Raw genomic sequence first — 72,089 nt, 5'->3', positions numbered from 1 at the left:
GAGCCGAGTGCACATCTGGGAAGACGTGCATTTGGATGCAGTACAGTGTCGCAGTAATGTTGACCTGCGAGTGTACCGTTTGGAATCATCTGGAGGTCAGTACTGTAATGATACAATATGACTCCCCACACCACAACACTTGTACCACCAAAACGATCACCTCTTGTGCTACTGCATTTTGTCTACCAGAAATTATACTATCAATTGTTCATACAATAACTATGTGCACTGACTCTGAATTTACGCACCTATTTTGCTGTGTAGATTGTTAAAACCTCATGTCTACAAGATAAATGTAAGCGCTAGACTAATTTAGTGCGCCCGCTATTTTTTGTCCTTCTGATGTTTGGAATAATCTTGTTAGAGGCGTCTTTCGTGTGTTACCATGGCGAGGTAACGTAGCCATTCTGCTGCACTCTTCTAAATATTTCTATGAAAATCTTATACAAGTTCTTTTAGTACAGCACAATTTTGATTATTTACCGATTTGTGTCAAATTTCACAAATTTCAGTTTTAAAATCTATTTACCGGGTAGTAAGCGTCATTCTGGTGCCGATCGTGGGGCCAGGCACAGTAATTTTTAATGCACTAATCTGTACTTCATTTTATGTACCGTATACAGCATTCTGAGAGAGGAAAAAGAAAAAAAGACTGCTGTAATCGTCAAGAACCGAACCATTGATGAGAAATTGAGTGGCCGATAACGAAAGAAAAAGTTATAATAATTCTAGGTTCTCGCAATTACGACGCTGTGCGACACATCCGTACGACAAGCAAGGGTCATCAGCGCTCTTTGCCTGCTTTATATGTTTGACGCCTTTAAGCCGTTGCTTAATAACTCACGTTTTGGCATTTTTCAAGAAACTTTCTTAATTCCTATTATAAAGTTAATACTCATTGTTGTGTTGTCAAACATGTCCTCCTTTTTACTGGGCCAATATGGCATATTATTCTTTCTAATGTTCCTTTTCTTTCCCTTTAGGCACGCATCTTGTCTTTTCTGAACATTGTTACAGTTACGCGCAGCATTAAGTCATCGCCACTTTGTCATTATGCTATTCACTTTCATTGGCGTTTCTAATATAAACATTAAAAAATCTGATTCTTGAGTTTCTCCTGGCGTATTTGATATTCAAAATATCCACGGGTGTACTGCCGGTCTACAGTGTCCAACGGGCACAACATTTCGGCGATCATACATGTCGACATCATCAGGTGAACTGAGGGACTCAGCTCCTGTGAACGTGCCGGCACGGAGATCCGTACGCTATGGCTGCTCAGAGGGAACTGGGTTCGGTCGCGGCGGGCGGAGGGTATTTAAATCGGCCGCCGCCGCGACCGAAACCTGTTCCCTCTGAGCAGCCATAGCGTACGGATCTCCGTGCCGGCACGTTCACAGGAGCTCAGTCCGTCAGTTCACCTGATGATGGCGACATGTATGATCCCTGAAATATTGTGCCCGTTGGGCACTGTAGACCGGCAGTACACCCGTGGATATTTTGATTATTAAAAAAAATTTTTTTTTCAAACTCCAAACACGGATAGCACCGACTAAACAAAAACCCAAGCGAATGTCGACGGCGGGAATATTGCCGACCCAGTAATGGCACACACGGATTCAGAAACGGACGTTTCCGAAACTGGAGTAACAAATGTTATCAATCTTTTTAAGTCAGACGAGGTGCAACTCAAAATGTGTCACGAAACTGCCCAAACTGAGCAACCGATTGTATCATTCGACGACTTGTACCAGAGACTGCCATCTATGTTGGCTGTTATTACAAGACAAAACGTCGATTTGGTCACAAGTACTTCAAGAAATATGAGTGAAAAGTTTAGCGATCAAAGAACTGAATTAGATGCAAAATTTCAGAACTTATCCAAAAACATGCGTGAGAAGTTTGATACTGTGGTGATAAATCTGAACGATTAGTTAGCTACGAATCTCAGCCAGATCAAAACCGAAATAACGAGTCTCACAGATGCTTATGCGAACGGCACATGGAATGAGGTAGTTAACGTTGACGTGGACGCACATGGGAAATCAGACGGCACGAGACACACTACCATCATCTCTCAGGATGAGCGGGTTAACGTGAGACTGCGCTCTCTAGAGGCAGTTATTGACTTTATTTGGCTGGCGAATCTTTAGGTGTCTGCTTGGTGCGGGAAGCGTACGAAGTTAAAAGTGAACATGCATTCAACTGAAGTAGCTGTGATGGTCTATTGGGCTATTGCGGAAGATGAGCGGAAAAGACCCTGCGAAGTTTGTGGACAAGTCAGTCGATGCTGAAGCGCGATAATGCAAGAGGAATGATGTACATGCTGCACAATGAGCTGAGGTATATGCAAGCAATAGTTGTTCAACAACAAAAATTTGGTAGACATTCAAGATTGTGTGTTGGATACAGTTAAAATGGAGTGTCAGCCTTCAGTTTTTGCATAAATAATTACATTTTTCTTAAGTTTTATAGACTTACTGCCCTAAAGAAACTTACTTTCTCACATTTCAAGACCAAGAGTCTTTGCGGAACTTGACCAGAATGGATAAGGGCGTCTTTTCAAAGTTACGGAGTGTAATTAATTTGCAGTGGCATTTCCCACAAAGATACGAACATGAGAGAATCAATAAAACCTAAAGATAGATAAATATCATTGACATAATTGTTCGTTGGTAGCTAAAATATCATGTGTATAGTGCTGTTATGCTTATATTTATTTTTTGTAGACCGCCAGTCACTTTAAAATTTGTAGTGACTGGTGAAACGTTCCAGTGTTTTTTGCAAAGAGAATTGCGCCAAATATTTCGTCAAAAATCATCCCAGAAACACTACAGGCAGCTCTTGATAGTTTGGAAAACAACTGCATAAAGGTAATGTGCATATTTACCTAACAATTGGCTACGGTAATCTTATTATCCAGTTTTGGGTGCAACAGGAAGAGTAATGTATTAGCATATAGTGCTGACCGATTTTGGCGGTAATTATGACTATGTATTTATTTATTGTGATAATCTCTTAATAACACAGTCATCACAATAAAATGAAAGACAGCTCAAATGTACATACACACAGACTATGTAATTATGTTTTTATGAGGATAGGGCAGTTGGTCAGCTGTGGTCTTGCTGAAGGAATCAACGCAGCATTTGCTTAAAATGATTTACGAAAACCTAAATCAGGATTGCAGACCGGGACAACTCCATACTTCCACATATGACGTCAGTGTCTTACAACTGCACTACATCATTAGGTTGGTCCATATTTTACAACGTCGTTTCAATGATACACAGTTTATACGAGGTGACTTCTAATGTGAACAGTAATTTATCGCTCCATGGACTATGAACACCTTAGTAATTCATGAACAGAACACATCCTGCTGAGCTACATGTACTGCCTCCATTTTGTTCAGAAAAGTTGCTCCATGCTCGCAAACATTCAACTATGCTACATCCACCTCTTCACGTCCACCTAAAAAACTGAGTTGACATTCCACCATGATTAATGACATGTTGAGCTCAGGAGTGATATATGATTTGACCACTCTAATGTAACAGGGAATAGCAGTTGGTTCCCTTTTTATTAACTATTACTGTAACTGTTAATGATGTAGTATGCATTGCCCATGAATTATGTTTTAGATTCCCCTTCAGAAAGGTGTATTTTATAAATCTTTTTATCTCCTAGTGTAATTTATCTTATAATTTCGTTCTCTGATGGAAAATACTTTTTTGAGGTTTTTGTTTTATCTGCAATTCTACCCATCTGTTTACCTTAACTGCTGCTGTTGAACTGACTCCTTTTGGAAATGTCTTCTCAAAAATTAGTTTGATCAAGATGCATCTTCAACCCCAGTTGCATTTGCCAGTTCCTGAAAGAAAGTATGTATTTGAAATTATGAGAAGATTCTTTCGTAGGCCGTCAGTTTTGCCAGTTTTACCAAGCGTGTCTTTTGCTTAATTGGCTGACAGTAACAACCAGATATTCCAAAAGCTTTCTACAAATCTTTTACAGTCTTGCCTGTCTAATACTAATGCTAAATTGTAGATATCCTAGTTGCAGTGTTTATCTTTTTGCCATGTCAAAAGTGTTCAGAATGTTTAATAAATATTTACTAATTTCAGAATGTTTAGGAAGTATTTAATAATTACACGCCGGCCGAAGTGGCCGAGCCGTTGTAGGCACTGCAGTCCGGAAGCGCGCGACTGCTACGGTCGCAGGTTCGAATTCTGCCTCGGGCATGGATGTGTGTGATGTCCTTAGGTTAGTTAGGTTTAAGTAGTTTTAACTTCTAGGAGACTGATGACCTCTGATGTTAAGTCCCATAGTGCTCAGAGCCATTTGAACCATTTTTTTAATAATTTCACCACCAACACTTGTGCTAATATTCTTGTGTACATAAATTACGTACATGACTTCGTTTAACGTATTGAAGAAAGTATTTACATTAACAGTGTGTGACCAGTACATACACAGATTAATTAACTTCATAGGGTTATCTAGCTTGATTAGTTCAGTGGCTGCTAATTCGAAATTTTTATCTGTGAAATTTGTGATCAGAACTTCTAAAGCTTTAAAATGTTTGCTACGTCTGATGCAAATACCCATCTGTCCTTCCTCCCCCCCCTCCCCCCCTCCTCACCGCCCTCCCGATCCAACGTAAGGCAGATCTGATCTACAGTGGCAACTTGCACATTTGTATGCTGCAGCTGACAGCGCCAAATGCTGTTCTTCAGTATCCAAACCAGTGGGCTGTAATGCATACCACTAAGCTGTACAACGACTGTATTTCAAGTGCCGGCCGGGGTGGCCGAGCGGTTCTAGGAGTTACAATCTGGAACCGAGCGACCGCTACGGTCGCAGGTTCGAATCCTGCCTCGGGCATGGATGTGTGTGATGTCCTTAGGTTAGTTAGGTTTAAGTAGTTCTAAGTTCTAGGGGACTGATGACCTCAGATGTTAAGTCCCATAGTGCTCAGAGCCATTTGAACCATTTTTTGTATTTCAACGTGAAACAGGTATATTTATTTCTCGTAAACAGCATATTTTGCAAAGGGGAATGACTTTAGGGAAGGTTAACATTATGTTGTGTTTGGTATTACATGGAACAACTATTCTTAACAGCCTGATTCATTTTACTTGGTGAAACCCACTTGCTGACAACTGTTCTGTTAAGTTATTTCAAAATCAAAGTTTTATGTTACTCATCTGCATTCTAAGATGGGATTTTACAAGATAATGTGCCGTGTCACAAGCTCAGGAGTTTGATGGACTGGTTCGAGAACACAGTGGCGAGTTCCAATTGATATGCTAGCCCTCCAGCTCCCCAGATCTGAATCCTATCCAACACGTATGGCATGTGATTGAACGTGGTGCCAGAGCTGATCGCCGCCCCCCCCCCCCTCCCTTTCCCCAGAATTTACGGGTATTAGTTGACTTGTATGGGCAGATATGGCGCCAACTCCCTCCAGCGACCTACCGTGGCATCATTGCTTCCGGGCCACGATGCGTCGCCGCTGTCCCCGAAAGCTGGACATACCGTCTATTAAGTAGCTGGTCAGTGATCAGTGTATGACTTGAAACGAATTCATGTGCAACCGTGTTGAGATTGTGGGTTTGTAACGTGTAGCAACTACTACAATTGTCATTCCTCTAACGGTTTAGCAACTAAAATCTAGACTGTAAGTGGGAGTTGTGGTGCAAGTTGTAACGTCTAGTAGAAAAACCACATATTATGTAGAAATTAGAAAATTAGATGTATCATATTGTATCATTGTATAAAATTATGTTTTTTTTTTATTATTTATATTTGAGAATATCTGCGTCGGCGAATAATGAAGACGCCACAGACAATAAATGTTGAACAAAGATTAAAAAAGTATCTAGTATATAATACGTGATTAACATTAATTTCTTTGTCTTCTTAATCTGAGAGTCGTGCGAGTAAGATCTCCTGTATTGTAGTAGCGAACGCTAATGTAGCTTTCTTTTGTCGAGGCTAAGAGATGTACGCCATTACGTGTGAATTCATAAAGGTCTGTAATCATTGAGATATTTAAATGTTTTAATAGAGTTATTTAAATGAAAACTTGCATTATTAATTGTTAAAGCTTGCTTGCCTATTATCCCATCCTCTTGAGACATTTTTCAGTTATATATAAATATTATCTGTGGTGCTGAGCTGCGCGACGAACGAAAGAGCCGCTGCCGCGGCGTATTCAAACTACTTCCAATATTATTTCTCTTAGCTTCCAGACTTGCAGTGAAGATCAGCAGATTTTATGATGTGTTGCAGGTTGACGCGGGCTGCTGATAGTATATAATTCACAGTACAAATAAGTTAATGTACCTCCAAAATTTAATAAGAATCTTGCTGTGCTCTGTTCTGGTCTGGCAAACTTTATAGTGAAAACGTATTATTTTAATAAGAGTCTCATGTTCTTGTGCTAGTCGTGGTATTGAATGGTGTTTTACCGAGAAACAAAATCCACTGCAAACTTTTGTTGTTGAACGATCATACGAACTGTAACATCAGTGTTCATGACAAAGTAATTTCAATTTTCAATAGCTATAAAGTAGGGAACATATATTGAGTTTTAGCATGAGTTACAGTTACGAAAAAACGTTCCTTTAAGTGTAGGCCAGATACAGAACAATAAGATCTCAATATATATATATATATATATATATATATATATATATATATATATATATATATATATATATATATATAATTTATTTTTTTTAAAGGTAATGACGATAAAGAATTTCAAAGCACAGCATTAATAAAAGTATTTCACGTAACTCTTTTCATACATGCGTTACTACGCGAGCAATAACAAAAACAAAAACAAAATAAATAAATAAAGAGCAATAATTTACAATTCACGAGTTACGTGAAACTGGCGCCCAACGCGGGGCCCGAATTTGCAGTGGCCACTATATATATATATATATAGTGATAAATGTATGTATGTATATCATGATTAATGCCATGTATTAATGAATGTGCAACCACTCTTTCATGAAAAACGTACTACTGCAAGCGAATCAGAGAAGACGATCCTGATAGTACTGAGAAACTGTAACGACTACGTAATCCGGGGGCAGCCGAACCCCGAGATCAGATAAAATAAAGGTAAGACTACAGTGTAGTTGTCCTGTCTGTAGAAGCTGAGCTCCAGTGAAGTGATCTCATATCGCTAGTGGTGTGCATATTGTGCGTAGTTTGATGTTAGTGTTTGTGACAGGACAAAGTTGAACGGTAGATAGTAATTTTTAGTGTGCAGTGTAGTGTAGATAAATTAACGTATTTTGTGTGCAAGTGGCAAAACTGTCTGATTTTGTGTTCAAGTAAGCAATTTAGGAATATGGTTAAGTTGCGTAGTCAACGTCCGAGCAATATGGATACTGAGGAACAACAATTAGTTAGTGCAGGAAATGTAGAACCGGGTACCTTAAGCAGTACAAGTACTCTCTTTGAGGATATAACATGCGAAAATGTGGGGGCAGGGGCACGGGAAGTGGTGCCACCGCCCACTAGTGCTCAAGGAGATGCAGATAAAGAAATTGCACCACCACCAGAAAAGCAGGAACCAGAGAGTGGTAATCTGCCTGGTGGGTATTCACTTCAGTCTATATTAGAGCGTGTGCTGGATTACCAGGCAAAATTTGCGCAACAGCAAGCCGAGCGAGATCGCCAGCAAGCTGAGCGAGATCGCCAGCAAGCTGAGCGAGATCGCCAGCAAGCTGAGCGGGACCAGCAACTTGTGCAATCGTTAGAAAATATGAAAAAAGAGATTGCAGATATGAAACAGAATTATGAGTCGATACCTAAGGCTGTGCAGGAGCTGACTGAACAGGTCAACAACCTGCAAGTAGCAAACACTAACAGGGTAGACGAAATAGGTGTATTAGCCAACCGAGTAGAAAAGCTAGAAATAGATTCCACACAGCTTGTAGAGCAGAAGTGGAACGAACAAGCAACTAAAATCAAAACCGAATTCAACTCATGGCTAGAAGTGAAGGAGAGTGAGATTGACAAAAATATTAATTCTAAAGTAGAAGCAGCCATAGCAAATAGAGATTCCGAATCGTTCAGTGCCGCAGTAAATAGTCAGGTACAGAACGACGTGCAAACCATCAAACAAATACTCAGTGAGGATATTCCGCAGTGGCAAGTGAATATTAACAAACGGATATCCGACCTGGAGAAGGGTTTAGCACAAAACAGAAAACATGTGGAACAGGAACCTATGTCGCCAACAGCCCATGGTTTCGGCAACGCACAAACGTATACGCGATACAACAATGGGGAATCGGTAGTCGATAATGCGAAGAGCTGTAGCTTCGGTTCGGAGCACACAGCATATGTCCCAGGAGCAAACCCATGTAGTTCAAAAATATTAGTTGAAGAAAGTCTAATCAAAAATAGGCAGTTCCAAACGTTTACTACTGAACGGAAGTCAGTACACCCAGTAGTATTCATAAAGAGCTTTAAAAATATCTTGCCTAGTGTGTGGAATGAAACACAGAAAATTCAATACGTCATGTCATACATTCAAGGTGACGCAGCGTTGTGGGCTACAGAAGTAGCAGACAGCTGCATGACATATGAACAATTTGAAAGGGCATTTCTGTCGAAATATTGGTCGCCTTGTATACAAGAGCGGCTAAGAAAAGAAGTATATAATCCCGAACCGTACTCACCCCGTCTTGGGAATTTGAGACGGTATTTTGAAAAGTATATAAACAAAACGCGCTACTGGGACGAGCCTATATCACCAAGAGACATAATAAGACTACTAAAATCACATTTACCCCTTCATATCAAAGAAAAATTAATACACGTACCAGAAAGCGACATGGAAAACTTCCTGTCTGTGCTAGATTCAATAGACTTGATCCAGGAAGACGCAAAATCAGCGTGCGATCACTCGCGGAATAATGGATCAGGGTGTAAACATGACAGAAACAATAGTACACAAAACCACAACCATGGAAATGGTGGGGGTGGTAACAAGCGGCAAGAACATTCACAAAATTGTAGTAATGGTAGAAACCAGAACGGGTATGGACAACCAACTTATAACAAAAAGCGTCGATTTGACGACCGGTACGAATCCGGAATGTCAGGGACCAACCGCTGGAAAAATGCGCGAGGTCAGTGGCAGAGCAATTATAGTGATGGTAATCGAAATTGGCAGCAGAATCAGCGAACAAGCCCAGAGTGACAGGGTAATGACCGGTATGACAACAATGGACCACCACCGCAAAACGCGCCTATTGCGCAGCCTTGGCGGCCTACAAATCAGAATGTACATATAGTGGAGGTCGCGGACAATAGTCGTCCAAGTACCTCACAAGTAAGCAATTCAACAAACTAGAATCGGCCTCGATACGCTCTCCATCGATGGCCGAGGGGTGGAGTGAGAGCAACACGAGTGATAATGTACCTGGAATATGTATGCTGCGATACAACGACGGTGTCAGTATGGATAAAGATCTACTGAACGAACCGCACGAATGTAAGAAAGATAATAACGAAAATGTGCAAGCCTTAATAGAAGCGAAAATCAATGATGTTGCAGTGAATATAATCATCGACACAGGTGCCTCAGTAAGTGTAATGAGTATGGAGTTGTTTAAAGCACTGGGGAAAGGACGTAGCATTCCGACTTTCCCGGTTAATAATTGTAAGGTGTCTGGAGCCATTAGTGCACAGAGCCAATTAGTTAGGTACCAGGTGCAGGTGGAGATTTGTAAGGAGGGCGAAGCCATAGTGAGCTCGTTCATCGTTGTCAAAGGATTAAAGGTGGCCTGCATTCTGGGAGTAGATTTTCTCCGTGAGAGGGACGCAGTGATCGACCTCTCCTTGGGGAAATTAAGCATAGTTAATAGAGGTAGGAGGATTGAGTTATCTATGATGAAGTCGAAGGAGGTACTTGTGCCGTGTTGTAATCGAATTAATATCAAAGGTAGGAACCCTTGGGTACTACAACTCGATGATTTTTCACATGTAGCAGACCTCTATTACCCGAATTTAGAGGATCGAAATTTTGAAACAAATGTTCAGGCATTTCAAACCAAAGTGCAGGAATCCGAAGGTTCAAACGATACACAAAAGCAACAGTTGACGCAGCTGCTATCGGAATATACTATGGTATTTACCGACCGACCAGGAACAGTCAAAGGGTACCACTATCACATAGAGGTGATGCCCCACAAAACATACTGTCACGCAACTTACTCCATCCCTTGGTCGAGGAGAGAAGTAGTGGCCAAAGAGAAAAAAGATGTACGATCGAGGTATAATAACGAACAGAAATATAATGTAGGAGACCTAGTACTTATTCGCAACCACCCTAAATCCTCAATCACCTTAAAACAGAATAGTAAGTGGCAATTGCTATATTCAGGGCCCTTTGAAGTAATAAGCGTGCCACACGAATGTAGCTATTTGTTAGCACATCCCCATACGGGGAAGTTCAAAGGATTGTATCCACGTAAGGATGTGAAGTTATTTATTCAGTGACATCTCACATATAAGAGCAATAGTTGTAAGAAGATGTTAATTATGTTTTAGAGTATAAGTATGTTAGTATTAAGAAAGAAATTTGTGTGTAATTAAACTTGGAGGAAGTGGAATCAGAAAGTGAACAATAGCTTACACAGGAAAGATTTTGTTTAAAGACAATTAGAGCCATTAAAATATTATATGCTCATCAAGCAACGAACAATCTTCTTGTTGATAAAGTGAGGATTAATTTCTTGATTCATTTTACAAAGGATTAATTTCTTGAATCATTTTCTATGTGTAGTATGTGAGTACAATTAATGATGCAATCTTATAGTGTAAGGTAACAGTTGTAATTGTATTAGAATAAGGAACCCTGAGAGAGAGAGTCTTTACTAGCCAAAAATTGACTTTGTAATATGGAACAATTATGTGATGTGATGTTTGCTGCCAGAAGTGATTTGAGAACGACACTGGAGCAGAAGCTAATTAAAAACAAGCCTGTTCCGAGTAAACTCCGCTTTGTAGGTAGCAATGCTTCAATTGAAGCCTGTGTACTTGGTACACGCCCTTGAATATTCATTACGCGATACGCGAATTAAGTCAACCAATGCGGAACCTACACTGTAGTCATGTAGGAAAAATCATTAAAAATACTGCTAGTGCTAAATAAAGTATTTATTGAGCAATATGCCCAAGTCAAACTGTCATGCACATGGTAAAATCTGTTTGCTAGATGGGTGATAACCAGGCAAGCTACACAGAAAGAAGGAAAGGAAAACTATGTACAAAAAAACCACACACCTTTAAAAAATTTACAAAAGGGCCATATACGCCTAGTAACAATATTAAAAGTGTGTTGTGACAAGGTAAAAACAAATAGACGCAATGGAGATGAGAGTGATTATGCGAAGAACAGTTAAAAGGTATGAACAATAAACTGTGTGCATAAATAATTGAGGAAAGGACGGAACATTGTGTGTAGTAGGGACAGAAAATGACTGTTGTATCTGCACCAATATATACGTCGATAAGTCAAGTGTTGAGTGACAGACTGTACTAGTGCAGTGCTCCACGAACAATAGACAGTGTATAAAAACAGTAGTTATTGATCCGTTCGGAGTCGATTCAAATAAACATCGCTCGACGGAGACATTTAGTATGTGTGTACCGAAACATTTTCGCGGGTTGAAAGACGCTATGGCAGTGTATCAACCGTGAGAGTGAGTGAAAGTGTGTAGTACAATGTGCGTGTGACGAACCCTGAACACCAGTGTCACAATGCCACAAGAAACTTGTTATCACGCCAAAACATCCTGTGCATACCAGTGAAGCGACGGCTTACTGAACAATAAACGCTTTTAACAAATTGCACTTTCTTCCACAGCGAGTAATCTGTGTCCTTACAGACAGTACACCGGTGTGGAATGTTTGTTTCATGCACTACGACGGGGAGCCATGCGGAGAAGCAGAGACGAGTGCAGTGCCGCAAGCCAGCCGGTCGCGGTAAAGCACTGCAACTCGCCGACACCAGCGAATGGGTCGGCGCGGTTCGCGACTGCTTGGGCGCCACGTCAGCACTACGTCGCTGTTACTGAGAGTCGGTCGTCGAACCCAGCGGCCGTCGGCACGCCGCTTTCGAGACGACGCTACTCAACAATTGCTTCGCGCCGCCAGCTCCGTACAACATTGTTGTCATTCAAATGAACTATCAACTATGTGTTTAATGCACTAATATGAATAGGGTTTATTGGACACGAAATGACGTGACAAACATTTGTTTTTTTCTTGAGTTACTCAATGCAGACTCAAAGTATTCATTGGTTCAGTGATGTATAGATATAATATGTTTCCGTCATGTTAATGAAGTATACTTGCACGAATGCTAGAACATTTTAAAACAATTGTCGTGAGTAAGTGCAGAGACGATTCATTATACTACTGTAAAAATGTGTAATAAGTGACTTTCATTACAATACAGAACACAAATATGAAAAAGGGTAGAAAGTATATTGGTAACAAAGAGACTAAAGGTTTAACATGCTCTCACAAATAGCCTTTGTTATATGTGAACATTGGATAGAGTCTGAACTTTTTGTGATCAAACTGAGTATTAAAACAAACCAGGCGAGATGACCATGACTCCGGCGCAGTTTTCCCAGGTTTTCTGATCGCACGTAGCCCGAATGGGGGAGCCAGATAAATGTAATGACCCTGGGACTAGGTTTACGGTCACCTCGCAAAGTGTAAAAATAATATAAAAAGTGTAATTAAACCTACAGTGTAAAAGGACTAAGAAGTGTAAAGTGAATGTTCCAACCAAGGTAACAGACAATAACCAAACAGACGTTAGTGGCAGCATATTGCCGAACAGTTTAACGTTAGTCAATTGCTGCCAGGGGGCATTGTAACGTCTAGTAGAAAAACCACATATTATGTAGAAATTAGAAAATTAGATGTATCATATTGTATCATTGTACAAAATTATGTTTTTTTTATTATTTATATTTGAGAATATCTGCGTCGGCGAATAATGAAGACGCCACAGACAATAAATGTTGAACAAAGATTAAAAAAGTATCTAGTATATAATACGTGATAAACATTAATTTCTTTGTCTTCTTAATCTGAGAGTCGTGCGAGTAAGATCTCCTGTATTGTAGTAGCGAACGCTAATGTAGCTTTCTTTTGTCGAGGCTAAGAGATGTACGCCATTACGTGTGAATTCATAAAGGTCTGTAATCATTGAGATATTTAAATGTTTTAATAGAGTTATTTAAATGAAAACTTGCATTATTAATTGTTAAAGCTTGCTTGCCTATTATCCCATCCTCTTGAGACATTTTTCAGTTATATATAAATATTATCTGTGGTGCTGAGCTGCGCGACGAACGAAAGAGCCGCTGCCGCGGCGTATTCAAACTACTTCCAATATTATTTCTCTTAGCTTCCAGACTTGCAGTGAAGATCAGCAGATTTTATGATGTGTTGCAGGTTGACGCGGGCTGCTGATAGTATATAATTCACAGTACAAATAAGTTAATGTACCTCCAAAATTTAATAAGAATCTTGCTGTGCTCTGTTCTGGTCTGGCAAACTTTATAGTGAAAACGTATTATTTTAATAAGAGTCTCATGTTCTTGTGCTAGTCGTGGTATTGAATGGTGTTTTACCGAGAAACAAAATCCACTGCAAACTTTTGTTGTTGAACGATCATACGAACTGTAACATCAGTGTTCATGACAAAGTAATTTCAATTTTCAATAGCTATAAAGTAGGGAACATATATTGAGTTTTAGCATGAGTTACAGTTACGAAAAAACGTTCCTTTAAGTGTAGGCCAGATACAGAACAATAAGATCTCAATATATATATATATATATATATATATATATATATATATATATATATATATATATATATATATATAATTTATTTTTTTTAAAGGTAATGACGATAAAGAATTTCAAAGCACAGCATTAATAAAAGTATTTCACGTAACTCTTTTCATACATGCGTTACTACGCGAGCAATAACAAAAACAAAAACAAAATAAATAAATAAAGAGCAATAATTTACAATTCACGAGTGTTACGTGAAAAAGTGCACACAAATCTTAGAGCCACACTTTATTTCACTTGTGCACTGACTTACCTTTGAGACTACACACTGCCAGCAGTAGTGTTTCATGCACACACATATCATGCAGCTACCTTATTTCAATAGTGCGCTTTTAAAACTTTAGTCCCACGGTTATGGTACCAGTAAACAAATTATGCAGAATTTCGTACAACTCACACCAACTGTGACTTGACTCTGCTATACCCATAAATGACGATCAAAATGTGACAACATCCACACCATACCACACAGTTCTTCAGATTGATGAGGTTTAATGAGATTTACTAGTACAAAACTACGTAACTAATGCTGCTGCTGATGGTCATTTTAACAGCACCTGAAGACAACAACAACAACAACAACAACAACAACAACAACAAATACACTCTAATCTTGCAGGAGTATAATAAGGATTCCCATGAAAAGATTTCCATGAAAGAATAAGAAAGCAGAAAATGAAATTCATACATTTATTGACTGACAATGGCATCATAAACAAGTTTTAGAATTTGCTGTTCAACCATCATCTTTTCATGGCTTCCATTGGCTTTCATTTTCGTAGGCAAATATTTTACAAATGTATCTCCATCGTCATTAGTATTGGACTGCATCCTTTGAGCTGCAGCGGCACTACCGTTTCGCAGGTAGTAAAGTAGTGTTCTCAGTACTGCGGGACCTGGTAACGCAGACCGAGAGGAACTGGGGCACTGTAGCTGGAAACAATAAATCACTCGGGAAACTCAGACGAGTCTTAATAGGGTGCCTTCTACCTCTTCCCACTACATTTGGTGTTTGTGTTACATTCGGTGTCAGAAGTTGCTACTACACAGCAATCAACTGAAGTGCACTTGAATAGTTCACTTCTTCCCTTCCTTTTCCTTGGTGTAGCCCTCTGTCCTACACTCAAGTGTAGCTGCTGGTGGCGATACTTCAACTATCATGTCTATTTCCTCTGCAAAGCCTACATCATTCTCCTCTGTGATATGTATTCCGCTAATTGTGGAAGGTCCCACAGCATCATTCTCATTTGAGCTTTCATATATCTGAAATATATAAACAATGACTTAAATAAAATTATCCATCTTTTTTATTCATGGTAGCGTAAACAAAAATTACTTTGTATAAGCATGTGGCGATAAATGCACACTGATAACAATAACTAGTAGTAATAGTAGTAGTAGTAATAGTAGCAATAGAAAAAACAGAAAAATGATTTGGATTAGTTACATATGTTGCCAGAGGACAACCAAATCGTATTAAAAAAGATATGGAGACGAAAATTCCAAATAAAGATTAGATGAATAAAGTAATATGAAGATTCCTACTGCTGGTGAACATTAATTCAACTAGTTAACAACACTATCACTTAATAGGTAGAAAGGAGAACTAAGCAAACTTTCTGAGAAATACACAGACTGACAGCAGAAGTGTTGATTCACATTTGAAGGTGAAATTTCTCGAGAATGTAATATTCCCATCCTCGCTCGCTACTGTTGAATTAAAATTAGGAAATGTTTCAATTAGGTATTACATATGATACCACAGTGTAAATACACACACCATTGAACCGTCATGCATACCATGCATACCGAAGTCCTGGTACACTATACAAAAAGACATTTATTTCATAAGGCCACATAAAGCCAGCAATTTGAAAAAAAAAGACAAAAATAACCGGAAAATATTCCATGCAAGTAACAGTGGTTTCCTGAGTACCAAACATGGGACAAAATCGGTTTTAAGTAAATGTACAAACCTGAAAGCTGTAACTGTGCTCCATTGATGGTGAGGATAATGACAATAGTGGTGTTGCGAAGCTATTACGTGGTGTATAACGTTCATCTACAAACTCCAGCTCCTGGAAGTATCACAAAGCTGGAGTACACCCGAAAAATTATTAAAAACAAATTATGAAACAGGCTACACTTCGTTTTCAAGTTACGGTCTACTTTCAAATACCGGTATATATGAAGATGGTATCTGTTCTTTCGGACATCTTCATATATATATATATACAATTAAGGCTCACCGGCCATTTGACCATATTCTTCTGTGCGGATGCACAAACAGCTCCCGAACTCTTACGGGAATCGGCAGTAAAGCCGCGAGTAATGAGAATAATGGACAGGGGCACTATAAATATAGTGCGGGACAATAAGTTGCAAATGTGGGTCTCACGGAAGGAGTGCTAGAGATAAGTCCCTGCAATCGCATTATCCTCTTTGTCCTCAGTGACTCAGATGGAGAGAGCGTCTTCCATGTAAGCAAAAGATCCCGGGTTCGAGTCCCGGTCGGGGTACACATTTACAGCTGTTCCCGTTGACTGTATGCAGCAAAGGGTATTCATTTCATTGTAATTGCATTCAAATACCGGTACGCACTTTAAGATATCCAGTAGATGAACGGTGAATACTCACATCATCACTTTCTATTTCTCAATAATATTTTTTTCTTTCTAATTTCTACTTTGTGCATGTTCCTCATGTCATAAAACTTCGTTTGACAGTCCTTTGGGTTGCTTAACTGAGACCTAACATGCTTCGCTTTAGAAAAAACACGAGAGAGCGCTTGCATACGACAATGTTTGTTATAACAATTTCTACTTTTTACGTTATATACACAATCTTCTTTCATTGCTTCAATCAAAACCCACAAGTTTTTATTTCATCTACGCGATAGCCATGCTGCAATGAAATTTGAATTTTATCGGGAACAATCTGTATGTGACGGAGAGGGCGTTCTTGCTTCTTATTGGTTCTATTTTACGAGGCACGTTCCTGAAACATCGCATAACTTATTTTATGTTTCACGTGACGGAGTGGCTTCTCAGCTTAAAACAGCAAGAAGTGACGTCACGAAACTCGTGGAGCGCCACGTCAACATGGGATAACTCGTCCCGTGTGCCGACGGCTTTACTTTGACATTCCTGATCGAATTAAAAAGTTGTCTAAAGACGTGAAAGAACTGAAAGATACTCAGAAAGCTGTTCAGACAAGAGTGTCAGATTTGACGCAACAGTTTAACGATCTCTTCCTTGAACAAAATCGTAAGATACAGCAAAATCTCACCCCTCAAAGCGAAAAAATTAATATTTGGCGAGTGGACTGCAGAACGTGCCATTGACATACTTACAGACTTACTACGCAGGACGCTCGCATGGTACATTACTGAGACCTCGTTTTCTCCCTATTGTAGTCCGTTATTAGCCATAGTGTCCGGCCCCGGTAGCTGAGTGGTCAGCGTGACAGAATGTCAATCCTAAGGTCCCGGGTTCGATTTCCGGCTGGGTCGGAGATTTTCTCCGCTCAGGGACTGTGTGTTGTGTTGTCCTAATCATCATCATTTCATCCCCATCGACGCGCAGGTCGCCGAAGTGGCGTCAAATCGAAAGACCTGCACCAGGCGAACGGTCTATCCGACGGGAGGCCCTAGCCACACGACATTTCATTTCATTTCATTAGCCATAGTAAAGCCAGGAGGTGGCCTGCGTTTAGTCCTGGGGGCACGAAACGTAAACAAAATAATCATTGTGCGAAGGCGTCCTGAAGTTCTCGAAGAGTTATTTCAGAAGTTTTCTGGGTGAAATTCCTATCAAAACCCGATCTACGACAATCGTACTATCAGTTCCAGTTGTCAAAGGATTCTCGAAAGTATAGCATTTTTTTCTTCGCTAGACGGTATTATCGGTTTAAGGTAGTTTCATTAGGCCCGAATGTTAGTTGTGGTGTGTTAATTACAGCTCCTGACACTGTGTGACGGTGTGATATTCCTGGCTTTTTATTTTGCTAGAAGCTCGCCTTGATACAGCTTGATACACGTGAAGTAGCTTATGGCACAAAAGTGGAGTGAGGTACAAGCGATATATGGTACTGTATGTACCAGTCCCGTGGGAGAGTCCGCCAGTTGTACTGAACTTAATTCTGATTGGTCGGTACGTTTGCGTGCTAGGCGCCAAAACACCTGACTTCTCTTATTAATTATTTATACAGGGTGGTCCCGAATTCATGGTACAAACTTTAATGGTAGGTGCAGGACATTGTAACAAGGATATATTGTATAGGAATGTATAGTCCCAGGTGACGCGGTGAGGCGTAAACAGGGGAAATAACGGCCGAAAGGAAAACGAAAGATTTTATTGAAATCGTTGTTGACAAGTGTCATGTTTACAGTAAGTGTTCAAAATTGCGTCCACCATGAGCGATACATGCTTGACAGCGTCGGTGCAGCGATTGGCGTACACGTTCAAAGATGCCTGGTATTTCACGCACACCTGCAGCAGCTACAGATATGCGAGCAACGAGATCCTCATCTGAGTCAACTGGAGTCTCATAAACAAGGCTCTTAAGATGTCCCCATAAAAAGTAATCGAGGCAAGAGAAATCAGGAGATCGGGGTGGCCAAGGGACTGGTCCACCACGCCCAATCCATCTAGCACCAAACGTGGCATTCAGGTAATTCCGTACAGCAGTGCTGAAGTGTGCTGGCGCTCCATCGTGCTGAAACCACATGCGGTTACGAATGGCGAGCGGAACATCTTGCAGCAGTTCTGGTAACACTTCTTGCAGAAAAATAAGATAGCTTTCGCCACAGAGTCGCGTGGGTAGTAAGTATGGCCCAATCAAAAAGTCGTTCACAATACCAGCCCACACATTAATACCGAAACGTTGTTGATACGCATGTGGACGCGTTGCATGTGGATTATCTGTTGCCCACACATGGGAATTGTGCGCATTAAAGACACCCTCGCGTGAAAATGTCGCTTCATCTGTAAATAGCACATGACCTACGAAATCCGGCTGCAACGCACATTGCTGCAACAACCACTGGCAGAAGTTCACGCGAAGAGGATAATCTGCCGGATTCAATGCTTGTACTTTTTGAAAATGGAAGGGGTGTAAGCGATTTTCATTTAACACTCTGCATACAGTCTGATGACTCACATGTACGTCACGCGCAACAGTTCTTGTGCTTGACTCGGGTCTATCAGCCACTATGTTCAAGATGCGTTCTTCCAGTCGTGGAGTGCGTACAGCTCTTAATCGACCAGCGTCATGTCTGTTGACGTCGAACGTACCTGTTTCACAAAGTTGACGATGTAACCGTTGAAAAATTCTATGATCCGGCATTCGTCGATTAGGATACTCCGCGCGATACATTCGTAACGCAGCTCTGGCGTTACCATTTGCACGGCCGTACATGTAATGCATGTCTGCTTTTTCTGCATACGTAAAGTCACCCATCGTCTACGGCAGCACAATTGTGAATGGCGCTTGTCCCTACTGCGATACATCATGTTCATCTACTGCCCTCTACCGGCAGTGACACCAACCGATCACTCCATTTCTCTTTCCCCTGTTTACGCCTCACCGCGTCACCTGCGACTATACATTCCTATACAATAAATCCTTGTTACAATGTCCTGTACCTACCATTAAAGTTTGTACCATGAATTCGGGACCACCCTGTATACTTTTCATTGTATTTAATTCAGCTTTGAGTATGACAATCTCTCATGGTTATCCTATGAGTCTATCGTTTTTGTTTATTAAATTTCACTAGTTTTGAGAAATGTAAGAGTAACAATATTGCAACCGAAGTGCTTCGGACATTTTCGGGTCACTTTGGCGCGCCTGGGGGACGAAGTACTTCGGCTGCGCTAGTCACTCTGTTTCGAGCGTTCTGGAGGGCCGGACACGTATCTCAGTATCGTGCGTTACTTAGATGTGAATATTTGATAATCACTCCGTTTCAGGTGTTCTTCAGAGCCGGACATGTTGTACGTTATATCGGGCGTAACATAGTTGTGAATATGTAATACTTATTCTGTCTAGTGCGTACCGGAGAGCTGGACATATGTGTCATATCTCGGAATCTGGATGGAAAAGTCACCATACAATTAAGAAAGCTACATCGAGTGTTGTAAAAGACCGTGTAAATTTGTGAATAACTGAATAATAACCAAACACAATAAGTTAATGAAAAGTGTCGCTTACCATCATTGTCAGTACTACTGATCTTGCCCTCTACAGATACAGAGACTAACCTGGGAAAGTGGCATCCTGCATAAAGCGCAATCACAGGTCCGATTTGACAGCGTAGCAGCCTCCAACGAGGAAGATCCCACGACCGACGAGCGGTCTTCTGCGCTGGGGACACAAGTCTAGAGAACGACATGTTGAGGGAAAGAACGGTCAGAAACTCTTATTCAATCACTCCAGATCTCTCCAGCTTCCAGATCTGAATTGTAAAGGGACTCATAATTTATAACGAGTTCGATGGACAAAGTTACAGTCTATGTTGACGATGTGTTAATAGCCACACCTTCCTGGTAAGAGCACATACAAATATTAGCACACGTTTTTCAACAATTCCCCGATTCAGGAGTGACTGCTGATCTGGAGATGTCGAAGTCCGGTAAACAACAGGTCAGTTTTTTAGGACATATTATACCTCAGGCGGGTATTAAGCCCAATACGGATAAAATATAAGCAAGAGCCAAATGTCCCCCACCAGCATCCGAAAAACAATTGAAAATGTTGCTGGACATGACGTCGTTCTTCAGACGGTCCATTTCAAATCAGCATGTAAACGATTCACATCTACTGACTTCGTTAAAGAAAAATGCTCCCTGGTCCTGTCTCCACAGTGCCAGGAAGCTTTTTCCAGAATAAAAGATGCACTTGTCCATGCCGAGATCTTGCACCATCCTTGTATGGAGAAGGTCTTTTATATCACCTTAGATACGCCGCACAAAGGATTTGCTTCAGACAGTAGGACCGAACTATGTGGCGCAGTGGTTGGCACACTGGACTCAAATTCGGGAGGACGACGGCTGAGTCCCGCGTCCGGCCATCCTGATTTAGGTTTTCCGTGATTTCCCTAAATCGCTTCAGGCAAATGCCGGGATGGTTCCTTGGACAGGGCACGGCCGAACTCTTACCCAATCCTGCCCTAATTCGATGAGACGGATGACCTCGTTTTTTGTCTCCTCTCCAAAATCAACCCAACCCAATCCGACAATAGAGGCTGATCGCAGTACCGAAGATCACGTTTCGCTGGCAGGATTCGACAGGGTGTGTAAGTTCATACTCGGCGACGGAGGTAGAGGCTCTTGCTCTAGTGTAGTCATTTAAAAAGTTTGATTATATTGTCTGTGGTTGACAGACCAAAGTTTTCCGTGATAACAAAGCTTTAAGCGTTCTTTTTTTTTAACTTCTGGCTACTCCACCAGAGATTAATGCTGTAGATGCTGCTTCTCCAAGGTTATGATTTTGAAATTTTGTATATCAAAGAAAGTGAAAACATTATACAACACTGTACAGGTTACCCTGTGGTTTGCCTGGGTTTAGTGAACAGTTTAAAAAGTGTTGTTAATGAAGAATCTTACTCACCAACGTTATTATTTGGAAAATTGTAAGAACATGAAAGCATTAGAGGACTCGGATCTTAAGTGGTCTAAGGTTAATGGTGTTTCGATGCTTCGATCAAATCAGAAGCTGTGCCAGTATTACACTTTCCATGGGAACAATTATAATAATGAGGTATGGTACGTGTTTATACCTCATGCTTACCAGGATCACCTGATATGACATACGCACTTGACCTGGGGACACTGTGTATTTGGAAAATGTAAACGGAAAATTACAACCTACTGCTACCTGTCGAATCCGTACAGACGCGTGAATAATTTGTTGCAAGCGTGCATTGTCTGTCAGAAAACTAAATCCACGAGCGTGTCTAGCAAAATTCGTTTGTATCCGATTCTGACGATTAAACCTGGAGAAATCGCCTCCACTGACATAGCTGGACCGTAAACTCAAGTGAGGTGCTATGTGCCTGGTTGCGGTACATGATTTATTCTCAAAACACGCCCGATTATATATCACAAAGTCCACACACACCGCAACAGTAGTCAAGAGGTCAAAGAATGACTGCTTCCCTCGCTTCGGAAAGCCAGATGCAATATTGTGCGACAATGCTCCAAATTTCACTGGGCGACTTTGGCGCTCATTTCTTCGTGAGCATAACATCAACCAGATTTTAATTTCACTTCTCCATCCGGAAAGGAACTGTAAAGAAAGGATTTACAAGCAATCCAACCGAACTCATACGCTGCATAAACAAACAAGGGGCTGACTATGTCACCCTATTGAGGAAATCGCAACTGATTATCCACAACTTTCCACAGGGTACGCAGCAAACGAGGTTATGTTAAACAAAATATAGGGAAGTGAGTGGGTTTCTCCACTTCCGCTCAAGTGACATCTCATGGGAAGAAAGACACATCAAGAATTTCTGTTTTTAAATGCCAGAGCTATGACACGAAAGAGTGCATTCAGTAAAACACTAGGCCAAACGCAGTCATCTGACCCCGACGAGACGGTGCTACTTAGGTCACATCCTAAGCCATCTCTTCTGTAACTGGGTAACCTCTTTTGATGCTAGTCAAGTGTCAGGATGAGCATTACTGCAAAGGGCATTTGATTCTAAAGCATTTAGTCAGGGTGAAAAACACTAAATAAATTACTTTTTCTCTCTTAACAACACGTGGGCAGGGTGGGTTCTTCCTTGACTCGGGTATGAGGTAGAATGAAACAGCATTTTTACATAAGATAACTTTTATTGAAAGATTTGTAAAATGGTTTCCTTACTGGGTTATTCTGGCTGGGAGAGCGGCAGCTGTGTCGTTTGCGAAGCCTTCTGCTGCATGAGCGGCGGCGTCTGATTACGCCTGGCGGTGTGTATCTCATATCGCTGTTTTGCCCAGTTGACTGGAGACGCGCATCGTGAGGAGGCCCGTTTAATTATTGAGAATGAAGTCGTGAATCGCATGGTGATACCTTGCATGTGGTGTCCCAGTGTGTCTCTTCTGTATGCAGCTCACAGGTGACTGCTGATGAGAGGCCGTCTCCTTCCCATCCTCATGAGTCGTCCGGGTACGTCAAATCAGTCTTCAAATACCTTATATCTTCAGTCTTCTGGCAGTGAGTCTGCTGCTTGCTATTCCATTACAACGGCGGACTTGGTGCTTCTGTGTATGATGTAGTCTCTTCCTGCATGACGGTCTTCAGCACCGACTGAACTATACTGGCACTGAACTCGACCTGAAACTGAATTGAAAACTACTGTCAGGCCCACTGTGTCTCGCGTATTTATTTACTTCAGTTCACTGGAGGTGAACGACTTCACGGTCATTGCCTCTTCTGTCACGTTGAAAAGCTTCTCGAAGAATCTTCTTAACGTTGGTCATTCGCTCTTGAAATGTAGGCGAGGGCCATTGATCTCATGTGACAATTGAGAAATACGTGAGCCAGTTGGGCGATGCCCTGATGGCTGAATCGACAGCTTCCGCTTATGTGGGGAGGGTGATGGCTTCTCCTGAACGTGCTGACTTGCAAGCGCCGGTCGTTGCCACTGCTGCTCTGCCCGCTGTTTGCCAGTGTGTAACACTTCTAAACTAAACTAAGTTTTATTTTCTAATTTCTACTTTAATTCACATTGATTTCACTAATTTATTTACCTATCTTAAGTACCACTCAACACTTCACAAGAAACGGAACTAACAGGCCTGTGCTATACTGCGAAAATTCCACATGATGGATGATTTCTCTTTTTACATAAAAATTCAAAGGGCTTTATTGCCACAGAGGTACAACTGGTACGCCTGCCTAATATGGTGTAGGTTCCACGCGAGCAAGCAGAAGTGCCGCAACACGACGTGGCATGGACTCAACTGATGTCTGAAGTAGTGCTGTTGTAGCAGTTGGAGTAAACTGGGTTGATGAGTGCTGGCGGTGGCAGCTGATGTTCGGACGGCACGGAGTGGAGGCACACACAGTTCTCTGAGCACTGTCAGAACCTGGAGCAAGTCCGGCCTACTCACTACTGCCCTTGTAGAATTGAAAGGCTCATGAAAAGCTCACTTTTATAAATATGTAAGTATCAAGCCTGTGGGTTTCACTCGCCTTTCTGTTCATTACCAGTATTACAACAGTGAGGATAGCCTAGCGTAAATGCATCTGCCATTGCGGTTACTGTACCTTTATTGCTTGAGAAAGATATTCTGAGACACTACTATGTACAAGTAGTGCTCATTAACCTGGATGAGTGAAATTTTAGCTTATGCAAAGCACAAGTCATACACAGTATCTAAATAAACACTACTGGTTTTTCCTATTCGAGGCGTTTTTTCATTGTGATTAGTGTTAAAATATTTTGTGGCCGTATCTAACCGATGTTGCAAGTTTCAGGTGGCGTTTGTTTAATTTTGTCCGAACGCTCGCTATTTATGGACCCGTTGTCCGCACGAAGCCTGTCAATATTCAGAACCACTCGCAGTGACTGTACTCGTAGTAGTGCAGGACTGTGTGCACTGATGTCAGTACCTCACTGTTGTGGTGACTATATTATTTTTCTAGTATTTTATTTAATTGCTGCATTTTTCTGTTTACTCCCGTTTATGTGGGAAAGTGCAGTTGTAAGTTAACAAGTGTTAGTTGAACCCAGGCACCGGTTGGTGGTTCTCTCAGTTGAAATTTGTGAGTCGTGAGCGTCATTTTGCCTGCAGCGCGACATGTTCTTTCCTCACTGGATTTGGTAACTGTAATTAGCCTTATCCTGAGGATTTAATACCTTGTTTTAAGGCAAACTATATCATTGTTATTCAAAACCTGTTCTGATGTTTGATTACGCCACTGAAGTAATTGGCATTAGGCGTTTATTTCTAAGGCTCTCGTGTGGAATGGTGATTATTCCAAAATGTTTCCCCTGTATTTGACATTTGGTTTTATGTGTCTCACAGATAGCGTTGGCTATTAAAGACTTCTTGTCCTATCCTACTGAGGCCAGGGAGCTATTATATTATTTTCCACGACTGGCACGAGTATAAATTGTGTAAATAAGAATGAGGGCGAACTTACTCCCTTTAATGGCGCCGCGCCTCACGGCCAGATAACATACAATTCCAGATAATTTTAATTAAAGGTGCTGTGTTTCCTTAAACCCTGGAGTATTGTACGTCACGTGTAAGGTGTATTATACCTTTTATTTCTGTTGGAGTAAATTTTTACCAAGAAAAACCGTATATTTGGAGAAGTTATTTTATTTAGACAACCAGTTTTCGCATCTCAGTAATGCCATATTCAGGTCCCTATGCACTCCAAGCATAAACAGATATATCGATACTTGGATACTGGAGCCATCAGTATTCTTAACAGTGACATCTCTGACGTTTGGGTATTTGCTACATTTGATTCAGTTTAGGTAAAATCTTATCTCTCTACAAGGTGACATGCGTCACTCTTTGATAAACTATATTTTTATGCTATTAAGATTAACGCACATTTTGTTTAAGAACTTTGATGCCGTTAGAGTAAATTCCTAAATTATTTAAGGGCCACATGTGACCATATGTGCTTTGGAATATTCATGTATAGTAATCTTTGATGGATGTAAGCCAATGACCTGGGCTAGTATGATTAATGCTTTGGTTAAAGAGATCTTCTAATGATTTTATAAAACTTATTTGTACCAAAGAAAAAAATATCAAAAGGATATTTTTTTAGAAATTTTTCTAAATTGCTTAAAAATTTTGTTGATGTTTGTTGTTAACTGCTTGTTAGTAGAAGCATCTTATCACTCGCTCTCCCGCTGCCCTGCCATTTCAATTATCTTCAGCTGGTCCAAATTATTAGCGCTATCCCGGACAGTTAATTTCATCCTAGCTTCTCCCTTAATATTGGACTTGATGTATTGAAATAGCAGAGGTTTACCATCCGTTTGGACTACTCGAACGACGTGTTCACAATCTCAATTTACTCGTTACGTTCGGACTTAGCCCCGCCACATGGTTATGCGCTAACACAAGAGCATCGTTTTCGCTAATGCCCCTAACATCTGAACAACTCGTTGAAGTCACACTGCGTTAATACAACATTGTGCATAAGGTCTTAAAATTATTGCTGTTGTCGCTTGCCTAAACCCTATGTGCTGATCATGCTGTGGCTGTGCCCGTTTCCCTTGTAGTTCCTTCTGCGAGTAGTTCTTCCTCTGTTGGGCTCTCCTGCAACTTTTCTGGCCTGGACAATGTCACCAAGTTCCTGCTGGACTCCCAGAATGGCTTCCGCTTCTATTGATCTGTTCCGTAGGCCTGTTTGTCGATCTTATTTCTGTACACAGTACCAGGAAATGATGCCGATAGTCTTCCCAGTTCTCCTCAAATATTCTGTCACCCGATTCCTACTTCAGAATGGCTCTATAAAACACATCCCACGCTCCTGACAGCAGAAACATTGTGTATCATCCTGGCACAGATACTATCAACAGCTTTGGACGAAGGTGTGGCCTGCGGATCAAGATGTTGATGACGATGTAGGCCGAGGTTTACTAAGCTACATTTCACGCTCAAGAAATCGTTCAAGCAGGAGAATCGTGAAAACACACCGTCATTTGACGATCGAACAGACTCCCGTGTGGACGACATAGTAATTAGCATCCCTGGCGTAGAGAAACAATTTAAGGAGTTGAAAACAAGTCACTAGGTCCGGATGGAATCGCAGTCCGATTTTTCAACGAGTACTCTGCGGCACTGGCCACCTTCTTAGCTTACATTTATTGCGAATCTCTCGCCCAGCGCAAAGTCTCAAGCGAATGAAAAAAAGCACAGATGTCTCCTGTGTATAAGAAGGGCAACAGAGCGGACCCGCAAAATTACAGACCTATATTCCTAACATCGGTTTGCTGCAAAATCAGTGAACATATTCTCAGCCCGAACATAATAAATTTACTTTGACGCCGACAAGCTGATGTCCACGAATCAGTACGGTTTTATAAAGCTTCGATTGTGCTACACTTAGCTTGCCCTTTTCTCACTTGATATACTCTGGACGAAGGGCAACAGGCAGGTCCATATATCTAGGTTTCCGGAAAGCATTTGACACGGCACCCCGTTGCAGGCTGTTAAGGGAGTTATGATCATATGGAACTGGTTCACAGATATGTGAGTGGCTCGAAGACTTCTTAAGTTATTGAATCAAGTATGTTGTCCCCGACAGCGAGAGTTCATGAGAGACAAGGGTGAACTCAGGAGTGCTCCAAGGAAGTGCGATCAGGCTGCTATTATTCTCCATATACATAAATAATTTGGCGGACAGGGTGGCAGCAGTCTGCGGTTGTTTGTTAATGATGTTGTCGTATACAGTAAGGTGTTGAACTAGAGTGACTCTGAGAAGATACAAGATGAATTAGCCAAAATTTTTAGTTGGCGTCATGAATGGCAGCTAGTTGTAAATGTAGAAAAATGTATGTTAATGCGAATGAGTAGGGAAAACAAACCCGTAATATTCGGATAGAGGATTATTAGTGTCCTGCTTGACACAGTCACGTCGTTTAAATATCTGGGCGTAAGGTTGAAAAGCGATATGAAATGGAACGAGCATGGGAGGATTGTTGTAATAGAGGCGAATGGTGGACTTCGGTTCATTGGGAGAATTCTAGGAAAGTGTGATTCATCTGTAAAGTAGATCACATACGGGAAGCTAGTGCGACCTGTTCTTGAGCACTGCTCCAATGTTTGGGACCCGTACCAGGTCGGATTAAAAGAAGATGTCGAAGTAATTCAGAGTCGGGCTGATAGATTTGTTACCGATAAGTTCGAACAACACGTACGTGTTACGAGATTCTTCAGGAACTCAAATGGGAATCCTTGGAGGGAAGACGACGTTCTTTTCGAAGAACACAGTTGAAAAAATTTAGAGAACCGGAGTTTCAATTTGGCTGCGGAACGATCCTACTGCCGCCAAGATACATTGCACGTAAGTACCAAGAAAATAAGATACGATACATTAGGGTTCTCGCGGAGGCATATAAACAGTCATTTTCCCCACGCTCTGTTTGCGAGTGTAACAGGAAAGGAAATGACTGGTAGTGGTATGGGGTACCCTCCGCCATGGAACGTAAGGTGGACAGCTGAACATCGATGTATATGTATATGCAGATTTAGCGGATAGAGAAGGAAATTGTTGGCTTTGTAGTAAGTGAAAAACGGTGCAAACACTTAAGGATTTAGTTCAAGAATAATTTATTTCCTTAAAGAGTAATTTAATTCTCCATAACTTAACTTAATTCTGAGAGGTATTATTGTGGCTTCGCATCTCTGTACAGCAATGATTAAATCCTATCACCCTATACGTTAGTCATTTCCAGCAGCTCTCCCAAGTTGTACTTGTCGTTATAAGAGACTAGCAATATGCCTGGAACCCGTTCCGACAATACATAATCAAACGTTTTAATCCCAGTCGGACACAAGTGCGAGATAGCACTTGTTCCTCTTTATATTCTGACAAACAGAAAATATCAGCTATTACTCGTTGATAATGCTACAGACAACCTCTACTGAGCTAGTTCCTAACAGGCAGAATATCTGTAAATATCTCAAATTTTCGCATTTTCCCCTCTCTCAGTTTCAAAATTTGGAAGATTTGTCCTTTTAACACTGTGACACTTGCTAACGTTTAAAAACTAAATTACCAGTTTTTCATTTGTCTTCGAATACAGGAGAAATTTGGCGGTTATAAAAATATTCAATTCCTATAAGTAAAACCGTAAAGACCACAAAAAAATGTATGCCGATATTTTTTATTCTATTTTGTGTATACACTCCTGGAAATTGAAATAAGAACACCGTGAATTCATTGTCCCACGAAGGGGAAACTTTATTGACACATTCCTGGGGTCAGATACATCACATGATCACACTGACAGAACCACAGGCACATAGACACAGGCAACAGAGCATGCACAATGTCGGCACTAGTACAGTGTATATCCACCTTTCGCAGCAATGCAGGCTGCTATTCTCCCATGGAGACGATCGTAGATATGCTGGATGTAGTCCTGTGGAACGGCTTGCCATGCCATTTCCACCTGGCGCCTCAGTTGGACCAGCGTTCGTGCTGGACGTGCAGACCGCGTGAGACGACGCTTCATCCAGTCCCAAACATGCTCAATGGGGGACAGATCCGGAGATCTTGCTGGCCAGGGTAGTTGACTTACACCTTCTAGAGCACGTTGGGTGGCACGGGATACATGCGGACGTGCATTGTCCTGTTGGAACAGCAAGTTCCCTTGCCGGTCTAGGAATGGTAGAACGATGGGTTCGATGACGGTTTGGATGTACCGTGCATTATTCAGTGTCCCCTCGACGATCACCAGTGGTGTACGACCAGTGTAGGAGATCGCTCTCCACACCATGATGCCGGGTGTTGGCCCTGTGTGCCTCGGTCGTATGCAGTCCTGATTGTGGCGCTCACCTGCACGGCGCCAAACACGCATACGACCATCATTGGCACCAAGGCAGAAGCGACTCTCATCGCTGAAGACGACACGTCTCCATTCGTCCCTCCATTCACGCCTGTCGCGACACCACTGGAGGCGGGCTGCACGATGTTGGGGCGTGAGCGGACGACGGCCTAACGGTGTGCGGGACCGTAGCCCAGCTTCATGGAGACGGTTGCGAATGGTCGTCGCCGATACCCAAGGAGCAACAGTGTCCCTAATTTGCTGGGAAGTGGCGGTGCGGTCCCCTACGGCACTGCGTAGGATCCTACGGTCTTGGCGTGCATCCGTGCGTCGCTGCGGTCCGGTCCCAGGTCGACGGGCACGTGCACCTTCCGCCGACCACTGGCGACAACATCGATGTACTGTGGAGACCTCACGCCCCACGTGTTGAGCAATTCGGCGGTACGTCCACCCGGCCTCCCGCATGCCCACTATACGCCCTCGCTCAAAGTCCGTCAACTGCACATACGGTTCACGTCCACGCTGTCGCGGCATGCTACCTGTGTTAAAGACTGCGATGGAGCTCCGTATGCCACGGCAAACTGGCTGACACTGACGGCGGCGGTGCACAAATGCTGCGCAGCTAGCGCCATTCGACGGCCAACACCGCGGTTCCTGGTGTGTCCACTGTGCCGTGCGTGTGATCATTGCTTGTACAGCCCTCTCGCAGTGTCCGGAGCAAGTATGGTGGGTCTGACACACCGGTGTCAATGTGTTCTTTTTTCCATTTCCAGGAGTGTATATGGTTCAGCATTACATCGAATATCATGTGAATGAGAAGAGATAATCCCTGGAAAGGTTTTTTAGGTAAAGTAGTCCTCAAATAATGTTAAAATAAACCATAGAAATTTCAAGGGCCCTGAATAACATACTTTTGATCTAACTATAATTTTAAGTGACTAAGTGGAGTACAAAAGTTGGTGTGTGTATGAAATATCTATTCTTACTTTTTATTCAGAATTGTTGTTTGGAGTTTTCTCTCTAATTTGGTATAGTTTCATTGATTTTGGATCACTGTAAGTATTTTTAATTTACCGTACAAGCAATTCCTACAGGTTCCATGAGCACTTGTTCAGTTACGACAAACTATCTCGGGAACAGTTCGCCCTAGAAGGCGATGATTTATGTTGGTTTATAGTAAACATCTTGCTGCATAGGTTTGCTACATTGTTTGCTGTAATATCTCTTACTATTTGTGGTGTAATGCATGGTATCATCCACGTTTTGTAAGGCACATTACACATTTCGTTATCTACATTCAGACTTGTTGCTCATTGAGTTGTGTTTCTGTCTTTAATATCACTCCACCAAAGCTAATACTTAAGAAGAGCAGAAATAAGACAAATATTTTCTGCAGAACATATGCTGTTGGAAGTTTACATTCAGAGAATGAGTAGAGTAAGATGAACTCAACGAAGTTCTTCACCACCAAGTGCTTCTAAGGAGAAGCTTTTGAACAGTAATGAAGTGTAAAGTGAAATTAGAGCCAGTGATATAAGCTGAATATATAGATTATTTGTACCAAAAACAATGTTCACTCTGACTGCATGCTGTAATTTTGATGGCAGAGAGATAATTTCTGAAGTCTTCAAAAGAAACGGTTTAGTTCTTAGTTTGGAAGTGTCTTGTTTTAGATGTGTGCGTAAGAAACAATTTTGGACACCTGAAAAATGTAAAAACGTTTTTTAGACGAAAGTTAGATATTTCCATTGGTTGAAATGCATCGGGAAAGGCCAAGGGCCTGGAAAATGTGCGCTCTTATGAATATGACATACCCACTACTATCGTTTCAGGATACACATATGTTTGAGGGAAAATAGTAAAGGCAATTAAAGAAGAACCCATGAAATCTGCTATAGTGGAAGCAGTTGAAGAACATGATGGTAACGACGACATTTGCATAGCATTTGACGAATTGTGGTAGAAAAGATGCCATCAGTCTAAAAATTTGTGTGCAGCTGCCACAAGTATTTATACCGGAAAAATGCTCGAGGCTGAGGTATTACCAAAACATTGGCATGGATGAACAAATGTGGATACCACTAATGAAATAAAAAACAATTGCATGAACACAACTGGAAAAAGCATATGAAGGATCCAATGGAGGAATGGAAAGTGTCACAAGTGTGAAGATCTTTCAGGGCTTTCAAGAACAACGTGAGGTTTGCTATGGTAAATTTATTGGCTAGGCTGATTTCATTTCTTTAAAATCAATAACTGACAGCAGGTGAAATAGTAACGCAAAAGTTAGACTGTGTCTGTCATATGCAGAAGCGAGTGGGTATTAGACTGCATAAAAACAGCCAGAATTTTTCTAGCAAAAGTCTTGAACATGGCAGGACAGTTAGAGGAAGTTTGACTGACAAAACAATCAATTACGGCCAAGCCATTAGAAAGAATAGAAACAACCTGGAAGCAATAAGAAAAGCTGTAAAGGAAACATTTTTCCACAAGGCGTCAAGTGATAAGGCGAACAACTTACGTTCATTTGACTAATATGAATACCGCAAAATAGCAGAAACCGAATATACCAACAGATATACCACCCCTGAAGCTGTTGGAGCAGTAATAAAGCCAGTACATAGAGATCTAGCATATCCCGGTCTTCTAAAGAAATGTCTTACAGCAGGAACAGATATTTCTGGGCTTGAAAACACCAAAGATTTGTGTTAGTGATATTGTGATCATCCTCAGTGATGGAAATGCAGGCAGAATAAAGGTTCTGAAGCAATTTGGAATTAATTCTGTCCATATTACGGAGGCAATCCTACAAGAATTTGATAGACAGAGAGTCTCCAAGGCAGAAATTATGATTAAACTTACAGCAGTAGCAGCAAGATCCCTCAGATAGAGAAAAAGACTGCATCTGGTTGCTCCTTAAGGAGATAAACATTAAAAATTAGGAGAGATTCACGCTCTCTCTTAATTCAGTAGTGAGTTTTCCTTTACTTCAACTTTCAAGTGAGATTTCTGAAAAACTACTATTTTACTTACGTTTCCCATTATCTCAGAAACTACTTAAGCTAAAGCTCTAAAAGTTTTACCTCTTCTTGAGAGCGCTGTTATGTTTATTTGATTTACAATAGGAGAAATAGTACTTAGTTTGATCGTGAGAATACTTTTTTATTATATTAATTTTAAGACATTCATTAAAACATTCCTATCTTGATTCCTAACAAAGTCAGGTACTTGATAGTAGATCAGTGAATATATAAGATGTAACTCTATGTCCCGGCAAAGTTTTGTTTCATTGGTTTGGATAGTTCCTGATCAAATGGAATATAAATATGTTAAATTTAACATTATCAGGATAGGGCATTGATAATCACCTTAAACTTACACAAAAGGCATGCTCAGCCAACAGTATTTAAAAAAACCTCAATTCATTTTTAAATGACATTACATAGAGTAGATGTGATGCATAGAAGTAACAAATCTTTTTCTGAATAGAGCAAAACACTTCCCCAAAACTTGGTACGGTCTTCTAGTTCACATTTTAGGATGTTCAACAACAGCAGGTAGAGAAATTCTTCCAATTCATATGTGGCATACAGTAAACCAGTGCTTAACAGCATTGGTTAAAAACAGTCTTGGTTGCAAATTTAATTTTTTTTATTTTTTAACTATGTTATCGCCTTATTTAGGTATCTTCAGGTTGTTCTTAATTTGATATTTCTTAGAACGATGCTTTAGACAGTGTAGCGAAAGGACATGGTCGAATACATCAGGCCAACGAAGGCGATGTTCCAAGGATTGTCTTGGTTTCTCAATGAAAAGTTAAATATTATTTGTGATAGAAAATAAAAAAGGAATGAAAACCCTATTAAATTGATTTTCCGATGATATAGTTCACGATTTGAGGATTATTTTGCAATAAAGTTGTAGGTACTATATCTTTCCCTTTTGTGATATTTCGTAGAACGATGAAGTATGTTTCTTGCAAAATAAAATACAGAAAATTTAGCATAAATTTTTCCTCCTTGATAGTTTTACTTGAAGGAATGAGATTTTTTTCACAATTCGTGTATTTTGATGTGTATAACCATCAAATTTCATCCATATTGAATGCCAACTAAAAAAATCATAATATATTTTCAAAATATTGGCAAGTAACTTGTGCAATCACAATGATAAAAATGACAAAATTTTCACACTTTTAAGTGCCATGTAATGGAAATAAGGAGAGACAAAATTCTAAAATATGGTATGATTACCTGTCTTCATAGGAAGAACAAACAAGACATGTTTCATCTAAATCTTAGGTCGTGGGTGACAAAACGATTCTTTTCTTTTTGGTTGAACGGATATGGAACTTTTTCCTGTGCCACTGAAAAGAGCCTTCATTTTTCAGGCTACGAGTTGACACTGTTGTACTGACAGGGACGACAAAAGAAGCTGTGTAACTGAATGTAATTTAAAATTAGAAAAATATTTAGTCAGATTTTGAAAAAGCAAATTATCCAGAGCAGGGACAAATACTGCTTTGTGTGTTCCAGTAAGCATTAATTTGTCAGAGTGATGATTTACTTTTATTTTGTTTTTCAGTAATAGATCAGAGTAAAGAGGATAAACTGTGAAACATGACCAAATTATTTCGCTAAGGATATGTAGCTTCACTGCAATAACTTTCACAATATGTTCACTTTTTGCACTAAATGTGGTATATTTAAGCTGCTATTACGTTCGTAACTTGGTGATCGACATGCGAAATTTATGCGTGGCTTCATTCGAAAAATTCTGAATTAAATGTCACCTATGACAATAGCCAAGTGAGCAAGAGCTGAAGATTTCGTTTAGAGTAATGAAATAATGTTTTGTTTCGTGAAGGTGGTGCCCCAAAGACTGTACACATTAAAGAAATGACGTCGGAATTCACTGCCAAGAGCTGATGATACAGATACCTTTATTACAACTGGTTTCAGTCTTCACACCATCATCAGGTATCCAGAATAGCGAGGGAGAGGGCACATGAAGTGCTTTTCTTACTGGACTGTAAATGCAATGATAACTGAGAATGTTTCCATTTTATTATAAAATATTCAGTTAATTTACTTCAGTCGTTTGCTGTATGCAATGTTGTTTCTATCAGGTAGCGCTCGATGTGTCTGAGTCCTCTGTGCATTTACTGTAGCAAGTTGCATCTATTAGATTGTGGAACACTCAGTTGATTCACGTTAGCTGTACACTGTAAGCATTTGTTGTTTTAATAAGTGAGTATTTCTGTTAGATTCTTACGTACTCAGGCATTTCACATTAGTCGTATTCTGTATGAAAATGTTCTTTTGATTACCGATTATTTCATGTGTTCCTTGACTTTGTGTAAAAATGTCTGTAGTTTGTTGCTATTACCATTAATAACATACGGGCAAGTAACTATATTCCTGCATATCTTGCATTAAAACTGAATTGTGTTGTATTCGTTATAGACCGCTGTAAAATGAAAATAATGTGCGTAGAGAACAAAAGGCGTATATTGTTTCACTTAGACGAAAATGCATAAATATAAGTCGCTCCTTACTTGTGCTTTATTTCTGTCAATATTGTTATAAGATCCATAATACGCTGTTGCATACAACGTACAGATCGAAAAGTTTTTGTTTATGACTGTCAGGAATGCTGGTAGGTAAAAATGCTACACAATATGCATAATCGTAAGGATATTGGTGAATGCAATCGTAGTGTAAAAATCGATGTATGCCGCCCCTGTTTATCATCTGTAGTTCGGCTTGCGAACATTAGTCAGCTTCATGTAGAGTGTACCTAGGGTGTGCAATTTCTAGGCACATAATTTTGGAACCGTACTGTCTGTATAAAAGGAAGAATAAAGATGTCTGCTACATTTTCTCATTAGCAAAGCAATATATTTTACTGTACGATGACAGGTAACAGAGTACAAATGCATCATACCTAAGCATTTCGTTATGTATTTGAGCGCCGTTCCGTCCTAATACTTATGAGCCTTACTTATATTTTCAGTGACTTATTATGAACTTTATCATTTTGACGTGATAGGTTTTATTTCGCGATATTAGCTGTTTTAAATGTCTTCCGTCAGTACATCACATCTTATCAGGTACACCAGATGCCTTTCATGTGTTCTCCCCCTTGGTCTAAGGATACCTCTTGATGGTCTGGCTACTTAAAATGGTTCTAGTAAAGAAGTATTTATTATCGTCTCTTGGTGGTGAATTATGGCGGCCTTGGAAAACCGGTTAAGTGCTTTGTGTCGGTCGGTGACACAAATGCCGCGTAACACATACTCACGCGCGCTCACAACGGCCGGACCGCTGTCTGTAGCCTACTGAATTTACGTGTCGCGGCGCGCCTCCACGTGCCGCCAGCGCGTGCTGCCGGTTGCCTGTCCCCCCAGGGACGCGGTGCCACGCGCGAAATGAAGCGGCCGGCGGCACAGCGACTCCGTAATAAAGATCAGTTACCAGGCCGGGCCAGCCAGGCCAGCGGGAAGATATCCGGGGCGCCGCGCCGTCCAATGCAGGAACGCAATATCTGTTGCCTCCGCCGGGAAGTGTGAGGCTCGAGAGATTCTAAATTCCTGCAGCGGCCTCGGTGCCAGATTTCTTGTCCGCGCTGTGTCTGCGCTGTGAACAGAGACGTAACACAAACCCTACATTTCAGCACATTGTAGTGGAGGAACAGTGTTTTGCCCCTTGGATTCCAAATAGCAGTTGTCTAAAATCAAATACAGTTAATAACGCTCCTCTTACAAAATAACAGATTAACGTATGTTTCCATTTATCCAGAACAAAATGTACAAATTCAGGTTATTTTCTCATGGCACATGATGAAACGAGATTTTTATCTCGTTATAATTTATTCGCAAAATTCTTCCTTACAAAAGCAAGAGGGTACATACAGATAAAACAGAGAGAGGAAGAAAATTTACGTTTAGTACCTTCTTTCACTAAGCTTTATGTACTAAACAACTCAAATCGCCTCAGATGAAGCAGCTTGATACCTTTAAATGACCAGGTTCAGTGGGCTGTAATGAAATTTTCATGCACCAGATTACCAATAAACATTTCAGTTTCCGTTGTAAAATAACAATGGACATACATTGCCGGAACCAAAATAAATCATTTCAGAGATTTCCTAGTCACTGACGATTTATAGTTCAAATGTTCAAATGCATGTGAATTACTAAGGGATCAAACTGCTGAGTTCATGGGTTTCTAGACTTACACACTAACTGAAACTAACTTATGATAAGAACAACACACATACCCATGCCCGAGGGAGGACTCGAATCGCTGGTGAGAGGGTATTGATGCAACAGTGCATGCGGAGTAGATGAAATGATTACGTTCACAGCTCAACAGCACAAGTGGCTATCGGGAATCGACTCACGCTGAATCATTAGTATAAGTGTCCGCCCCCGGTAGTTGAGTGGTCAGCGCGACAGACTGTTAAACCTAAGGGCTCGGGTTCGATTCCAGGATGAGTCGGAGATTTTCTCTGCTCAGTAACTGGCTGTTGTGTTGTCCTACTCATCATCATTTATGCCGACACGGTAGCTCAGCGTGTTCGGTAATAAAAAAACTTAGTAAAGGAATCAACGATCAACCGGAACGGATGTCTTGTGACGTCCGCCCAGACCAAACGCAAAGAACAATACCGAATAAAATGAAAAAGAAAAAAAACGTGGTCAGCGCGACAGACTCAATCCTAAGGGCCCAGGTTCGTTTCCCAGCAGGGGCGGAGATTTTTTCCCATCAGGGACTGGGTGTTGTGTTGTCCTAATCATCATCATTTCATCCCCATCAACGCGCAAGTCGCCGAAGTGGAGTCAAATCGAAAGACTTGCACCCGGCGAACGGTCTACCCTACGGGAGGCCCTAGTCACACGACATTTACATTTTTATTAGTATAAGTACGCGTTGTCGCCTCGGCAACGCAAGCGCTGACTCTGGCGTCCAGTCGATCGTACAGATGGGGAATATCGTCCTGGGATACGTTATGTTGCACCTGCTAGACCTGTTGAAGTAGTTCACCAAGAGTTGTTGTTGGACGAGTCTCACGTATCACTTCTTGTCCCATGATATCCCACAAGTGCGCGATTGAAGACAAGCCAGGGAAGATGCTGCACGTATTGCAGAGCACGTTGACTTTCATGGACTGTGTGTGTGCTGGAACAATGCAACACCTCCCTGTTGCAATAACGGCAAAAGAACTGTTAAAAGAGCGGGTCTGACAACATTCTGCGCGTACCGAGCTTCGGTTAGCGGCCTCTGCAAAAATATTAAAGGTGAAGAAGAGTTATAGCTTATCGTCCGCCCGACCATAAGGCCTGAGATGAGGCCAGTGTGTCTTGGACGAATGCACCCCGTGAGACAGCGGTCACCAGTTCTATGTCTTACGCGCAAACGTTCATCACCTGCGTGCTGACAGAATCTACTTTCATCGCTGAAGACCACGGTGATTATCTTGCGGCATCAGTAGATCCGCGCACGTCGATTCTGTGAATGGTAGACGGGCTAGAGATATGCGTACACGTAGTTCCACTGCTAATAACTGGTTCGCAACACGTCTGGGCTCACAAGCGATCTGTGCTGTGGTAGTTGTTCGATCTGCCATTTCTGCCCTCACAATGTGACTATCCTGCAGGGCGTCTGTGCTGGTTGGTCGTACATAACATCGTCTTCGGATGTGAGAATTAACACGTGACCACTGATACCAGTGTCGTTGCACAACGGCCGGCAGCACGTCCAACTTTGTGGCAATTCTCAGAAAGGACTATGCCGCCACTCGGAAGGTCACAATTTGATTCATTTCAAACTTGGTCATTTGGCTGTAGGAAGCACGAGTGAATCTCTGTGACATAGTCGCCTGATTTCTTCACCCGTTTGCACCTGTGTGTGTTAGTAATTATACACTTGTAAATCGACAATTGAAGTTGACAGTCTGCATATACCATGTTAAGCAACGGAATCGTACTGAGTGTTGAAATGTACATATCCTTGTTTCCACTTGTTTTATATATCAGCTCACCTTGCCGGTAGAAATTGTACTGCACTTAAGGTATCCCACTGAGATACTTATAAGTGTTAAATCAATGATTGTGAACCTTGACACTGGACGCTCGAAAGTAATGGTGTCGATACATGGTGCCTGAAGTGCTCGACAATGGACTGACTGTATTTTTGCCATTCACTACTTAGCGGAGTATTCAGAAACTATAAGACGAGTAGAAATTTCATCTTAAGACAATTTGCACGAGATTCTATCACTCCAGAGGATCTTCAAATTCAGTGAACAGCCAATTATAGTTAAAATGTTTTATTTTCTCGTATCCGTTGATGTTACACTATATCTTTATGCGATCTCTGAAAATCGGTAAAGTGGACGGTAGAGAGTAATTTACATTTTGTCATATATCCGTTTGTGAACCTGGGATGAAATTTTGAAATACCTTTCAGATCTTAAGAGGCGAATCAAAGGCTCGGAATTAATGACACTGAAGAAACTGACCACGAGCCAGCTCTTGTTAACCGTCCTCTATGTATCTGCAGTGATTTAAGTACCACGGGACGCACGAAATAGAATTATTACATCGAGATTTGAATCTTAGCCCTTCCGATGTACCACAATTACTGTAGCACTCTTTTTAGAGACTGTAGAGGGAATATGCTACATAAAGATTTGAGCAGGGAGTAACGTGCGTAAATGGTCCGTCTCAATGTCACAAAGCCAACAAAAGTGAGTAACGTTCTCAAGTGAAGTACTGGTGTTCGTAACGTAGTTAGCTACAGAAACTGCTCGACTGATGACCAACGTTTTGACTGCACTAAGCTGGTGGTGCCGCTGCGTGCCTTCGGTAGCGTTTCATGACTGAAACTGTTTGCATTGGTAGCCTCATAGTTCAATAACAGACGCAATACCATTGATTTAAGTTCCAGAATGTGTCACATTAGTCGAATTTAGTGATGATCAATTTGCTCTAAAATTTTTCGCATTATTAACTGTTTTTCAACACGAATGTCGTTAGTGATCGTAGTCTGATCAGTCCACTTCTCTTCAAGACAATAATACCTCTACACAAAGTTAGTAAGTGCACCGTGGCGCCGGCCGGAGTGGCCATGCGGTTCTAGGCGCTACAGTCTGGAACCGAGCGACCGCTACGGTCGCAGGTTCGAATCCTGCCTCGGGCATGGATGTGTGTGATGTCCTTAGGTTAGTTAGGTTTAATTAGTTCTAATTTCTAGGCGACTGATGACCTCAGAAGTTAAGTCGCATAGTGCTCAGAGCCATTTGAACCATTTTTGCACCGTGGTTATATTTTCTGAATACATTTCCTAAATGAAGTCCTCAGTCGATTCTCCATGAGTGATTAACCGTCAGCTAAACACCATTTGAAACACCATGGACAGTTACAAATAGTTTTCGGAGTCAGTCACAGAATCTATACTAGTCTATTAACACAGAAAAGTTATGTTGAATACTTCAGCCTATTCAAAATAAGTTCACAAAGTATTCATACCGACTAACTGTGATCACACGTGTAACTAAGATCGACTTTTACACTCAGGACTCTTCATAACAATGAACCTTAACGGCGAACTTTTGTTAATGTGATCATTTATGAGCGCGGACTTTGATATAGGGATGTTGATCGAGTCATTACCAAGGGCGAACTACTGGCTTACTGGTGGTGTATATAAACAAGCTTAAGGACAGTTGATGAAATCAGTAACTGCGTTCTCCTTTGTGGTGACACAAACATCAAATTTAGTAGTACTGTCATCCTAACGAACCAAGCAATAACGTTAATTAACTTTATGTTACATAACAGTAATTGTAATAAAGTTAGGTGGACTGTTTCGTTAATAGAATGTCAATTTTGTTGGACTATAATTTTCATTTCTTTTATTACCCAGATATGACGTTATTCGCATAACCAAATGCCCATTCTAGGCCAGAAAAATTAGAGCAACGTATCATAAAATTAGTACTTGGAATTAAACGATCTTACAGGTTCAAATAACAAAAGTATTTACAGGTGAGTGAAATTTTAGTTATAGATTTTTCCGATAGAGTAAACAGTTTCACTATATTTTTACATAAAGGTAAAAAAACTTCCATCTTTCCATCTGAAATTTATTCTTGACTACCACACATGTTTCGCCTGTTCATGTTACGTACTTTCAGTGGTTTATAATACAGATAAAATTATTTAATTATACATACTGTGATATGGGATTCGTAGTGATTCTTTAGCGGTTTGGTTAGAGCCCTATTTCTATTTAGAATTATATGGTTGGATCTTTTTTACTTACATTCATTTTTGTGTCCTATTCATGCAACTAGTTGTTTTATATGTGCTTAATGCACATACTATAGGTCTTTTCCAGTAAATATTTCTGTGCAGCTACCCATACGAGTAGTAAACTGCACATGCTTGCATTCGTCTTGGTCACAAGCCTTAGAGCTGACAGAGGATTCATGGGAATTGACTGACGAATCGGGGGAGAGGGAAGTGAGGTGGTGGAGTGGGGATGGAAAAAGGGTGGGTGGTGAGGCTCTGTGAGTGTGTGTATTTTATTTTAATTTATTTATTGACTTTCAGTATAAATTTTATGGTAGACTGTGAATTATTTTGGTCACCGAGAATGTTTGTATGTGGGGTGTGACTATCTCTGTCAGCAATAGAGGCCTGACACCGACGGGTCATGCTGTGAATTATGTCATTAATATCATGTTGAGGCAATAACGCACATTCTTTCTGCATATCTGACCGCAAGTCTTGTAGAGTGGTTGGTGGATGCTGACATGATGAAATCCGTCTCCCTAGTGAGTCCTAGACATGTTGTACAGGATTCAAATCGAGAGAGGGAGCAGGGCACGCCACGCTATATGTGCAATATCTTCTATTTCCAAGAAAACATCAACCATCCATGCTCTTTAAGGTCGACCATTATCGTCCATCAGTACCAGTTCTGGCCCTTCAACACCTCGCAACAGCCGCACATGAGTCCCAAGATCTCGTCGCGGTACCCTACAACAGTTAAACCTTGCCGATTCACTCGTACAATTTGATGAAGAGTTTTCCAGTGGTCAACATAATCCCTGATCACACCATTAGGGACCCTCTTCCAGTTGGTTCCTTTCCGGACTGTTTGTGTCCCAAAATCGTGTTCCACGTTCCCTCCATATGCGAATCCGTGGAGAATCGCTTTCCAAGCCATCTGTGAAAAGATCGTCGGTCCACTATCCGACCGTCCAGGTGGCACGTTGACAAATCCACTGTAGACGTTATTTTCTGTGAAGACACATCAGAGGTAGACATACAGCAGGTCTCTGAGAATAAAGGTCACTCTGCCGAAGCCTTCGGTACACCGTTTGTCTCGATACAACACTTCCAGTGGATGCTGCGAAGTCAAATGCCTGTTGTTGTGCAATACTAAGGCACTACCGTAGTACTCTTCCAGCCAAATAAGGGTCCTCTCTTCCTGATGTGACACTTGTTCGGCCCTGGGGCCCTATCCTGTATCGTTCATATCGATCGGTGTAGTTGGTTCGTTTCGGTAGTGACGTCATTTTCGGTTCTTTATCTAAATATCCAATTCAGTAAGCTTCTGAGACCTGTTACCGAATGGTCCTCCCACCGATTTTACGACAGTTGGATTTCGGTGTGTCCCTGTCGATCGTTGAGCTGTGGTTTATGTACACCTATAATTTGGTATTTGAAACATATTTAGCGGTTTTAGCTTTGGATTTAGTGATTGTGTTACTAAAGAATCGCCAGAGGACGCATCCGGTTGGAAAGTGAGTTCATAATACACTATTTTCCTTTGTTATAAATACGGTTAGGTTAGGTTGTTACTGTGAATGATTACATCCAAAAAGAAAACGTTTTCGGTCAATATTCTCTCAAAATACGTGTTATTTTAATGCAAATAAGAGTTTAAAGATCATTAAATGGCAAGACATCGGCTCTGCTTATGTATATTACATGAGTGTGAATTGACGTTACTAGTGACTTTGTGTACTTTTTCCCACAAATGATTTAGTTAGTAACTATCGAAACTTTAAAGTAACAATGGAAAGCCATTATGTGAAGCCTGATACTAGAAACCTTCCAAACTATTACGCATTTCTGACTTACGCAGCATCGTTTGCGAGGTCAGCCTACGTTCCTACGCAATAGCACAAGAATTCAGCCACGCGTAGTTGTTTAGCGTAACCAAGTGGTTGCCGGCACGGTAGCACAGAGCTTTCGGTCAGAGGGTTAGCTGCCCTCCGTAATAAAAAGAACTGAGTTAATGGATCAACGACGAGCTGAAACGCGTGTCTTGCAACGCCCGCACCCAGCAGATAAAACAAAACGAAAACGAACAAAATGAGATTAAAAAAAAATGAAAAGTGGTTAGAGAGCGGGATTACTACACGCAAGGACGTAGGTTCGCGCACAGATGGGTGCAAATTTTTTTTTTCCTCTTCATATATGCAACACGTTCTGAGACATTGTTATTCGTGTGAATTAATATTTTTCTGCAATATTAATTACATGTAAGAGTGCACTTCCTCAGTTGTGATTTCGTGATTTCTGTGTGTTTAAAATACGAAATATGAAACTGTTGGAGATGAAATTGCTGTGAGTGAAACAACCGACAGTGACTTTTATATTTTTTCTTGTCAGAAATAATTCACCATTTTTTTCCGAATATGTAGCGATTTCCGAGTATGCGGTGAGACAGGAATCTAAGAGCACAACTTAAATTACTGGGAATATAACTAGCAGCAGTCATCTTCATAATTTTGCTCGTCACAAGTCTTTATCTGCGATCGAATCTTCAACAACAGTAGACAGAGATGAAAGATCTCCGCCGTAACATTTTTAGACTGTAGCACCATATACGTAACATCTTCCATTCGTGAGATGCACGTTATAAACTTCGATGAACTGCAGGAGCTCTCGAAAACGCGTTTTTTCAGTTTGGTTTCTGAGACCTAAATCGTTGAAGTATCAGATAGGGAATTGGGCTACTTAAATCATTTGGATCTCTAGGAGCGAGTTATAACCACATTCTGTTCATCTTCTTATTCTTTGAAACTCTCAATCAATTTTTCGGGTGTTTTTATAGATGTATCAGTGCAATGTGGTACTACAGACTATTCCTAACTCATTTTCCGAAATGTAAAATCCAAAACACGATGTCAGTGTGAATGAGAATAAGATGACATAATGCAGAATTTACGACAATTTGCAGAATAGAGTAAAAAACGCTATCGTTATTATGCATGCATAGAAACATGCGGTCAGGGGAAACTAAAAATTTCTATGCTTTTTCAGCTGAGAATCATTTCCGTCCGACATTTCCGCTGGTAATTTAGCAACACTTCGTATTGCGAAAACGCAAGTTCGGTACTGCGAAGAATAGCGCGCCTGTGTCGTCTGCTAGCCGCTTTGTGTTCGTGGCGCTGTGCGCGCTGCAGTGCGCATGCGCGGATGTGCGTGCGCTTGCTTTTGATTGGCTTGCGCGACGCGAACCGACAACAGCGCTTCAGTTCTCTAGACGCGAACGGTATCGCTACCGAAATGCATAGTGAATAAAGATGGGACTCTAATTCGAATTCTAGACCGTTCGGTGCTCTTGAGTACCGAAACGAACGGTACAATGGCGGAAAGATACAGAATAGCCACCCTGCTCTGGTCTTCGTGGCAGTTTTGATCTCATAAACAGCCGCTACACCCGAGAAACAACAAAACGATCCACATTAAGCTGTTGGGGCACATCAGTTGGTAACTGTACTTCTTCAATTCTTTCTACAGCGTTTCATCACAAAGAGTCTGGTAGGCGTCTTATTTGTGCCGTACTGCACCGTCTGTGTGTACACAGCGATTGTGGATGTGGAATCAGCCGGCAAACCGTACCCTGACCTCATCATTGGCGTGCCTGTCCGTTGCCCGGAGTGCCATCTTCCGTGCAGAAGACGACTGTACTGACATCTGTTGACAGTTTTTGTGATTATATCGTGAATTAGACACAGGGCGGGAAAGTTGCGGTTTGTTGCTTTAATTTTGGACACCAGTGTACAATGCAGTGATACAGTTTGGTGCCTCCTACAGCTGTTCTGTGTAGTGCGGCTGGTGGGGGCTGCCTTGTGTCTGAGTGCCGTGGAAGAAGGCAGTTAGCGAGGCGAGGCACGCCTGTCGGGAATTATTGAGGCGGTTGCCTGGCGCCCCCCCCCGCAACGGCCGGCTGCACTCACCTGCACCGAGGCTAGCTGGCACTCGGGGCTCCACAGCGGACGCGCCCTTCTTCACCATTTTTAGATTCCCTGCATACACTAGCTAGTACTACAAGGACCGCTGTATACGCACAGCCACTTTCTGACCAGAAACATCGTGTCTGACTGCTTCTTCATTCAGAGTACCTAATACAGTGTGATGAATATTGAGAAGATTGTGCTTCATGTATGTAAGATGCAAAATATATTAGCTCTATCTGTCTATCCTAGCAGTAACAATACAGGGCTGTTCTATCGGGAAATGCACCACTGGCCACTAAAACTTCATTACCAGGAACGATAAGAAATAAAGAAATTTTAGCAATTGTATACATTATGCAGGGTTCATGTTATACAACTCTTGAGGTTGTAGAGGGAACATAGTAGATCAAGTCGTAAATAGGAACCCTTGCACCGAAACTTCATCCTTCCACGCTACAGAGCATCTAAGTTATAGGTGTCAGACCCTGTAAAGTTATGGGTATACATAGGATGATCCCGTGACGATGTTACAAACTTTCTAGGATGGTGGAGAAGGAAAAACGTATCAATTTTAGGTAAGAGCCTCTGTACCAGAAACGAACGAGTCGAAAGTTATGTCACACCTGGTAGCAACAACAGCCGTCACATGGCTGCACTGAGCTGAACTGAGATTTGTGACACACACACTCCATGCTGCTTTGGCTCTAAAACAGAGCTGATCAGTCGTGTTGTCGACTGCTCGCGTCACAATATCTCAGCTACAAACTGCCTATTTGCTTCTGTCTCGGGTTCTTCCTCCGACGTTCGTCTGATGATTTTACTGACGTTTCGTCAGCAAGAGTAGCTGGCATTATCAAAGCTTCACCCCCTCCCCCCCACCCTTGCCGGTGGTGAACTGGAGCCGAGCTCGCGGCCGCAGCCTGTATGTACCTGGCGCGGAAACGTCCGAGGGCTTCTCCGCTGTCATATCCGGTGCGGTTCTCCTCTTGCTACCTGCGACAGTCGTTTGCTGCAGTACGGGTAGCCAGGATCCGTTTACCTTAAGGCTTTCTTCTTTCTTGTTGAATCAATTCCCGTGTTTCTGTATTTCTACAGCTTCTCTGAACAAGCGGGTGTGATAGTGCTTCTCTATAGCCAGAACTTCCGTGTCGGTGAATTTTATTACATGGTCGGTCTCACTCAGCGCGTGCTCTGCCACGGCCGATATCTCCACCTGCCCCAACCTGCAATGTCGCTTATGTTCCTTGATCCTGGTGCTGGTTGATCAACCAGCCATTCCGACGTAAGCTTTTCCGCATGTGCATGGTAAGTGGTATATTCCCGACATTGCAAGTGGGTCCCTTTTATTTTTGCCGATCTAAGACATTATTTGATCTTACTTGTCGGTTTGAAAATTGTCTTTACGCCGTTATTGTGCAAAATACGGCCGATTCTGTCCGTCACTCTGGGAATGTGTGGCAGAAATTCCGTACTCGTCATTTCTTTTTCTGATTTCTTACTTCGCCGAGTAGCTCTGTTACACTTCTAAGATCATTTGTGGAGTACCCACTGCTCCTCAGAACAATTCGCAGGAGTTGCATTTCGCGTTTGAGGTGCTGCGGCTCACATATTCATCCTGCTCGCGTTACGAGCGTATGAATCATGCCTCTTTTCTGGCTCGTGTGGTGGTTTGATAGTTTGTGCAGATATCGGTCCGTGTGTGTCGGTTTTCGGTGTCCCAGGTTTTCACCATCCCTTGTGACCAGCACACTTAGAAATTGTAGCTTTCTGTCCTTTTCTACTTCCATGGTAAATTTTATGCTGTTCTTCACCATGGCTCCACACCACGAAAATATCATCGACGTATCTGTACCACACCTTAGGTTTACAAGTCGCCGAGTCTAGTGCCTGTGCTTCGAAATGTTTCCTGAAGAAGGTGGCCACCACTGGGCTACCCATGGCGACGCCTTCCAGCTGTTCGTAGAAATTCCCATCCCCGGTGAAATAGCTCGTGGTGAGAAACGTCAGTAAAATCATCAGACGAATGTCGGCCGAAGAACCCGAGGCAGAAGCGAATAGGCAGTTTGTCAACAAGTTCTAACATTCTGCGCGGTGTCTGTTTGTTCTATATCGTGTCTCCCTACCACTTTCGCGCAACGACGCTCTGAGCGTGTTTTTTAGGGAATTGACTAGTTTGAACCTGGGACCGGTTGCTGGTAAGGAGACGCCAGACCACACATGACATGTAGAATTCAGAAAAGCTCAGTGAGACTAGCGATGATATAATCAAATACTTAATGATTTCAGCGTCAGCTCCACTGCACTCCTTGTAAAAGAATCTTAATACTAACTAAATTTAGTGGAAGGGGTTCAAGGCTTTCCTATTTTTAGTTACCTGGTAAAATAACGTCGAAAAAGCAGTTAAATTTACCATTGGAAATTTTATTCTACTCACAAAACATTGTTTATAAATTGCACTATTGATAAAAGGAAATGTTTTAATACAGGATGATAAAAACCAACTGCGTTCAACAAAAATGTGAACGAATATTCCCTGAATGGGTTTCCAAGTTCTACAATGGATCAAAGGATGACCTATGCCATATCACATCTATAATCTAGGTTTAAATTAAGTTTCACAAGAGAGAAAACTATCAAAATGGTCTACAGTGACACTCAATTATCTTTAATTACTTATCTAACTTGTCGTAAATTACAGTGGCTGATGTGGCTTCTCAATAACTATATAACAGAAAAATCATCGCGTTTCACATTTTTACTTCAAGTGGCAAATGTGAACACCATGAGCTTTAATTGACGATCGACACTAGTATTACGCAAAAAGGGGGTGTAACAGATGAGACTTCTGCAGTTCTGAGTGAAGCTTTATGCGCTGTTATGCGGCATCGCGTGCGTTCATTACCTTGTCGATGTTCGTCAGGGGGCGGCAGGCAGCACAGCTCTGCTCACCTCGTCGTCTCGGAAACAACTCTCTCCTAACTTCTCCTTACTATAATTTACCGAAGTTGGTTTAAAAAACCCATCTGGCTGTGTTTTCATCTGACCAATCAGGGTCTCAATGTTAACCTTAAGCTACGCCTACAAAAATTCTGTCTATCCAATGAGAAACGTTATACTTTTGTGGTGGGGCAATGCTTTTAAAGTTTGCAACGCAACAGAGACGCGAAAAAGTCTCACGCTAAAACTTGCAACTGGTGTGGTCCTTTTAGCGTTATCGTAAGATCTATACTGTTCTTCTGGAGGGCTCTATCTTTTAACATGGGCTGGGGGGTGGTCCTGACGCAACAGAGGCGCGAAAAGTCTCACGCTAAAACTTGCGGCTGGGGTGTGGTCCTGGCGACGTTGGGGTCCGTCCCTTATCGTAGGGCCTTCAGCTTAACACGGTTCTGCTCTCGGCGTCTGTTCTCGTTTCTCCCCTCGGAACTGCGTCTGTCTCACGGTGGGAAGGTATGACATGCATTTAGGCATTCTTGCGTTAGTCTGTGGTATTCTATTTGCTCACTCGTTACTCGTATTACTTTGGTTAATTTAATGTCACGATTTATTCGGACCTATGTGACATACTACTGGATTTGCTTATCATGTCAGGGTTTTCATGGAAGGTGTTGGATTTGCCTGACTCCTTACAAAGTGGCCATGAAAGCCTCAAAAATTTTGTATTACGCCTCTACTGGGGGGGGGGGGGGATTTGTAGATTGCACCGACGTCTTGACCAGCGACGGAAGAAGAAAGCGCGATTGATTTCCTCTCTCACCTTCCTTTCGCGGTGCAGAGATGAAGATGCTACCCGAAGTTCTTGAAATGGTAGCGGCTATTCACCACCTCCCAAGCACTTCGTATCTACGTCAGAATGGAAGGAGCTTTTCTCCGTGAGCGAATTCATTCAACAAAGAGAGACTTGGCAAGAACGGATCAGGAACTTTTGGACATGTTGTATGAACTAAGTAGCTGAATGCATCGAGACGGCTGGGACAAGATCGAATGCATCAGCAAATAGTGCTTATCACGTCTTTCATGCGACGCCGGAAAGGGTCGGTTTGTTTTCCTTTACAAACAAACCGAAGCCTTCTGTTGACACTTGGTGTCACGTGATGAGCAGCAATTTTTTGGGCTGACTCCAGCTACACAGTGCAAAAACGTAGTTGGAAACATCTTTCGAAACACCAGAGAAAATGCGCCTGACGACTGCTACGAGAGATTCCTGGTATAGAGCACAGTACTGCGTGGAAATGAAAGAAGGAAAAATTGAGAAAGAAGTGAAACGAGAAGAGTGAGATGTGTTGCTACAAACCGATGCTGAAAATTAAGTGAGCTAATAAGAAATGAGGAGGTCGTCTGCAGAACTGGCGATTAAAGGATAACGTGGAAAATTCTTACTAGAAGGAGGGGCAGGATGATTGGACTTAGTACTGCAGGGAGCCAACAAGTGCAGAACTTTGCAGACGAAAACGAGATGTCTACTATAAGTAGTTGGTGATATTGGGTGCAAGTGCTACTCTAAGATGAAGTAGTTGGTACGAGAGAAGACGACGTGTGGCCATATCAAACCAGTCAGAAAACTTATGTCTCAAATAAATAAATAAATAGTCTAAGGAGGAATACGTTTAACTTTTTCTCCTGAAGAATCTTTCCACCAATTAAAAGGTGTCAGTAGTTTCATTTCAGCAAATGGTTACAAAGACCTCGTAGAGTAATAGCGTGCATTGTTGCTGTAATTCCTTGATCTTGTTTTCTTTCTTAAAGAGGAACTCAACCTGTTTTTGACTTCACAACAGTAGTTTCCAATAAAATAAATTTATCTCCGTTGTCAAGCAGCGTCATTTCGAATAAAACACTCGAACTTTCGATGGCTATCAATGGGATCGACGTCGAGAGTAAAAGACCGCTGTCTGCCGGGCTGGTACCGTTTCAGGCTTTTATAGGCACGATTGCAGCCTCTGGCACCAAGCAGAGAGGGCCGAAGCCACGAGCGGGCGGAAGGCGAATTGAGCAGCCATACGTGACGTCAGCGGTGAGGCGCCGGCACCACGTTTAAAAGTGCTGCTCCCACCTCCCACAACCATAGGTGGAAGCACAAGCGGCCAAAGACACTACTAGCTAGGGCATAGCCACCTATGGTAAACCACCATACATTAACAAGCGATAAACGTCGGCAAGCCCCTGCATATCAGCAACACTGATTGGTAATTAACAGCTGCTATTAGAGCCGACCAACAGGCCACAGCAGGGACAACGACGAGCTCGCCCACTGACCCATAAACAACTCGCCAACATCACCCTACAATGTGCATCCTATATATGACCTATCGGACACAAAAACTGTTGCCGGTTGCTGACGCTGAACGAGAGCTCCACACCGGCACCCAGCGGCAGCCTCCGACCAACACCACCTCACAACGACAAAGGCGTCGACATGCATGATACCCACTACTAACAAATCCTATCCTTGCACGACCTATCGCAGGCAGCAAGACATCCGCTACTGCTCTTACTACCCAACCTAACTATCACAGAGGTTTTTTCCCCTTGGCTCTTGCCTTGGCACTTTTTTTTTCCTCTGCCCTCTAACCGCTACCCTTCGTTCGACTTCGACCCAATCTATCTCCAGATGAGCGCGTATTAATGGTTAACCTTAACCAGACGTACGCAAACATCGCAGTACCCACATCCTACGACACCTCACTTTAGTGAAAACTAACCCTTATGCAGAGATGGCAGTAGACCTATCCAGTGTGGGCGTGGAGTGGCTCCACCTCTTAAAAAAAAAAAATTAAAAAAACATCCCTACAATTGTCAAGTATCCATCTTTTCATTCTTTCGAAACCGTCAAGATTTTATTCGGCCTTGTCACCGCGAAATATTCCGAGGACACAAAATAAATTCTCTTTCAAAGCAAGGAAACTATCATGATTTTTATGTTATTTTGATGATGATAAAACTAGATTTGCACCTTTGCTTCGCTATGTCTTAAAGCGTTTTCCTTCACCAAAAGACTTTCTATTCTTCCGTACGGTGATTTTCATGTAATGTACATAGCGGAACTTAAGTATATGCTGCGTAGTTATTGTTAGTAGCTCTCTAGATATGATTCGATACGAAAACACCAATTCTACATCATTGTCACCTATAAGGTTGTCTAGTGACTAGTCGATCCAGCACGCTGTCACCCAGCGATGTGGCGCAGTGCTTAGCACACTGGACTCGCATTCGGGAAGACAATGGTTCAAACCCGCGTCCGACCATCCTGTTTTAGGTTTACCGTGATTTCCCTAAATCGCTTCAGGCAAATTCCGGGATGGTTCCTTCGAAAGGGCACGGCAGGCTTCCTTCCCCATCCTTTCCTAATTAGATGGGACCGATGTCCTCGCTGTTTGGTCCGCTCCCCCCAAATCAACCAACCAACCAGGCAGATGTCACTCAGCAGTTTTATTAAATAGCTCCAGTTGCACTGACACTTGTCACAACCAGCGATTACTTCAAAATTATCAAAGGGCCAAACTTGATTGTAACAGTAAATATGGTTTTATAAAACTGGAGTTTTATTTAGTCAAATCAGTACAAAAGTTGCTGATGCCGTATGTCTCTATGCAAGATGTGCTTCGTGACTCCTAACAGCCTTGTACTTTTACACCTTCACCTCCTCTATAGCTTTAGAGTTTCCACCACCTTTTCACCTTTTTACTTTTACCACATTTTTACCTTCGCATATTTATTACGTTTATAACCTCACACCTGGATCGCCTTTACACCATTACAACTTTACCACTTTAAAAGTTTTCATCTTTACCACCTTTATACCTTCACCACCTCTGTTCCATAACACCTTTACCAGCTTTTTATTATTACACCTTTAGCACCTTTATATCTTTAGGCGTTTACACCATCTTTACACGTTGCTTGAAGCTGGAAGGTTTGGTTTTGTCAGGTGAATAACAGCTAGAATTTTGGTTTTGTCAATTGAACAACACGTGGTGGCTGCTGAGTTTGTCATAAAAATAATGTATGGATCAGATTTGCTGTGAGGCGTACTGAGATCTATTCACAATACGTTCTTCGTAAGACAAATTTTTCAGCAGTTTAATTCGTCCATCACTTTTACGCATATACTATTTTTTTTTTTTTTTCAAATGGTAAACTGGTTGACAGAGCATTTTTTCCATAACCTCAACAAACCGTATCAAAAACATATCAAATTTCTACACAACAATTTCGTGGTAGACTCTTTCTAACATCATCTCTAAGGAAAAGTATTCACAATACCGAAAGTCATGTCCTGAGAAAACAGTAAAATTAGGAACGATATTAGCGCAGCAGCCGGCCGCGGTGGCCACGCGGGTCTAGGCGCTGCAGTCCGGAACCGCGCGACTGCTACGGTCGCAGGTTCGAATCCTGCATCGGGCATGGATGTGTGTGATGTCCTTAGGTTATTTATGTTTAATTAGCTCTAAGTTCTAGGCGACTGATGACCTCAGAAGTTAAGTCGCATAGTGCTCAGAGCCATTTAGAGTTGGATTCGTGAAGACTAGGAAGAACTGCTTAAACCTAACTAACCTAAGGACATCACACACATCCATGCCCGAGGCAGGATTCGAACCTGCGACCGTAGCGGTCGCGCGGTTCCAGACTGTAGCGCCTAGAACCGCTCGGCCACTCCGGCCGGCCGAAACCAACAATGGTAGCTCAGGTATAAATACCGACGTCACAAACTAAAGATGGAGAGATAGAGAAAGTTCACGACGACATTGAAATGCTAATACAGCAGGTAAAGGGAGATCAAAATCTAATAGTCATAAGTAACTAAATGCATTTGTGGGGCAAGGAGTAAAAGAAAAGGTTACAGGCGAATATGGGCTTGGGACAAGGAATGAGAAAGGAGAAAGACTAATTCAGTTCTGCAATAAATTTCACGTTCTAATAGTGAATACTATGTGCAAGAACCACAAGAGGAGGCGATATACTTAGAAATGGTCTGGTGATACGAAAAGATTTCAGTTAGATTATATCACGGTCAGAGAGAGATTCCGAAATCAGATACTGGATTGTAAGGCGTACCCAGGAGCAGATATAGACTCAGATTACAATGTAGTACTGACGAAGAGTTAAGAGATTGGACAGGAAGTATCAACACGCAAAGAATTGGGGTACGTAAATACTAAGGAATGACGAGATACGCTAGAAGTTTTCTAAGGCTATAAATACAGCAATAAGGAATATCTCAGTAGGCAGTACAGCTGAAGAGCAGATGCTGAAATGAGAAATATAGGTAGAAAGAAAGTAACTGTGAAGAAACCAAGGGTAACATCAGAAATACTTCAGCTGATCGAAGAAAGAGAATGTACAAATATGTTAAGGGAAATTCAGGAATATAGAAATAAAAGACGATCAGGAATGAAGCAAATAGGAAGTGCAAAGCAGCTAAGACGAAATGGCTGAACGAAAAATGTGAAGAAATCGAAAAAGAAATGACTGTCGGAAGGTCTGATTGAGCGTATAGGAAAGTCAAAACAACCTTCGGTTACATTAAAAGTAAGGGTGGTAACATTTTGAGAGTAATGGAAATTCCACTGTTAAATGCAGAGGAGAGAGCAGATACGTGGGAAGAGTACTCTGAAGGCCTCTATGAGGGGGAAGATTTGTCTGATGTGATAGAAGAAGAAACAGGAGTCGATTCACAAGAGATAAACAATCCATCATTAGAATCGGATTTTTGAGAGACCTTTGGAGCACTTAAGATCAAATAAGGCAGAAGGAATAGATAACATTCCGTCAGAACTTCTAAAATGATTGGGGGAAGTAAAAACAAAACGACTATTCACGTTGGTGTGTAGAATGTATGAGTATGGCGAGATATCATCTGACTTTCGGAGAAATATCATCCAAGCAAATCCGAAGACTGCAAGAGCCGACAAATGCGATATTATCATACAATCAGATTAACAGTTCATGCATCAAAGTTGCTGAAAACAATAACGTACACAAGAATGGAAAGGAAAATTGAGGATGTGTTAGATGACCACCAGTTTGGCTTTAGGAAAGGTAAAGACACCCGATAGGCAAATCTGACGTTGTGGTTGATAATGCAACCAAGACTAAAGAAAAATCAAGACACGTTGATAGGATATGTAGACCTGGAAAAAGCGTTTGACAATGTAAAATGGTGCAAGATGTTCAAAATTCTGAGAAAAATAAGAGTAAGCTATAGGGAGAGACGGGTAATATACAATATGTACAAGAACCAAGATGGAGTAATAAGAGTGGGTGACCAACAACGAAGTGCTCGGATTAAAAAGCGCTCGGATTAAAAAGTGTGTAAGACAGAGATGAAATCTTTCTCCCCTACTGTTCTATCTGTATATCGAAGAAGCAATGAGAAAATAAAAGAATTGTTCAGGAGTGGAATTAAAAGTCAAGGTGAAAAGATATCATTGATGCGATTCGCTGATGACATTGCTATCCTGAGTGAAAGGATAATGAGTACAGAATATGGATTGAGAGAAATCGAAGAAAGACTAAAGTAATGAGATGTAGCAGAAATAAATAAAGTTAAGGCGTTCTGCTATCTAGGCAGCAAAATAACAAGTGACGGACGGAGGTAGGAGGACATCAAAAGCAAACTAGCCCTGGCAGAATGGGTATTCCTGGTCAAGCGAAGTCTAGCAGTTTCAAATGTAGGCATTTATTTGAGGAAGAAATTTCTGGGAATGTACGTTTGGAGGACAGCATTGTATAGTAGTAAAACATGCAGTGTGGAAAAACCGTAACAGAAGGGAATAGAAACATTTGAGATGTGGTGCTACAGACGAATGTACAAAATTAGCTGGACTGGTAAGGCACGGAATGAGGAGGTTCTGCGCAGAACCGGAGAGGAAAGGAATATGTGGAAAACACTGACAAGAAGGAGGGACAGGATGATAGGATATCTGTTAAGGCGACAGGGAATGGCTTCCATGGTACTAGAGGGAGCTGTAGAGGACAAAAACTGTAGAGGAAGACAGAGATTGGAATACGCCCAGCAAATAATTGAGGACGCAGACTGAAAGCGCTACTGTGAGATGAATAGATTGGCGCAGGAGAGGAATTAGTAGTAGGCCGTATAAAACCAGGCAGATGACTGATGACTCGACGCACTCAATCTATTTGCGTATAAAAACTTAACGTTTGAAGATAATTGCCGATGCTCTTCACGGGTATGCTGCCCGACATGATCATCTTCACTACAATATATTTCGGCGATCAATCTGGCCGCCACCTTCACGTGCGATCGCTGAGTACACAATCACGCTGGAACTGAGCGAACATCAGAAACAGCGGCTCCTCTACACTCTGCGTCCAGGCCACTGCGCCTGCAGGAGAAGCGGAAGAGCTGCCCCTGCGAAGTCAAGAATTGCAGCGCCGCCGGCGGTAGAAACTGACGAAAGTGATAAATCGCAAATTAAGATGTGGTGGATCGAAAACCAGACTTGTTGTTTTATATCAGATAAAATAGGGTACCATATCTTGCTTGAAGGAAAACCTTTATCTCTATTAATAATGTCGTCAGATAATCGTATTTCGATAGATTCCTTGAGCACACAATCCCAGTAACGAGAAGCCGAAGCAATAATTGAGTCTCTTTAAACGAAATGTTATGCCCTTCATTGAGACAATGTTCGGCGATGGCACATTTTTCAGGCTGGAGCAAAACGTATGTTATGCTGATGTTCCACACATCGGTCATGAACAATGCGAATAGTCTGTCCAATATAGGCCTTTCCACAATGTGAGGGAATTTTATAAACTCCAGGCCAAATCATCTTTGACAGATCGAAACAGGGCTCTAGTCATGTCCAAAGGCAAAAGAACACCTTTAATATCATATTTCCGAAGAATCCTATAAATTTTTGAAGAAACACTTCCAGCAAAGGGTAGAAAAGCAACTGATTTACCAGTATTCGGCTCTGGTTCACTTGACGGTCCAAATTGAAAAGTACCATAATTTGATGATCGGTATATACGCTGAGCTTAAAGACAGTCTCATGATGATCCAGTTCCTGTAACAAATTTTCGGAATAAGAAATAGCATAAGCACTCTTGGCCAATGTACGTAGAACTTCCATGGGCTGATGTAGTGGATGACATCTCGTCGAATGAAGAGAGCCGTCCGTATGTGTGGGTTTATGGTGTACGCCATGCCCCCAGGTACCATTTTCTTTTTGTGTACTAGAACATCCGAGAAAGGTAATTTGCCATTTTTTTCCATTTCCATCGAAAATTTGATGCGTGGATAAAGACAGTTAAAAAGATTTAAAAACCGATTAAGAGATTCCATTCCATGTGTCCAAACAATGAAAATATCATCCACGTATCTCCAAAAACATGTGGGTTTAAGAGAAGAAGCCCTGAGTGCGATATCTTCAAAATCTTCCATAAAAAGGTTGGCGACAAAAGGGGAATTAGGGCTCCCCATAGCCACTCCTGTCAGTTTGTTCAAAAAATACGTTATTAAATAAAAAATATGTCGATGTCAACACATGGCGACACAGCTCAGCAGTTTTATCATCCAAAAGTTGACCAATTAAGAACAAGGACACTTCCAAAGGTACCCGGGTGAAAAGAGAAACCACATCAAAACTAACTAAAAGGTCAGATGTTCTAATGCTTAAAGACTTCAATCGTTGAATAAAATCAGTCGAGTTGGATGAATGGTGTTCACATTTCCCAAAGTAAGGACTGAGGACGGAAGTAAAATATTTAGCTAAATTATGAATAGGAGCACCCGAATTACTAACCATAGGACGAAGAGAGTTCCAGGTTTATGCACCTTCGGTTAACCATTTAACCTAAATGGTACTGACGTTCCTGGATGAAGTTTTCTGATGGTGTCCTTTGGCAGGGAGCTCTTCTTAATAAGTGAAATGGTCTTCCGCTTTATCCGGTCTGTAGCATCGCTTCGAAGTTTACGGTTACAGAAGAATCATCCAATAAACAGGCCATTTTAGCCAAATAAACTTCACGAGACAAAAGAACAGTGGCACGACCTTTATCAGCAGGAAGAACTAAAAGATCCTTTATCTTCCCTCAATGACCATATGGCCTTCCTTTCACTGGAAAAAATATTACTTTGTGCTGGCGGTGCACGACGAAGATGATAAGAAACTTCCTGTCTAATTTCCTCTTCCAGATCTTCAGGAAAGCGAGCAATGGCCTACGGAATCACATAATTGCCTATTAACTAGGTACACTTAACAGATTCACACACACAAACAATGACGTTTATGCCATGATACGTTCATAGCTCAAATACAGTGGTTGTCACAATGTTGTTTCCAAGTTAAAACTGTTACACACACACACACACACACACACACACACACACACACACACACAACCGGCCGGCCGGAGTTGGCGAGCGGTTCGAGGCGCTTCAGTCTGGAACCGCGCGACTGATACTGTCGCAGGTTCGAATCGTGCCTCAGGCATGGATGTGTGTGATGTCCTTAGGTTAGTTAGGTTTAAGTAGTTCTAAGTTCTAGGGGACTGATGACCTCAGAAGTTAAGTCCCATAGTGCTCAGAGCCATTGGTACCATTTGAACACACAACCGTCAACATCATACCAACAGCTTTATTGTAAACACTAAAGATTTTTTTTTCAAATTTATTCGACTTCAGTCGTGTCTAACAAAAGTACATGGCCCAGTGCTGTTATTTGGGAAGGGGGAGGGGGACCAAGAAGTTAATTTACCTCTAGAAACTACAATCGTCGAATATTAACTGCATAATATTGCTTTTTATTTCCATTTGAACTGGGAGTAGTAGAGATTGAGCATAAAACGAGCTTCCGTGGCAAGACACAATATTTACCACTTGGAACTATGGTCCCAAATCTAACTGTATAATAAACAACATCAACATCTGATAAAGAGACACTATGTAAAAACAAACACAACACAGACAATAAAACGAACACGATTTTATGAAAGAAGGAAAATGGTGTTTTGACGAGATTTTATTATGATGTATACAAGCAAACTGCATATTTTCGCAATACATATACATCGGAACACGACCAAAGACAGTTCTGGAAGAAGACAGAGATGAAACATCGCCAAAGATGATGGTACAACAAGACACAGTTGATATCTCGAAAATCGACTGCATACAAACAAAAATTCGTACTTTAATTGTATTATGCCCGAAATTATTTCTGCCCCCTTAGCGGAGTGGTCATTGCATCTGACTGCCATGCAGCGGACCCATTTCGATTCCCGGCCGGATCGGAGATTTTCTCTGCTCGGAGACTGCGTGTTGTGTTGCCCTCAGCATATCATCATCACCGACACACAAGTTATAAATAGGCTGTTTAGGTTTTTATGTTAGTAACGCCACGTAGCGCTCTGTATGAAAATCACTGACTGTGCTGTGTGCAGTCTGTGGCTGGTTGGACTCATTGTTGGAATATTCGCTTGTGCAGTGCTGGGCAGTTGGACGTGAACAGCGCGTAGCGTTGGGCGGTTGGAGGTGAGCCGCCAGAAGTGGTGGATGTGGGGACAGAGTTGCCAGAGTTTTGAGGGCGGACGATATGGACGTGTGTCCGTCAGAAAGAGGAAATTTGTAAGACTGGATAGCATGAACTGATATATATATATGATGACTTTTGAACATTATTAAGGTAAATGCATTCTTTGTTCTCTATAAAATCTTTCATTTGCTAACTATGCCTATCAGTACTTAGTGCCTTCCGTAGTTAGAATCTTTTCTTTAGCTGTCAGTATTGGCGCTCGCTGTATTGCAGTAGTTCGAGTAAGGAAGATTTCTGTGAGGTGAGTAATTCATGAAAGGCATAGGTTATTGTTAGTCAGGGCCATTCTTTCGTTGGGATTATTGAAAGTCAGTTTGCGTTGCGCTAAAAATATTGTGTGTCAGTTTATTGATGATCAGAATAAGTAAAGAGAGAAGTGTCTGAGTACGTTCAGTTTTACTCAGCTGTCTCTGTATCAAATAACCTAGAAGTTTACCAGTACAGTAATTTATAATTTTTCTAGGGGACGTTTCCTATGTCGAACCTTAGCCGAGGATACCTCTCTGGAATCTTCTGATTTTTCTTGTAGTTTGCGTAATTAGTGTAGTTATTATTTACTGCTAGCGCGTAATTGTAGAGAGAATTTCCTTTGTAGTTGCAGTTTTTCATTGTTGTACTGTAAAACAGTTGTGACATGCTTATAGATGTGCACCAAGTATTTCGCAGCCGCGCTTCCAATTACACTACCTGGCCATTAAAATTGCTACACCACGAAGATGACGTGCTACAGACGCGAAATTTAACCGACAGGAAGAAGATGCTGTGATATGCAAATGATTAGCTTGTCAGAGCATTCACACAAGGTTTGCGCCGGTGGTGACACCTACAACGTGCTGACATGAGGAAAATTTCCAACCGATTTCTCATACACAAACAGCAGTTGACCGGCGTTATCTGGTAAAACGTTGTTGTGATGCCTCGTGTAAGGAGGAGAAATGCGTACCATCTCGTTTCCGACTTTGATAAAGGTCGGATTGTAGCCTATCGCGATTGCGGTTTATCGTATGGCGACATTGCTGCTCGCGTTGGTCGAGATCCAATGACTGTTAGCAGAATATGGAATCGGTGGGTTAAGGAGGGTAATACGGAACGCCGCGCTGGATCCCAACGGCCTCGTATCCCTAGCAGTCGAGATGACAGGCATCTTATCCACATGGCTGTAACGGATCGTGCAGCCACGTCTCAATCCCTTAGTCAACAGATGGGGACGTTTGCAAGACAACAACCATCTGCACGAACAGTTTGACGACGTTTGCAGCAGCATGCACTGTCAGCTCGAAGACCATGGCTCCGGTTACCCTTTATGCTGCATCACAGACAGGATCGCCTGCGATGGTGTACTCAACGACGAACCTGGGTGCACGAATGGCAAAACGTCATTTCTTCGGATGAATCCAGGTTCTGTTTACAGTATCATGATGGTCGCATCCGTGTTTGGCGACATCGCGGTGAACGCACATTTGAAGCGTGTATTCGTCATCGCCATACTGGCGTATCAACAGGCGCGATGGTATCGGGTGCCATTGGTTACACGTCTCGGTCACCTCTTGTTCGCATTGACGGCACTTTGAACAGTGGACGTTACATTTCAGATGTGTTACGACCCGTGGCTCTACCCTTCATTCGATCCCTGCGAAAACCTACATTTCAGCAGGATAATGCACGACCTGTAAGGGCCTTTCTGGATACAGAAAATGTACGACCGCTGCCCTGACCAGCACGTTCTCCAGATCTCTCACCAATTGAAAACGTCTGATCAATGGTGGCCGAGCAACTGGCTCGACACAATACGTCACTACTACTGATGAACTGTGGTATCGTGTTGAAGCTGCATAGGCAGTTGTACCTGTACATGCCATCCAAACTCTACTTGACTCAATGCCCAGGCGTATCAAGGCCTTTATTACGGCCAGAGGTGTAGTTCTGGGTACTGATTTCTCAGGATCGACGTACCCAAATTACGTGAAAATGTAATGTCAGTTCTAGTATAATATATTTGTCCAATGAATACCCGTTTATCATCTGCATTTCTTATTGGTTTGGCAACTTTAATGGCCCATAGTGTGATTGGATATTATTTCCGGTGCTATGTTAATGTGTTTTCTTATTTTACTCTTCAAATTATGCTTTTCTGTGTTATCGTGTGAAATATTGTGACAATTATGGCGTAATACTAGGCTCCAAAGTAAACTGAGAAATGACAGTGAAGACGAGAGTAGTGTGTTGGCGCCATCGTGTAATGAATTAACTAATTTTCAACATAGTAATTTGGTAATTGTGCATAGGGAAGTGGACCAGACGGCAAATAATGGTGTAGACACTGAAACAATTAGTGAACAGGGTAGTATTGTCGATCGATCGGTCGGCAACAGCTCGTCCCAGGAACCCGTAATGACAGGACACAATCTTGCAAATACCGTAGCTTTAGATTTTGCGTCCCCAACTTTTTCTCAATTAAGTCAAGACTTACTCTCTGCTTTTCAGAATGCGAATGTTTCCGGTGCAAATGCACTGTCGAAAAGCACAGAGGAACATGTTTCAGACACTAATACATTCTTATTGCAATTCATCCAACGAATAGAACAAAAGCAGAAACAAATGGGACAACAGCTTCAAAAGTTAGACACAATGGAACAACATCTTCAAAAGCTAAATACAATCGAGCAAAAGCTTGAACAAACACGTGAAGGTTTAACGTGAAGATTTAACTGCTGAGTTACTTAAAATTCAATCTAAACGTCAAAAAGTCTGTAATGACGTATAAACACAAATTTTTGAGGATTTCAACCTATTTTTTCGCGGCATGAAAATGCATTACAGAATCAAGAAGCTGCCATAAAAGAATTGCAAACTATTGTTCTTGAAAATCACGAGACCTTGCGAGCTAAAATCGACTCAGTTACATCTACCGATTCGGTTACGCAACTAGCAAAACCTCAGGAAAACTTAAAGGACACAGTAGATACGCTTTCAAATGGACACTCTGAAACTTAGTTCAGAAAAACACGCTGAGGAAATCAGTTCACCATCGGAGAAAGTAGCCGAACTTTCGGATCAGTTCACTAACTTATCTACAAAGGTAGATGATGATCTGAATGACACAAGACCAGTAACCCTTACTGACAGAGAAGGGAACGAACAAATTAGGAAATTCAAACAAAATCAGAATCAAATTAATACGCAACACAGAAGAGAAATCCGTGAAGTACAAGATCAGTTGGCACAAGTAATACAAGAATTACATATTTCAGAGGGCACTCGCGCTCCAATACGGGAAGAGAAACTTAGAAATACGGAAAAACCACAAAATAATAACAGAGGGCATTTCGGAAATTATGAAAGAAATTGGCAAGGTGCACTGAATTTTGAGATGGAACCGTCGGCACGACGTAACAGTGATCGATATGCGCCTCGCCGACATGATGATTTTGACTATAAGCTGTTCATTACTACACGTAAATTTAAAACATTTAAGAATTCCGGCAACGACATTCATCCACAAGCGTGGCTTCATCAATTCTCTCATTGTTTTCCTCCCAACTGTTCATTAGGGCACAGATTGGAATTTACGTGAGGCTATTTGGAAAATGAACCTGCTGTAAGAATGCGTTCGCGACTGTCACAGTGAAGGAGAATTTTATCATATCTTCCTCTCAGCATATTGGTTTCAAGCTACACAAGACCGAGTAAAACATAGCACCATAATGATGAAACACTTTGAACAATCTGAATTTTCCACAAAGATTTTCAAGACATGTTGCACAAGAATCTGTACCTGTCAAAACCATACAGCCCCTCAGAACTCATCCACATTTGCTTCATCAAATTGCCCGAACATTTACGACATATTCTTTTGGGAGGACGTTGCAAAGACGACTTTGAAGCTTTTCAGGGACTGTTACAAGAATTGGAAATTAACACTGACAATCACGGGACACGAAACCACGAGAACAACAATTACACGTCACGTCCGTCACAATACCGTGACGACAGAAATAATAACTGGACACGACAAGGCTGTTTTTACAACGTAAATCGTGACCAAAACAGACACTACCTGTATGACAGCCGTTGGCAGAGTAATAATAATTACAGAGAAAGGTCGCATTTCCATAGTAATGAATATGACAAACACAACCATAGAAATAGACAATATAGGAACCAAAACAATTATTACTATGGGAGACAGAATAACTTCAGATACAACGGTCCACCTCGCAGTTACGATTCCGGGAGAAATTCTACACCACGTAACCGACTAGAAGGAAACTACAGAAACTACCGACACGGTGACAGACGATGTAATCATAACGACAGACCTGAATTTCATCAGAACTGGCGGGATTCAAACAGGGAAGGGCCCTCTCGGCAAGGTGAATTCGTAGAAGTTAGGTCTCCTAAACCCAATAACGATGCGCGCCAACAAAGAGACAGTAGAAAATGACTCCCATCGCAGGCAGCCACATGCGCCGGCTGGCTCAGAGAATAGTAACATAGACGTTAACCTTCAGAAAAATTTGAGCATTCTTTACCGGTGTATACCACATGATAATTGCAATTGAAACTATGTGCACTAGGAAGACTAAAGGGTTGCACCACATTTCACATGTTAAACCGTTTATTGAGAGATAATCTGCTTTTTAGCTTAGTCTTTGCCATAAAATTTTTCACTTCACGCTACTAGCACGCTTTGTCACACTTAGAAACTGTTAACATGTAACAATGTTTTGAAGTCAACTATTCAGACAAAAACTTAGGGAACATATTTAGACAGTAATTATGAATGCATTGTTATAGTGAACAGACGACACAGTTTTATTGTGTATACATTCTTGCTTGTTCGTTGCACGATTACATAACGACAATACTTAGAACATATACTGCTAATGAGATTTTAATGCAACATTTTGGTTTACTTGAAGAGACATTCTGGATTTAAAGTAATTTCTGAGAGATAACAGATGACACAGTGGTTAGTTTATTTGACAGCTACATGATTATATCATGACGCTATTAATGAGTAACACAATTTACATTATTGCTTTGTGCTGTATCTGTTTTATATCAGCACAGTTTCTCTGTTTAATTTGGTAAAGTACAACACGTTTTAATAGTAACTTTTATGGTATAGTTACAATGAGACAGCCTTTTCCGTAGCACAACAATATGTTACAGTACAGTACTTTCTTGATAACGGCAATAAGCGTAATAACTACAGGACACGCATTTGAGAGATTAATTTTTGTACTTAAAACGTTTTTTTAAGATTTTTGAATTACAAAGATACAAAGAAAGTTTCCGGTGATACATTTCATTCCATTATTGTAATTTGAGATTTGACTGAGGTGTTATGATGTTATTATGCTGTTGAGAATATGCTGTTGAGAATATGTTTATGATAAATAAGATGATGCTATATGAGGAATGTGCTTACATGTTTATCTTTATATGAATAGTGACTAGAGATTAGTGACTCTGGTTTGTGAAAAGAATGCTGGAAACCAAGAATCGTACTTTAAGAGTTATGAAATGTGTGAAAAGTGAATGAATGTATCACAACACTGCTATTCATGAGATTTCGTTTCTACAGATTTCTACTGTAACTTTTCGACCTGTGAAACTTTATTTGTATCAAACTGCCACTGTAGCGGAAACTGCTGTTGTAAATATGTCGATAAAGAAGGTAAGTGACCTTGATATAATGCGCTGTGGGCACCCAGCTGCGTGACAGTCACCTGAAAAAAAAACATTAGTGCATACCTTTCAAAGGGACAGGTGGAGAAAAACGAGGCCATTAACCTCGATATTGACATTCCTTTACACAAAGTATCGCAAATACGACATGCTCATACTTGAAAACATATGATTACAGTTTGGAGCTTGTGCTTTCTGATATTTACTGAAATGTCTAATGAAATGATGAGAAACATTTTACGTCTATTGTTATTGTCTTTCTAGTTGAGAGATATTTTACTGCCTTATGAAATGCCATACGGCTAGTGAATGATGTTTCATTATATATATGCTCATTTTGTTTAATATCTAGTTTCTAGTTGCACTGCAGCATTGGAAAAAAATAAAATTTAATAGATGTACTAATATAGATATTTTATGCCCACAGATCCATTAAATAATAATTTTATGATCTACTTTCTTAAAAAAAGAAGGGGGAGCACAAATAGACATTTCCCATAATTGCATACATAATTTTTTCAACGATTTGGTAACTTATTTGGTAGAGTAAGTTATTGTGATGCATCACTCTAGTGTTAAAATCTGACATAGGTATTAGAAATTTCCTATCTTTACTGTAGTATTTTTTCTGCTTGAGCTTTGGCATGTTTAGGTATAAGTTATTGCATTTGCTGTTGCTGTTGCTGTTTGCCAGGCATAGTTCTACTGAATTTTACATTGTATTAAGCCAGTTTTAATACTGATTTACTGTTCTTGTTGCTGCACATTGGCTCATAGTAGTTGTAATGTTGGACCAGAGTACCCAGTACAATCGAAGTAGACGCAGCCCACTCCATTATGGAGCCACCGCCAGCTTCCCCAATGCCTATGGTCTGGCGGATATGGTCACATGCCCAGAAGGGGCACTGCAGGCCATGACGTACTGTTAGCAAAGACATTTGTATCGATCGTCTGCTGCCATAGCCCATTAAACCGAATCTCGCCGCCTTCCCTTATGCATATTTACTCCAAATATCCCGCACTGTTTTCTGCGGTCATATCACGTACTGTTGCTTGTCTATTAGCACTGACAACTCTTGCAAACCGCCATCTGTATGTATGCACATCGCTATCCCATGAGCTTTTCGCATCAGTGTAATCTCCTTACCAGTCTACTAGCGGGACTCGACTCTTGAAATAATTGTCTCACATGTCACGAAGCGCCATGTGAACGGAAGTGACAGCCAGACTTACCTCTTGCTCTTCAAACTTAGTGTGAACTCCTTATTCATATTTTCACGTAATGTCTCTATTAATTCCTCAAGACTGTCGTGTTGTTCCATACCTCCTCGATGTATTTCATATCTCAGCTCATTTTTCCGCAAATGGGGTGGATCGAGGCCCACGAGAGAGACAGGCCGCGGCGCGTACGTCACTAAGGTAGTTCTGAACTCGCTCGCTCGCTCAGCTCAGCAGACAAAAATACGTTTCTAAACCTGTTAACTCGCAGCTGGGCGTGAAGGTACTTCCACTGGAATCTGCTATTCTGTAGTCTTACTGATTAACAGTACTACAGAAAAATTTAATTTAAGATCAGTACTCCATATAAATGGTATAACGGCTTGTTTACAGCATTTAGTCTCTTCTGCTTAATAGTACTTATTACATGCTGGAAGTGGTGCCTTATGCAACAGATAATAATTTTAGCATGATTTTATTTTTTATACGCCAGTAAAGCTGTAATAAATTATAAGTAGCCCCATGGACTTCCCTTAATTATAGGACTAGTAACAGTAAGATTCCATAATAGCTGGTTACAGTCAATTTACGTTTGTACGGATACGCCTAGTTACGAGTTAACAGGTGTGTAAACGTAGTATGTCTGCTGATTTGAGCGAGCGAGCGAGCGAGTGCAGGACTACATTCGTGACGTACGCGCCCGGCCTGTCTTTCTCGTAGGTCTCGGGTGGATCCTTTACTACAGCAGTAGCCATGCTAAAACACAACAACAAATACTTCCTATTTAAATGTGTCACTCCGTTTTCCTCTGGCAGATGTTTTCTCTCTGTCGTCAGTTTTTGTACCTTTTTATGGTCTAGAGCAGAATTTGGGTACAATAAGCGCAGGCTGACAGTTTGAACAATTTATTATTTAAAAACATCCATCAAATTAAATTTTAACAAAAATGGTTCAAATGGCTCTGAGCACTATGGGACTCAACTGCTGTGGTCATAAGTCCCCTAGAACTTAGAACTACTTAAACCTAACCAACCTAAGGACAGCACACAACAGCCAGCCATCACGAGGCAGAGAAAATCCCTGACCCCGCCGGGAATCGAACCCGGGAACCCGGGCGTCGGAAGCGAGAACGCTACCGCACGACCACGAGATGCGGGCAAATTTTAACAAATACGATTTAAATTAACATTCTTGGAGAATAAGCCATGAATTTAAAAATACAATTAATCATCTGTATACAAGAAAAACAGGTTGGCCAAATAAAAGTCTGTCTAACAAACAGTGGCTGACTCATTTACTACCATAGACAATCTGTTCCGCTTGGCCCCTTAGTTAATATACAAAATGCTTCAGGCCGCGGCATCCCACAGCCCAATAGTACAAAAGTTAATAACAATTCACGTGCCCAAGATTAGCTCATCTGCAAGAAAACCTTATTAATTTCTTGTCGTACAGTCAGTGAGCACACACAGCCATTGACTGTAGCGCCGGCATTCGCGTTACATATACCTAGAACAAAATGCCTTCAGTTTCAAAGCACTTTAAATAAATTGCAGTCATTTCAAAGAAATAACCCAGAAAATCTAAATAACTACTGCAAGCAGCTAACACGGATAGCATACAATCTTAATCTTACACTGTTCTAAAATATTTGATAATATTTTCAATTAAAGTAGCGTGTCCTCTCAGACACAGCAGTGCCTCTAACATTCTCCTACAGCGCAACCACTTCGATATACCACCTTATATATTTTAGAAATGAAACATAGTGTGAAAAATGCAATTGGCCTGGGTTGTACCTATGCAAGGGGCTCATGCAATACGCCGGAAAGCAAAACCCAAAATCCATAAACGTAAAAAAACGTCACTTTCAACGCCAAGTTAAGTACTTAAAAAATAGCACAGAGATACTATTAGTTACGGCGGACTTGTTTTTACTGTTCTGACAAACGCACATTTTAAAGGATGACATCGGTGCCACAGTTTCTGCCGTTATGTACAGAACAAGAGTTGCTTAGCCGACCGCGGTGGCCACGCAGTTCTAGGCGCTGCAGTCCGGAACCGCGCGACTGCCACGGTCGCAGGTTCGTATCCTGCCTCGGGAATGGATGTGTGTGAAGTCTTTAGGTTAGTTAGGTTTAAGCAGTTCTAAGTTCTAGGGGACTGATGACCTCAGATGTTAAGTCCCATAGTGCTCAGAGCCAGCCAAGAGTTGCTTACAGCATGTTTCAGGACAGTGCAGCCAACCCGCATTACGAAGAAATTGTAGTACCGTTTCCATTATTTAAAGTCGAAGTATTATAGAAGGTATACAATTTATAGCAGTGAAACCAAAAAAAGATACATGTGCCATTTAAAAAAACATAACTTTGTGTTGAAGGTGATGATTGTTTACTTCTAGCGACTCTGCACTCCTAGCCATTGCGTGGGCTCCTGCCATAGATGCATTCCTGGCCAACTGCTTTTTTCACATTTTCTTTCATTTCACAATTACATGAAGTGGCAAAGCTAGGTGGGACACCTTGTATGTATAGGTGGCAGACAATCTCACTCAGAATACAAACTGAAGAACCAGGCAAGGTATCGTAAAGGTGCACAGCTGTGCAGCCCCAATACCCTCACTGATAGCACCCTCCTATAGCAGCAAATTAAGTTAGGCCGCACTACTCAACTACCCCTGCAAATTTTCTCCTTCCATGAAGGCTGTTGAACAGAGATCACGTACTGTTTTCGCAAAGTACATACCTGCACCACACAATCAAGCAGACTCAGTCCTTCACGCAATCCCACACGCATATATCATCGGTAATGTCGCCCTCGAGCACAAGGTGGGCAGCTTTCTCATCCGAACCACAGAAAGCAGTATTATACAGCACAACTCACACCAGTTCCATTCGGCTGACCATTGTGGTAGTCGACATAGTCATTGCATTTTTTCCCATTTCTGACGTATTACCGCAGATATTTTTCACTTGGAAAGACCATTCAACACGTGACAATCACTGTACCATTATTCAAACGAGGATTTTAATTAATTCGAGACTCTGTTCTGCCTTACACCAAGTGTGGTACAGAAATTGGACTATGAACGTCACTAGTCTGTAAGTTTATGGTACAAACAGGCTGCGTGTGTGGAGCGGGGAGTTGGTGTGCGTCTGTGCGTGCGGGCCTGAGTGTGTGTGTGTGTGTGTGTGTGTGTGTGTGTGTGTGTGATAGACAGAGAGAAAGAGAGTGGGAGGGACAGGGAGTTGCCGTGTTTGTGACATATTTTACGAGTAAAAATACTACAAGTTACAATCTTTACGAAACGTTTTGGATAAATACTTTTGGAAATGAAGCCAAAAAACCTGACAGTTAAGATAGCTTTGAACACAGCCAATATTGCTGCTCATTGGCTGTATTGTGATTTCATTAATTATTAATTTACTATAATTATCCAAATTGTGAATGAAGCAGTTGCAGGATTACCAAAAACATCGATTATGACGCATGAAATTGCCTTAATGCTATGTTGATATTTGCTGGAGAGCGAGGAGTAAGGATAGAAGGTGTAGGAGGAGTGGGGGAGGTCGTGGCTCGTCACATTATAGCCTCAGGTGGTGTAGCTTCTCATGTGATAGATAATGAGGACGTGGCTTTTCGCGCGACAGACAGAAGGTGCGTGGCTGTCACCATTTTGTAGTGTGACGTCATGGGTGTTCAATTCATGTGCACGTGATCACTCTCATGATCTATAGCAGACGTTTGGAAGGCTAAGTCTCCTGCAACCTATTACTGAGAGGAAAACGTTCGAACTACTCTAAGTATCTACCGAAACGAAACCATTAATAAAATGCGATGACGAACAGCAGCACTGGTGTGTTACATAGTTTGTCAAAAACACATAATGAGGGCGGAACACTACGACATATTGTAAGCAACATAGGAGACCTGAATATCAGCCAGCAAATTCCTAATAATACACTTAAGTCCACACATTAAAAGTGCTAACACCAAATACAAAACTCTTGTCAGTTAGTAGAATGAATTGGCTCTGAGCACTATGGGACTTAATATCTGAGGTCATCAGTCCTCTAGAACTTAGAACTACTTAAGCCTAACTAACCTAAGGACATCACACACATCCATTCCCGAAGCAGGATTCGAACCTGCGACCGCAGCGGTCCGCGGTTCCAGACTGAAGCGCCTAGAACCGCTCGGCCGCACCGGCCGGCAGAATGAATTGATGAAGAGTCTCGCTGTGGTGTCTCTTTGCACCAGGGTGCAATTAGACGAGACCAAAAATTCAAAGCGGAATTTAAACCATGTTTGAAAGACTGTTCAAATTCGTGCTCGACACAACCTATTTTCTGTTCGATGGGAGCTACCATGAATAGGCAGTGGCGTGGTCGTGAGATCCTCACTATCACCAGCGGTAAAGGGTTTACAAATGGTGGACTTTTTGAGGGGAAGATTTTGCAAGAAGCCATCCTAAAATTGATATGCTTCCTCTACTTTGTGGATGAGACGTTAAACATGTGGCCACATGTTTATTGAACCTTAGACGAATTCTTGCAACATCTGAATTCTCTTCACCTCAGCATCCTTTATTGTATGATTATATGATAGCGGAACAAACACTGGTAGCAGTTACTTCTGTAAAATATCTGGAAGTATGCGTGCGGAACGATTTGAAGTGGAATGGCCATATAAAATTAATTGTTGGTAAGGTGGGTGCCAGGTTGAGATTCATTGGTAGAGTCCTTAGAAAATGTAGTCCATCAACAAACGAGGTGGCTTCATCAGTGTGGGATCCGTACCAGGTCGGGTTGACAGAGGAGATAGAGAAGATCCAAAGAAGAGCGGCGCGTTTCGTCACAGGGTTATTTGGTAAGCGTGATAGCGTTACGGAGATGTTTAGCAAACTCAAGTGGCAGACTCTGCAAGAGAGGCGCTCTGCATCGCGGTGTAGCTTGCTGTCCAGGTTTCGAGAGGGTGCGTTTCTGGATGAGGTATCGAATATATTGCTTCCCTCTACTTATACCTCCCGAGGAGATCACGAATGTAAAATTATAGAGATTCGAGCGCGCACGGAGGCTTTCCGGCAGTCGTTCTTTCCACGAACCATGCGCGACTGGAACAGGAAAGGGAGGTAATGACAGTGGCACGTAAAGTGTCCTCCGCCACACACCGTTGGGTGGCTTGCGGAGTATAAATGTAGATGTAGATGTAGCTGTAGCATACAGTTCACCATGGATCTACAACACGAAGGAGCTCTCCCAGCAGAGTTCAGACACCTACAACGATGTTCAAAAGAAATGAATGTAACAACCAGCAACTGCTTTGAGGCAGCCAACAACAACACGAAAGCATAACGTGCAGCAGGCGCCCCAGACAACAGTGTACATAGGTTCTGGGGGTAATGTGTCGAACAAGAGTGGCAGGATTCTGGGAAGGTACTGAACCAAGTGCGTATTGCTCCCCTAGCTCGCAAAACCTCTGTTGAATCAGGATCCAGGCGAAATTTCTACCATAGCACCTGCCAGGCAAAGCGCAAATCGGGGAGACAGTACACACAATCGAGGCAGGATGACACAAATGCAGAACCAAACTCTGACAACCCAGCGAACAGTCCATTGCAGAGCACTGTTTCAAAACTTACCATGCCATGGAATAATAAAACAAGGGTACTTGCAATGATCATTTTCTTTCTAAGATCGTGTAACAAAGGAAGTAGTAGAAAGCTGATTTGACCAGAAACCTAAAGACAGTGGAGCCTGTGACCCGGTGTTCGGCAATCTGAGGACGCAGCGCAAGGCAAGACACGAACTTATGACAGCGTGACGGCATCTATGCCGCGGGGTCACACCTCACATACTCCATCCACTACTGCAGCCAAAGCCAACGTTGAGGTAACCACTCTGGAGCTACTGATAGGAGACTAAAAATAAGTGCCGATGACCAACCGACCAGTCCTCACCAGTCACCTGAATATGGCATCAAGTCTCTTTGTCGAACAATCGTGAAGTATTAACGGCTATTCTCGGTTGAACTTCCGTGATGAATTTAAATTACACATTCGTGTGAGAATATCTACAGAGTGCACTGCTATGAGAATATCTACTGGGTGCATTGCTACTAATTTAATCAAATTTTAATTACATTCAAATGCAATGTCTGTTTTCGTTTAATATTTTTAAATGACTAAAACTCGCAAATATTTGGTATTAGTATATCCAGCGTACGTAACAAAAACATGAATATTGATTTAGTTTCGCATCTAACAGAACGTATTCAACTTGAAAATAGAAACTGTTGCGGATATATGTACATACATGTTAATTCCATGGAGATAGCGCAAAAATTCATTATTTCTGTAACTGCTACAGCCATACAAAAAATAACATTTCAATTCATACAAAAAATTTAAAACTTCTCACGTTTCTCACCCTACTAAATGCATATACAGCTCAAGTAAAGTTTCTTACGTACCTCATCTCTTACATACTTCGTAATTTCATCGATCGGCAACCAATTTACAATCGTTGTGTAGTTAGGCCACCTACAGCTTACATTATACATTGCTACTGTAAAGAAATTTCGAAAAATTCTCCAAAATATCTTAAAAATCTTTTACAAATATTTTGAAAATGAAAGAAAATTCAAGGCCGCATTACCTATACACAGGTACCTGTATTTGCCTAATAAAGGAATCTATATGCAACTAATGCGGCATTGAAGAATTTTCATTCATTTTCAAAACATTTATTGGATTTTTTGGAGATTATTTTGAAATCTCTTTAAAGTAAGACTTTTCAAATATTGTTTCCTTTAATGTCAGTACCGCCATTAGACTGTTGTTCAAAGTGCCATTATCAAAAGTTTTAAGTGTTATAAATTGCCTAAGATGGCATACTGTCGTATTAAAATACACTA

Source organism: Schistocerca nitens, chromosome 2 (genome assembly GCF_023898315.1).
Source record: "Schistocerca nitens isolate TAMUIC-IGC-003100 chromosome 2, iqSchNite1.1, whole genome shotgun sequence".
NCBI classification, from domain to species: domain Eukaryota; kingdom Metazoa; phylum Arthropoda; class Insecta; order Orthoptera; family Acrididae; genus Schistocerca; species Schistocerca nitens.
Note: the sequence above shows the minus strand (reverse complement) of the source record.